Source organism: Oncorhynchus masou, chromosome 9 (assembly GCF_036934945.1).
Source record: "Oncorhynchus masou masou isolate Uvic2021 chromosome 9, UVic_Omas_1.1, whole genome shotgun sequence".
Lineage (NCBI taxonomy): Eukaryota > Metazoa > Chordata > Actinopteri > Salmoniformes > Salmonidae > Oncorhynchus > Oncorhynchus masou.
In genome coordinates, this window is record NC_088220.1 from 47,790,648 (window position 1) to 47,860,971 (window position 70,324).

The window sequence follows — 70,324 nt, forward strand, 5'->3', positions numbered from 1 at the left end:
AGCCATGTTGGAAGGTGAACCTTTGCACCGGTCTGAGGTCCTGAGCCATATACGATTTGAGTCACTTCAAACTGCCAATATGAACAAGCATTTCTATTGTCTGATGGACAGATGGGATGAACCTGCTGTGATCGCTTTCAGGGTGAGGAACCAACCATCTAACATTACTTTGTAAACTGAACTTTCCCTTTAAAGCTGTTGAAACAATAACTGTGTTCTCCCCACCCGTTTCAGTAAAAATCTCTCAAATTCATAGACAGAGCTATGGATGCAAGGACTGACCAACCATGATATTACAATTATAGTTTTAACCATATTGAGGAATGTTTGTTTATATTTACTTTGTTTACAAACATAAGGAGTGAAAGAAGCTCATCATTTGGGTTCTGATGAGGCACGACAGTTGAACTAAGCTCATGAGGCATTTATAAGTTATATTCTTCAAGAACCAATGGGAACATTTCATTAATTCAGAAGTCCCAAAATGGATGAAGCACCCGCAGATTGCCCCTTTAAGACCGAGAAGAACGAAGAAAATGAAAACACGGGTGCTCTACCAAACAGTGGTTGAATAATAAACTACGAATCAAATAAAAAATACTAGAGAGTAATAAAAACTAGAGAGCAACTTGTGGCTTTTATTTGAGGCTGGCTCCTTTTTATGACATGGAACTCATGAAAGTGACAAAGCAAAGCGTGACGCTTCCAGATTGCATTACATTTCCACATTCTGTCATGTCATGATGATTGCTGCAACAATAAATAGATAGATGGTATAGCAAGTATCATTTGACCAGCATCTTCTTAAAAAATGTCTTGAGCACTGCAGCAGAAAAGCAGAAAGCTGCCAAACAGAAATTTGGCACAACCACCCTCTCACCTTCGAAGTATCGATAGTCAAACAACAAAACACCACGTAATGCAACATATGTTACATAATGCATTCTGCTAAATATAAGTTAGGAGAGGTCACAATGGGGCGACACACAGGAAAACCTGTGCAGGCTCTAGGGGTCAAACGGAAAAGGCATACGTGTAGTTCAAGGTAATAAGGTTGTATTAGGTTGGAAGCAAAGCTGTACGCACAGCAGCCCCATAGACAACTAAAGTAAGGCACAAAACGATGGTATCTGACAGCATAAGGTTTGTCAACAAAACCCACAAATGATCTAAAAGGTAGCTTATGACATTACATTCAATTATTTCCTCTATTTCTTTCATAATACACACATATAGTTACCATTGGAGCCATATCTAGTGGTATGGTTATGGAATACTTGTTGAATTCTGAAGTTGTTGAGTAGTAGGCTGGATCATACCAAACCTGTGCCAGTATTCAGAAAGCTTCTCAGGATAGGAGTGCTGATCTAGGATCAGTTTTGCCATCATGAATAAGATTACATGGCCGGGGAGTACCTGGTCAGCTCTCCTACTCTGAGACGCTTTATGAATGGAGGCCGTTTTGAAGTAGGCAGATGGCATTTGTTGGGTGTTATTTTACGCTGCTTCATATTCTTAAAATTGGTATCGCAAAAGCAAGCAAGCAATACAAATCCTCTCAGGATCAAAACACATTGAACTTGTGAACACAGTGAAAGGGAAATGCCACAGGTATCCGACAGTGAGTTTAGTTTTTGTACTGCATCCAGTGTTCCGTTCACCATCTGCATTTTATATGCAGTTTTTTCCTTATCGTCTTGACATCGATCATGGGAAATAGAAAAATAGATATACGCTGAGTAGTAATAATAATACTAGACGCTCTGGTGTTTTAGACAGGTGGCCTTGGAACTCGGTCTGATAGTACTCATAAGCTAGTTTGTCACTGTAGCCTGCATCTTCCGGGTCTGTTTAACAGACAGTGCTAATGTGTCACACGCGTCATTCATCAAACAAGATTATCAGAGCTCATTTGATGAAAGAGGTAGCATGATCCCCACTGAGAAATGGAGTCCCTCAATATGTGCACAGGTAACTGCCAAAATAAAGGGAACACAAACATAAAGTGTCTCAATACGGTGTTGGGCCACGAGCCAGAACAGCTTCAACGTGCCTCTATTAGCAGGATGCAACACCCTTATTCCACGAGTAATTCCATAATTTGGTGTTTTGCTGATGGAAAATGCTGTCTCAGGCGCCGCTTCAGAATCTCCAATAAGTGTTCAATTGGGTTGAAATCTGGTGATTGAGACAGCCACGTCATATGGCTTACATTGTTTTCAGGCTCATCAAACCATTGAGTGAACATTCATGCCCTGTGAATGAGGGAATTGTGATCCTATGGCCTGTCCAGCATTTTTACACATGACCCTAAGCATGATGGGATCAGAATTGCTTAATTAACTCAGGAACCAAACCTCTGTGGAGGCACCCGTCTTAATATGCTTTGCATTCTTCATTTACTCAAGCGTTTCCATTATTTTGGCAGTTACCGGTGCGTTAATGTTCTGGCACGTCAAGCAGGCTTTATCAAACTGAACGAAAACAAATACTACTCAAACCCGCGTCTGGTGGTGCTGACAGTGCTATTCTATATCATGAGTACCGGTGAGTGCAGGTTACACCTCCAGACCCAGCTGGGGGCAAAAAGTGAGTTTATCGCGCATCGTTAAGTTGCCTGGCCACGGTAAGGATCTCCTTCGCCCCTTTACTCAGAAGTAGATTGGCCAAGTCTAGACCTAGCTTCTCAGATGCATCCTGGGCCGGGCCTGGCATGTTGTTCGCTGTTACGCCAACACGCTGCACCCGCTCATCCACTCGCTCTTCCACCTACCACAGAGAAAAGACGGCTTAAATAAACCAAATAAATATGCCCTGATAAGGGAGCTCCTTGATGAGCTGATATGTTTAATTGGAAGAGTTGACTGGGGGGTGAGAAATCATTAGTCTGACCTTATTGTCTGAAGCAATGCTGGTCTGCATGGTCTCCTTGAGGCTGTCTGAACCATCCAGGCTGTACACGGCTCCCGTCAGGTAGAGCTTTGGTAAACAGAACACAACAGTTACAAAGGCACGCATGCACGTAACCACGGATATGCAACGACACACACTCACACTTTAGCAAATGTCATAAGCCCTTACCTGAGAGTCCTTGACTTCAGTGTGGACAGCAACTGGTACACTGCAACCCCCCTCCTACAAGAAACAAAAGTGATTACACTGGAGTGTCAAATATAATGAGACGTGCAAGCAAACAGACATTTGGTTAAAAGGGGGTAATCTAAGGTTGCTGCATCCATTTTCTAAATGAATCAAATCAAATCGTATTTGTCACATGCTTCGTAAACAACAGGTGAAGACTTAACAGTGACATGCTTAATTACGGGCCCTTCCCAGCAATGCAGAGAAAAAGAAAATAGAGAAATAACTACACGTAATAATAAAAGTAATAGTAAATACACAATGAGTAACGATAACTTGGCTATATACACGGGGTACAAGTACCGAGTCGATGTGCAGGGGTACGAAGTAATTGAGGTAGATATGTGCATACTGTATAACTAGGAATAAAGTGATTAGTCAGCACGACAGACAATAAACAGCAGCAGAAGCTGCAGATAATTAAATAGTTAACCAATTGCTACCTGGACTAACTATACTGAAAAAAAATATAAACGTAACGTGCAACAATTTCAAAATTTTTACTGAGTTACAGTTAATATAAGGATATCAGTCAATTGAAATAAATCCATTAGGCCTGAATGCATGTATTTTACATGAATGGGCAAGGGTGCAGCCCTGGGTGGACCTTGCAGGTCATAAGCCCACCCACTTGGCAGCCAGGCCCACCCACTGAGGAGTCAAGCCCAGCCAATCAGAATGAGTTTTTCCCCCACAAATGGGCTTTATTACAGACAGAAATACTCCCCCTCCCATCATCCTTAGACGATCCCGCAGGTGAAGAAGACAGAAGTGTCACGTTGTCAAGGTCAAAACTGCACATTTTAAAGTGGCCTTTTATTGTCCGCAGCACAAGGTTCACCCGTGTAATGATCATGCTGTTTAATAAGCTTCTTGATATGCCACACCTGTCAGGTGGATGAATTATCTTGGCAAAGGAGAAATGCTCACTAACAGGGATGTAAACAAATTTGTGCAAAAAAATGGAGAGAAATAAGCTTTTTTGTGCGTATGGAAAATGCCTGCGTTTATTTCAGCTCATGACACATGGGACACTTTACATAGTGTTTATATTTCTGTTCAGTGTATTTAGCAATCTTATGACTTGGGGGTAGAAGCTGTTCAGGGTCCTGATGGTTCCAGACGGTGCATTGGTACCGTTTGCCGAGCGGTAGCAGAATGAACAGTTTATGACTTGGGTGGCTGGATGCATTAATTTTTAGGGCCTTCCTATGACACCGACTGGTATAAAAGTCCTGAATGGCAGGGTGCTCGGCCCCAGTGATGTACTGATGTACTGTACAAAAGGATACTGTATTGCCTCCAAACAAGCTTAAAACTATAACTTTTATATTGTGGATGGTCAGTCCTTGCATTCATAGCTCTGTCTACAAATTTGTGAGTAGTTTCTCCAGGCCCATCCCTCAGGCCCATCCCTCAGGCCCATCCCTCAGGCCCTTCCCTCAGGCCCATCCCACATTTCTCCATTTCTCCAGGCCCATCCCACATTTCTCCAGGCCCATCCCTCAGCTTTTTACCAAAATAGAGGTGAGGTAAATGCTTTGTGATTGTTTCAACTCCAGATTGCCCCTTTAAGTACTGTTTATGTGACATAGTTGTAAAGCCTAACATTACTTATTTTTTTCTTTTCTTTTTTCTTCTTCTTTTACTTGCAATTGCACCTTAAATGGCCGGTTTCCCAGACATAGATTAAGCCTCGTCCTAGACTAAAAAAAAAAACTTTCAATGGTGATTCTCCATTGAGCATGCTTTTTAGTCCAGGACTAGGCTTCATCCGTGTCTGGGGAAACTGGTCCATTATGATATTTATATTAAGTAGCATTGACAATGCACTAGCAGCCAACAATTCACAGATACAATAGACAAAACACTATAACAAAACATCTACGAGACAGAGTGAGACTTGCCAGTCGTCTGAGGAAGGCTCGCTCTGCTATACAGCGCAGGACCGTGTCGGGGTCGTGCAGAACAGACACCATCTCCAGGATGTCCTCGTCTCTGGCCCGCACCTCGATGGCAAGAGCCCCCTGGAACACAGCCACGCAATGGACCCTCAGTCTGTTAAGACCACACTGAAAATTCTAATCCTCACATACAGAGAGCCTTTAGGGTTCTTTCAGTTTTAACAACAGTTAGGCGCAGGTAAGAGAGTTAAAGTTGCCCATTTCTCCTTCATAAAATAAATCTACCTACCTGTCCAACAGCGTACATGCAGTCCTCAGGGCCCAGGATCTGCAAATGCAAAGACACAAATGAAAGGTAACTGCCCAATATTTTAGGGAGGCGGATACATTATGTAGGGCCAGGAGGTTTTCCATGACCATGTGACCGCTTGGAAAAACTCAGGGCCCTAGTTATAGGCTATATATAGACTTGCATAGTCTAAAAACCACATACAATGAATCTTGATTAATTAAGATGACTCTTGATTTATCTCTATGTTATGGACAAGGTGTTGTGATGTGGAGTGCTGGAGGTAGCTACAGTTGAAGTTGGAAGTTTACCTACACTTAGGTTGGAGTCATTAAAACTCGTTTTTCAACCACTCCAAAAATGTATTGTTAACAAACTATAGTTTTGGCAAGTCGGTTAGGACATCTATGACAAGTAATTTTTCCAACAATTGTTTACAGACAGATTTCATCACTTATAATTCACTGTATCACAATTCCAGTGGATCAGAAGTTCACATACACTAAGTTGAATGTGCCTTTAAACAGCTTGGAAAATTCCAGAAAATTATGTCATGGCTTTAGAAGCTTCTGATAGGCTAATTGACATCATTTGAGTCAATTGGAGGTGTAGACCTCCACAAGTCTGAATCATCCTTGGGAGCAATTTCCAAATGTCTGAAGGTACCACGTTCATCTGTACAAACAATATTACGCAAGTATAAACACCATGGGACCACACAGCCATCATAACCGCTCAGGAAGGAGGCGCGTTCTGTCTCCTAGAGATGAACGTACTTTGGTGCGAAAAGTGCAAATCAATCCCAGTACAACAGCAAAGGACCTTGTGAAGATGCTGGAGGAAACAGGTACAAAAGTATCTATATCCACAGTAAAACGAGTCCTATATTGACATAACCTGAGAGGCCGCTCAGCAAGGAAGAAGCCACTGCTCCAAAACCGCCATAAAAAAAGCCAGACTACGGTTTGCAACTGCATATGGGGACAAAGATGGTACTTTTTGGAAAAATGTCCTCTGGTCTAATGAAACAAGAATAGAACTGTTTGGCCATAATGACCATCGTTATGTTTGGAGGAAAAAGGGGGAGGCTTGCAAGCCGAAGAACACCATCCCAACCGTGAAGCACGGGGGTGGCAGCATCATGTTGTGGGGGTGCTTTGCTGCATGGGGGACTGGTGCACTTCACAAAATAGATGGCATCATGATGAAGTAAAATTATGTGGATATATTGAAGCAACATCTCAAGACATCAGTCAGGAAGTTAAAGCTTGGTCGCAAATGGGTCTTCCAAATGGACAATGACCCCAAGCATATTTCCAAAGTTGTGGCAAAATGGCTTAAGAACAACAAAGTCAAGGTATTGAGGTGGCCATCACAAAGCCCTGAGCTCAACCCTAGAGAACATTTGTGGGCAGAATTGAAAAAGCATGTGCGAGCAAGGAGGCCTACAAACCTGACTCAGTTACACCAGCTCTGTCAGGAAGAATGGGCCAAAATTCACCCAACTTATTGTTGGAAGCTTGTGGAAGGCTACCTGAAACGTTTGACCCAAGTTAAACAATTTAAAGGCAATGCTACAAAATACTAATTGAGTGTATGTAAACTTCTGACCCACCGGGAATGTGATGAAAGAAATAAAAGCTCAAATAAATAATTCTCTCTACTATTATTCTGACATTTCACATTCTTAAAAAAAAAGTGGTGATCCTAACTGACCTAAGACAGGGATTTTTTACTAGGATTAAATGTCAGGAATTGTGAAAAACTGAGTTTAAATGTATTTGGCTAAGGTGTATGTAAACTTTTGACTTCAACTGTACCTGGCTGACTCGGCTATCCCAGCCCATGCGACGGAGTCCAGCTGCAGCCAGTATAATGGCAGAGAAGTCGTCCTTCTCATCCAGCTTCTTCAACCTTGTGTTGAGGTTTCCTCGCTGGAAAAAACGCACTAAGGAAACAAACTCACAACCCTCTACAGATGGTGCTCATTACTGATATGATGTGCATCAGATTTGAAATGAAAGATCCTGTTTTAATCCTTCGCTATACTGTGAGAATGGCAGTGAGTGAACGTAGCACTGAGAGAAAGGATACAATATCTTTAAACTCCAGGTGGGGGAATCTTTTCTTTAGCTGAGCAGCCCGTCGTAGGGAACTTGTGCCTATCACACTATGAAAAAAACCCCATCAAGATCAATGTCAAGCCACTCCTTTAAAACAGATTGGAAAAGAATCTTCAAACAATGTCATGAGTAAAATTCAACTGTTTTGTACCTCTTGTCGGGCAGGGTGTCAAGGGATTTTCCCATGTTTTTGGGATGCAAGACCACTGCGTCATGGGGGTTCTCGCGCCTTAAATGAACAGGAAGGAGAAAAAAAATGATTTACCATGAAAATATCGGAGGCTAATTCATTCCACAGTAGTGGTGAAGAGAATCCGACTTCAATAGTAGATATTCAAAAGGTTATACACTGGCGCGCTTGGAGTATTCAAAATAAATGCATATACACATAGCCCAGATGAATAAGGACAGTGTGTTTGATTTCCCTGTGGATCCTTACAGAGGCACTATTGTGCCGACTTACTTTAGCACAGCTCCTATGGTAAAGCCAGGAGGTAGAGTCGTGGGCAAGTCTTTCAAAGAGTGGACCACCAAGTCTACTCTATAGGAGACACAGCACAACAGAGTCATTTATTTTGCAACACTTCAGAGCAAAGACTGAGGGGAGGAAAAAACTGGACATTAAACACCTGCGTAAATCAAAGTCTTGAAGACATTAATGACATTTTGAAGCTACTCAAAATGCATGCCATTACATTGTAATAAAGACAGTACCTAGACAATAGTGGCTTTTCACATTAAGACTAATAGTAATGTAGCCTACAGTTTGAATGTGGTGTTTGAAGGTATTGATTGTTCATGAGTGGTCGAGCCTCAGTCCTGACTTGAATTTGCTTGCAAATCAGAGACAAGGTGTGAATATTGCTGTCCATCAATAACCTCCACCCAAACTTCCTGAGCTTGAGCCATTTTGACAAAAAACTATGAATAAATGTTGCCTTAAAGAGTTGTGCAAAGTTGGTAGAATCATATTAAAAATGATTTACAGCTGTGATGACTATCAAAGGTGAAGACATACGCAATCAATACATCAACAACTTTTTTTTATTCATTTGGAACATTTTCTATAGTTTTTCTTTAACTTTGAAAAGAAGGAGTTGGTTGTGTGGATCCAGAAGACAAAATGAGACTTACTCGTTTCTCTCCAGAGCAGTCTCCAGTTCTTTGGTGAAAAGGCTCTTCTCTCCAATCTGCATTTAGAAAGCATATAGGTTACTTACTGTTAAGCCCATTATATTTTTAGCTCAGAACATAGTGTTTTTCGCACACTACTGAGTCAAGTAAAATAAACATTTTGGGCAATAATTTAGTTCTGATGAGAAACGTTTTAGTTTATAAACAGATTTACCTTTGATAATGCTGTGTCAAGGATTTTGTCCCCTGTAGTTGTCATGCCAACTGACACAGAAAGACAAGGACATATACAAAGTGATATAGTCGTTGAATTACTGTATTGTACATATCTTATTGTGATGCATCTCCATAGTCAAAGGATGAGAACCCTTATAGGTTCTAGATAGCACCTTTTTTTCTACGAGTGTATTGCCGGTCACCTGGACTCACCTATTTCTAAGTGGACATCGGGGTACAGTCTCTTCAGCTTCTCTGCAACGCTGTCCGTCTGAATACGAGCCAGCTGAGGTCAATAAATTAACAGAAATTAATGCAATTTGGATGACCACTTGTGTGTGTGCGCATTTTGGATGGTTGGTTTCTAGCTAGTTCACTTCCTGGATAATACTGAATATCCTAGGCTATTCAAGAAGCAAATGTTCAGCCGTGCGTTATCAAATCACTGGGACGTGAACAAAACAAGCTGTAGTAAAAGGCTAGACATTGGGCCTCCCGGGTGGCACAGTGGTTAAGGGTGCTGTACTGCAGCGCCAGCTGTGCCATCAGAGACTCTGGGTTTGCGCCCAGGCTCTGTCGTAACCGGCTGCGACCGGGAGGTCCATGGGGCGACGCACAATTGGCCTAGCGTCGTCCGGGTTAGGGAGGGCTTGGTCGGTAGGGATGTCCTTGTCTCATCGCACACCAGCGACTCCTGTGGCGGGCCCGGCGCAGTGCGCGCTAACCAAGGTTGCCAGGTGCACGGTGTTTCCTCCGACACATTGGTGCGGCTGGCTTCCGGTTTGGATGCGCACTGTGTTAAGAAGCAGTGCGGCTAGGTTGGGTTGTGTATCGGAGGACGCATGACTTTCAACCTTCGTCTCTCCCGAGCCCGTACTGGAGTTGTAGCGATGAGACAAGATAGTAAGCTACTACAACAATTGGACACCACGAAATTGGGGAGAAAAAAGGGGTAAAAATTCAACAACAAAAAAAACAAAAAGGCTAGACATTATTGAAGCAGTGAATGGACTATCTCTGTTGCAGATGGAGCACACCTCCCTGACTGCTGTATCTGAGGGAACAGAGAAGGGAAGCTTATCTGATAAAGAGTCGCCACGCTCTGCACTAACCTATTCAAACTCCACAGTAGTTTCACTGACACCGGGAAAAATTGTTCAAGTGAAAAATGACATTACCTTAAACCTAAAATCACATGCGATTTAGTTCCACTCAACCACCAAAGGTATCTTACCTGGCTCTTTCGGGTTCCAATTCTTATGACCCGGCTAACTTTCCCATTAGCATTCTGTTGGAAAAACACAAGCAATACATTGCAACAGCCATTTTTCAAATAACGGAGTTTTTACATTTCTACATGTAGTTGCAGTTCATGGCAGTGATTCCCTTCGTATTGTCCCAACTCCTTTCACTGTAAGCCACATATAACTGCTCCATATCATAAAATAAACATAAACTCTGCTTGAATTGCTTTCCTCTTACCCTGACGTACTTATAAGGTCCCTCCATAGTTTTCAGGAAACCTTAGCTTCTACATGCAGAGCAGCACTTTGTGTCGTCTGTAGAGCTGTGAAAGCCTGCTGTGTCTATGTGGGGAGCAGTGTCAAGTCATACAGCCTAGCCCTAGAGATACTGAACCATGCCTCAACTTCCTACACCCCCATTTCCCTGGTCCTAGCTGATAAGTCAAGTGTGCAGATTCATTGTGTCAGTTATTATGAGCAGTGAGGGGTAGCGATGGTCTTTTGTTTTTTTTGTGTGTTTTTTTTTTATTTATTTCACCTTTATTTAACCAGGTAGGCTAGTTGAGAACAAGTTCTCATTTGCAACTGCGACCTGGCCAAGATAAAGCATAGCAGTGTGAACAGACAACGCAGAGTTACACATGGAGTAAACAATAAACAAGTCAATAACACAGTAGAGAAAAAAAAGAGTCTATATACATTGTGTGCAAAGGGCATGAAGAGGTAGGCAAATAATTACAATTTTGCAGATTAACACTGGATTGATAAATGATCAGATGGTCATGTACAGGTCGAGATATTGGTGTGCAAAAGAGCAGAAAGGTAAATAAATAAAAACAGCATGGGGATGAGGTAGGTAAAATTGGGTGGGCTATTTACCGATAAGACTATGTACAGCTGCAGCGATCGGTTAGCTGCTCAGATAGCAGATGTTTGAAGTTGGTGAGGGAGATAAAAGTCTCCAACTTCAGCGATTTTTGCAATTCGTTCCAGTCACAGGCAGCAGAGAACTGTAACGAAAGGCGGCCAAATGAGGTGTTGGCTTTAGGGATGATCAGTGAGATACACCTGCTGGGGCGCGTGCTACGGGTGGGTGTTGCCATCGTGACCAGTGAACTGAGATAAGGCGGAGCTTTACCTAGCATGGACTTGTAGATGACCTGGAACCAGTGGGTCTGGCGACGAATATGTAGCGAGGGCCAGCCGACTAGAGCATACAAGTCGCAGTGGTGGATGGTATAAGGTGCTTTGGTGACAAAACGGATGGCACTGTGATAAACTGCATCCAGTTTGCTGAGTAGAGTGTTGGAAGCTATTTTGTAGATGATGTCGCTGAAGTCGAGGATCGGTAGGATAGTCAGTTTTACTAGGGTAAGTTTGGCGGCGTGAGTGAAGGAGGCTTTGTTGCGGAATAGAAAGCCGACTCTAGATTTGATTTTCGATTGGAGATGTTTGATATGAGTCTGGAAGGAGAGTTTACAGTCTAGCCAGACACCTAGGTACTTATAGATGTCCACATATTCAAGGTCGGAACCATCCAGGGTGGTGATACTAGTCAGGTGTGCAGGTGCAGGCAGCGAACGGTTGAAAAGCATGCATTTGGTTTTACTAGCGTTTAAGAGCAGTTGGAGGCCACGGAAGGAGTGTTGTATGGCATTGAAGCTTGTTTGGAGGTTAGATAGCACAGTGTCCAAGGACGGGCCAGAAGTATATAGAATGGTGTCGTCTGCGTAGAGGTGGATCAGGGAATCACCTGCTGCAAGAGCAACATCATTGATATATACAGAGGAAAAAAGTCGGCCCGAGAATTGAACCCCCTATGGGCACCCCCATAGAGACTGCCAGATGACCGGACAGCATGCCCTCCGATTTGACACACTGCACTCTGTCTGCAAAGTAGTTGGTGAACCAGGCAAGGCAGTCATCAGAAAAACCAAGGCTACTGAGTCTGCCGATAAGAATATGGTGATTGACAGAGTTGAAAGCCTTGGCAAGGTCGATGAAGAAGGCTGCACAGTACTGTCTTTTATCGATGGCCGTTATGATATCGTTTAGTACCTTGAGCGTGGCTGAGGTGCACCCGTGACCGGCTCGGAAACCAGATTGCACAGCGGAGAAGGTACGGTGTGATTCGAGATGGTCAGTGACCTGTTGTTGACTTGGCTTTCGAAGACCTTAGATAGGCAGGGCAGGATGGATATAGGTCTAACAGTTTGGGTCCAGGGTGTCTCCCCCTTTGAAGAGGGGGATGACTGCGGTAGCTTTCCAATCCTTGGGGATCTCAGACGATATGAAAGAGAAGTTGAACAGGCTGGTAATAGGGGTTGCGACAATGGCGGCGGATAGTTTCAGAAATAAAGGGTCCAGATTGTCAAGCCCAGCTGATTTGTACGGGTCCAGGTTTTGCAGCTCTTTCAGAACATCTGCTATCTGGATTTGGGTAAAGGGGAACCTGGAGAGGCTTGGGCGAGTAGCTGGGGGGGGGCGGAGCTGTTGGCCGAGGTTGGAGTAGCCAGGCGGAAGGCATGGCCAGCCTTTGAGAAATGCTTGTTGAAGTTTTCGATAATCATGGATTTATCGGTGGTGACCGTGTTACCTAGCCTCAGTGCAGTGGGCAGCTGGGAGGAGGTGCTCTTGTTCTCCATGGACTTCACAGTGTCCCAGAACTTTTTGGAGCTACAGGATGCAAATTTCTGCCTGAAGAAGCTGGCCTTAGCTTTCCTGACTGACTGCGTGTATTGGTTCCTGACTTCCCTGAACAGTTGCATATCGCGGGGACTATTCGATGCTATTGCAGTCTGCCACAGGATGTTTTTGTGCTGGTCGAGGGCTGTCAGGTCTGGAGTGAACCAAGGGCTATATCTGTTCTTAGTTCTGCATTTTTTGAACGGAGCATGCTTATCTAAAATGGTGAGGAAGTTACTTTTAAAGAATGACCAGGCATCCTCAACTGACGGGATGAGGTCAATGTCCTTCCAGGATACCCGGGCCAGGTCGATTAGGAAGGCCTGCTCACAGAAGTGTTTTAGGAAGTGTTTTGTAAGATCATTTGCCTATTGGCATTTTCCAAATGGTCATGAAATAGACATGTATGTATGTGGAAAGCACCGATATAAAAAGGATAGATTTTTCCATTTAAATCTGATCCCATTCAAAGCTGACAACCTTTCGGTTTTATAGGACAAGACAAGAGTTGACGCACTGGATGTTGTAGGCAATGTTCCCTCATCAACAACAACAAAAAATCAACACTGAGCAAATTACAGGTCTGCTGAGCACAAACTTGAATGTTGTGATAATTCTGTGCAACTTCCAGCACGCATTTACTGTGAACACTGAGGCTGTACCTGCCTTAAGTTACAGTTTTAACGATGGCAATGAGGGCTACTGTGGCTATTTGATCATAATGTAGGCCTGACAGAGAGGCCTACTATCAAAAACAATGGAGAAAATGTATCCCATAACATTTTAACATGGGAATAGCTGCTATATCATTCAGCAGCCTACAGTAGCAATGTGTGATGTTCAATGTAGGCATACATTCCATGAGACTTAAAACAAAACATGCAGGGCTTGACATTAACCTGTTTATCCACTTGCCCTTCAGACAAGGAGGTGACTGAAAATGTTGTGTTGTTTGATGCAAGAAACCACTTTACAAAATAAAATGCATTATTATTCCCATACCATTATTACAGGGAATCAGGGAAGCTCTTTACCCGACTCGCTTTTCAAAGATGTCTGTGAATGTTTTATGCTTTTGTAAGAAGCAATCACTCCCCTATTGCTGACTACAAATGATCTATAACTGGGCTAATAACTCACTAACTAGCAAAGGATATGAACTAAATGTGCAGATGTGGCTAGACGCAGCTCTCGCTTTGATCTCAAAACAAGGCATCTACTCAGAACCGCTCATGCTGTAAACTCAGTCCAGTTCAAAGTAAATGGCACAGATCCATATATGGCAATGGTCTATTTGCATATGCAGCTCTAATTGTTTATGCCACACCGGTCTGTGTAAAGTTCGGACTGAGTAGTGTGTGTCAATTTAATGGAATCCTATGTGTTTTGCCTACAACAAAATCTCTTGCATAGTTCGTTTTGTTTTGGTATGTTGCATTGAAAGTGGCTAATATAGCGTTGATTCGATCCCAATTGCCACAGTGAAGGGAAACGTTGATCGTCTTAACAGGAAAACTCTAGAACAGTGGTCAACAACCTTTTCTGAGTCAAGATCACTTTTTGAGTAAAAAAAAACGTACACCTGTGCAACATTAACCAATTAAAAATAGTTCTGTAGCAATGAGGTTTGTGCAGTAAGCTATATGGCCCAATACATTTTCACTGCATATTGGCTGTGCATAAATTGCCCTGCCAATGTATTGTTGTTCAGGCCATTTCTTAAAATTATTTATCAAAATTTAAGGTAGGCTATATGATCACACCGGCAATAGATCCATTGTTGTATTACTTGTGAGGCACAACTGAGCGAGCATCTGATGGTCAGTCTCAACTAGAGGTCGACCGATTAATTAGGGCCGATTTCAAGTTTTCATATAAATCGGTAATCTGCCTTTTTGGATGCAGATTATGGCCAATTACATTGCAATCCACGAGGAGACTGCGTGGGAGGCTGACCACCTGTTACGCGAGTGCAGCATAAAAAGGACCTTGTGGCTGCAAGGAGCCATGGTAAGTTGCTAGCTACAGTAGCATTAAACTTAACTTATAAAAAACAATCAATCTTCACATAATCACTAGTTAACTACACATGATTGATGATATTATTAAGTGAACTAGCTTGCTCTGTGTTGCATATAATCAAAGTGGTGCCTGTTAATTTATCATCTAATCACAGCCTACTTCAACTTCGCCAAACGGGGGATGATTTAACAAAAGCACATTCGTAAAAAAAAAGCACAATCATTGCACAAATGTACCTAACCATAAACATTAATGCCTTTCTTAAAATCAATGCACAGAAGTATATTTTTTTAAACCTGCATATTTAGTTAAAAGAAATGCATTTTAGCCGGCGATATTAACTGGGGAAATTGTGTCACTTCTCGTATTCAGTGCAAGCAGAGTTAGGGTATATGCAGCAGTTTGGGCCGTCTGGCTCGCTGCGAACTGTGTGAAGACCATTTCTTCCTAACAAAGACCGTAATTAATTTGCCAGAATTTTACATAATTATGACATAACATTGAAGGTTGTGCAATATAACAGCAATATTTAGACTTGTGGTTGCCACCCGTTGGATAAAATACAAAACGGTTCCGTATTTCACTGAAAGAAGAAACGTTTTGTTTTCTAAAATTATAGTTTCCGGATTTTACCATATTAATGACCAAAGGCTCATATTTCTGTGTGTTTATTATAATTAAGTCTATGATTTGATATTTGATAGAGCAGTCTGACTGAGCGATGGTAGGCAGCAGCAGGCTCGTAAGCATTCATTCAAACAGCACTTTACTGCGTTTGCCAGCAGCTCTTAGCAATGCTTGAGGCACAGCGCCGTTTATGACGTGAAGCCTATGAACTCCCGATATTAGCCTGGCAATACTAAAGTGATCGACCATGAAGAGGTATCGGCTTTCTTTGGTCCTCCAATAATAGGTATTGGTGTTGAAAAATCCTCATCAGTTGACCAGTCTCAACGGAGGGAGAGAGCAGCAGACTGAGGATGAGCCTCAACAGCCCCATGCTCTCCCTTTCCTCCACTGACACTGACCAAAAAGGGACACTGGCCAAAAAGGGACACGTCTACCAGCTGTTGGCGAAACCCGAGTCGCACCACATTATTTCTGCCTCATGCACAAATTCATGTTGTTACTTCTATGAACAGAGAAAGTAATTTATTCCTCGATATTAAAAAAGACCCATGCCGCTAATAATATCAACGCAAGCCTATAGATACACTTTCCTACTCATTCATTACCGATGCAGTCCTTGTTGCAGCGCTGAGTTGAAATTGCTTATAAACGTATTGAATACAAAGTGTTGTCAGTGCTGAGTAAGAATGTACTCAATCATAAAAACAGCAGCTCTTTGCTGTATTCGTTGACAGTCTCTCTAGTCATGGTTTTAAACGTTTTGAAATCTCAGTATCAATTTGGCTGTAGATTTATTGTGCCTGCTTCATTAATGCAGACACGGTAATCTGAGCTATCCGATTTGCAAGCAGTATTTCTATAGTGCACATGATTTGCTCTCTGGGCCCTCCGGGAAGGCAGCGTTTGTACCTTGTCATAAGAAAAGGTTCAAAATGGCAACAGTTCGCCTACCCGGCGCGCAGGGCAGCTGAATAGTGTAAACCTAACGCCAGCAGCCCAGACAGAAGAAAAATAGAATACAAGGCTCTATCGTTTTTTTTTTTTTACAGAAATGTTTGGCGATCGAGCAGTGGCGGTTCTAGCTTGTATGGCTCCCTGGGAAAACAGCCCCTTCAGCACCCCCCGCCAAAAAAAAAAACACAATTCTGCACTAAATGTAACGTTTATTCAGACATTTGGAACAACACAAATAAATAATCATCGCCTGCCTAGCTCACAAACTAGAATCAGGGCGCCCACTCCGACAAGGTTAATTGACCCACAGTCCCACATGGTGGCACGATATCATTGACGTGACGTGCAAATAAGCGATAGAAAAACGAGTTGTGTTGTCACTATTCCGATTTTTTTGTGCGGGTTTCCCGTGCCGCCCAGGGCGGCTGCCCGTGTCGCCTATACCTAAATCCATAACTGCGATCGAATACGAATATGAATGCCTTGGAGATCGACCAGTCGACAACTGCCCTAGAAAATGAAGTGAAGTTCAATCTCGTTCTTCTCTCTGTGGGTTGATATTCCTGCGAGGCAGTCCAAGGGGAGCTGCTCGGCAATCTCGGGGCTACTACACAGGCAACATTGGTTGCAGGCATTGTACAGCAGCCATAGAAGCTCTGACAGGCAGGAACATCATATTATGCTGTTATTTAATGAATTAACACACATCGTTTTTACTACGAGAACGGCCAATCTGTCATTAGAAAGGGAAAACTAAAACATAACAGTTTCTAATCTACATGTTCAATGGATGTAGCTGCTAATGGTGACTGTCGAGGCAGACGTTATTTGTAATGTCAATTATTTGATATATGAGATGTATTCTCCAATGGTAGAGCTCCGAGGTGCAGGAGGGCACAACAGTAAACCAATCAGCGCGGTCCGGGTTGGCTGTAAAAATGGCGCATGCCTCACTCCGCCAAACGTTATCACTGAGGTATGAACGTTATGCTATGCAGAGTGCTAGCTAACTAGCCACGTCTCTCACCTGTGAACTCGTCTCTCCCGACATCTCCGTGATACAGTGATGATCAGCGAGTATTGTCTTTGTCAGTTATTCCCGACGTTCAACCCATGAGACTATAGCTAATTCCTTGTAATCAGGGATGAAAGGGGCATTTGTAACTAGGGTCAATTCTGCTGACTGCCGGTGCCCTTCCGACGTCACTCCACGGAATGTCATTTCACTTCCGTGTGCTTTGGCTGCGTTCACGAACATCTAAAAAAGCTACTTGCAAATGTGTTCTTGGTCACACAGTAACCGTTTGAAAACAGCCCAATTAGTTTATTAAATTATTGTTTTATCGATTTAAAGTACATTTCACTAGCAAAATGAGCAAACTTAGTAACAATGGAATTTTTTGTACATTGACAATTTATAAGTAACATGTGCGCAGCTGACAACTGTCTTCTCGCTACTATACCCTTGTCATTGAGCTATAAATGAAGGGCCAAACCTGATACTCTTCTCCTAAATGTCAGAGTATCTATCAAGGCAGTTTTTTTTCTCTGTACCAGAACTTGTTCAAGCCATAGAGATAGATAGAGGACTCATCATGGATATTACCTGTTTTAGCATGGACTTTGCCATTGAGGGCTTCCACTATTTAAAAGTAGTCAACTGAATGGTGATTCCTATAAGTTGGGAGCAATCAGCCACTAAAGAAGAAGAAAATTGACTACTTTAAAATGGAGATTGCCCTGGATATCGATTAAGGCAGCCCCTCGCACCTCTACAATTCATAGTGGTTGGGTTGAATGCGGAAGACATATTTCGGTTGAATGCAACTGACTAGGTTTCCATGCTATCACAGATGCTATAATGGCACAGATACAAAGATGAGTCCTTTATCGAAGAGGCAGGGAAGGATGGTGATGATCTGAGAAGCGGTAAGATGGCAGACAAGAAAAAGGAAGAAAGTGGAACGTTATGAACAAATATGGAATGGGGGACTGCACAAGCCTTCTGGGAGATCTGGTGAAGGAGAAGATGGTGGAAAAGAAAAAAAGGAGAAAAGTGGAATATGTTTTGAGTGAATATGGAATGGAGGATCTCATAGAACTTTTGGAAGAGCTTAAGGAGGAAAATGAATGTGATGAGAGTGAGGATGAATTAACTGGTATGGCAGGTGCAGTGAATATCAACTCAAATGTATTTATATAGCCCTTCTTACACCAGCTGATATATCAAAGTGCTGTACAGAAACCCAGCCGAAAACCCCAAACAGCAAGCAATGCAGCTGTAGAAGCACGGTGGCTAGGAAAAACACCCTAGAAAGGCCAAAACCTAGGAAGAAACCTAGAGAGGAACCAGGCTATGAGGGGTGGCCAGTCCTCTTCTGGCTGTGCCAGGTGGAGATTATAACAGAACATGGCCAAGATGTTTAAATGTTCATAAATGACCAGCATGGTCAAATAATAATAATCACAGTAGTTGTCGAGGGTGCAACAAGTCAGCACCTCAGGAGTAAATGTCAGTTGGCTTTTCATAGCCGATCATTGAGAGTATCTCTACCGCTCTTGCTGTCTCTAGAGAGTTGAAAACAGCAGGTATGGGACGGGTAGCACGTCCAGTGAACACGTCAGGGTTCCATAGCCACAGGCAGAACAGTTGAAACTGGAGCAGTAGCACGGTCAGGTGGACTGGGGACAGCAAGGAGCCATCATGCCAGGTAGTCCTATGTACGGCAGGACCAAATCGGAAAGATAGGTAGGAGCAAGCCCATGTAATGCTTTGTAGGTTAGCAGTAAAACCTTGAAATCAGCCCTTGCCTTAACAGGAAGCCAGTGAAGGGAGGCTAGCACTGGAGTAATATGATCAATTATTTTGGTTCTAGCCAGGATTCTAGCAGCCCTATTTAGCACTAACTGAAGTTTATTTCGTGGTTTATCCGGGTAGCCAGAAAATGTAGAACATTGCAGTAGTCTAACCTAGAAGTATCAAAAGCATGGATTCATTTTTCTGCATCATTTTTGGACAAAAATTTCAGATTTTTGCAATGTTGTGTAGATGGAAAAAAGCTGTCCTTGAAACAGTCTTGATATGTTCGTCAAACGAGAGATCAGGGTCCAGAGTAACGCAGAGGTCCTTCACAGTTTTATTTGAGACGACTGTACAACCATTAAGATGAATTGTCCGATTCAACAGAAGATCTCTTTGTTTCTTTGGACCTAGAACAAGCATCTCTGTTTTGTCCGAGTTTAAAAGTAGAAAGTTTGTAGTCATCCACTTCCTTATGACTGAAACACAGGCTTCTAGCAAGGGCAATTTTGGGGCTTCACCATGATTCATTGAAATGTACAGCTGTGTGTCATCCGCATAGCAGTGAAAGTTAACATTTTATGTTTTCAAATGACATCCCCCAAGAGGTCAAATATATAGTGAAAACAATAGTGGTCCTAAAATGGAACCTTGAGGAACACCGAAATTTACAGTTGATTTGTCAGAGGACAAACCATTCACAGAGACAAATTTATATCTTTCCGACAGATAAGATCTAAACCTTGTCCGTGTAGGAAAATTTGGGTTTCCAATCTCTCCAAAAGAATGTGGTGATCGATGGTATCAAAAGCAGCACTAAGGTCTAGGAGCACGAGGACAGATGCAGAGCCTCGGTCTGACGCCATTAAAAGGTAATTTACCACCTTCACAAGGGCAGTATCAGTGCTATGATGGGGTCTAAAACCAGACTGAAGCATTTTGTATACATTGTTTGTCTTCAGGAAGGCGGTGAGTTGCTGCGCAACAGCTTTTTCTAAAATTTTAGAAAGGAATGGAAGATTTGATATAAGCCAATAGTTTTTTATATTTTCTGGGTCAAGGTTTGGCTTTTTCAAGAGAGGCTTTGTTGCTGCCACTTTTAGTGAGTTTGGTACACATCCGGTGGATAGAGAGACGTTTATTATGTTCAACATAGGAGGGCCAAGCACAGGAAGCAGCTCTTTCAGGAGTTTAGTTGGAATAGGGTCCTGTATGCAGCTTGAAGGTTTAGAGGCCATGATTATTTTCATCATTGTGTCAAGAGATATAGTACTAAAACACTTGAGTGTCTCCCTTGATCCTAGGTCCTGGCAGAGTTGTGCAGACTCAGGACAACTGAGCTTTGGAGGAATACGCAGATTTAAAAAGGAGTCTGTAATTTGCTTTCTAATGATCATGATCTTTTCCTCAGAAGTTCATGAATTTATTACTGCTGAAGTGAAAGCCTTCCTCTCTTGGGGAATGCTGCTTTTTAGTTAGCTTTGCGACAGTATCAAAAATACATTTTGGATTATTCTTATTTTCCTCAATTAAGTTGGAAAAATAGGATGATCGAGCAGCAGTGAGGGCTCTTCGATACTGCAAGGTACTGTCTTTCCAAGCTCGTCGGAAGACTTACAGTTTGGTGTGGCACCATTTCCGTTCCAATTTTATGGAAGCTTGCTTCAGAGCTCGGGTTACTTTCTGTATACCAGGGAGCTAGTTTCTTATGACAAATGTTTTTAGGGGTGCAACTGCATCTAGGGTATTGCGCAAGGTTAAATTGAGTTCCTCAGTTAGGTGGTTAACTGATTTTGTCCTCTGACTTCCTTGGGTAGGCAGATGGAGTCTGGAAGGGCATCAAGGAATCTTTGGGTTGTCTGAGAATTTACAGCATGACTTTTGATGCTCCTTGGTTGGGGTCTGAGCAGATTATTTGTTGCGATTGCAAACGTAATAAAATGGTGGTACGATAGTCCAGGGTTATGAGGAAAAACATTAAGATCGACAACATTTATTCCATAGGACAAAACTAGGTCCAGAGTATGACTGTGGCAGTGAGTAGGTCCAGAGACATGTTGGACAAAACCCACTGAGTCGATGATGGCTCCGAAAGACTTTTGGAGTGGGTCTGTGGACTTTTCCATGTGAATATTCAAGTCACCAATAATTCAAATATTATCTGCTATGACTACAAGGTCCGATAGGAATTCAGGGAACTCAGTGAGGATTGCTGTATATGGCCCAGGAGGCCTGCAAACAGTAGCTATAAAAAGTGATTGGCTAGGCTGCATAGATTTCATGACTAGAAGCTCAAAAGACGAAAACGTCTGTTTTTTTTTGTAAATTGAAATTTGCTATCGTAAATGTCAGCAAAACCCCCGCCTTTGCGGGGTGCACGGGGGATATGGTCACTAGTGTTACCAGGAGGTGAGGCCTCATTTAACACAGTAAATTCATCAGGCTTAAGCCATGTTTCAGTCAGGCCAATCACATCAAGATTATGATCAGTGATTAGTTCATTGACTATAACTGCCTTTGAAGTGAGGGATCTAACATTAAGTAGCCCTATTTTGAGATGTGAGGTATCACGATCTCTTTCAATAATGGCAGGAATGGAGGAGGTCTTTATTCTAGTGAGATTGCTAAGGCGAACACCGCCATGTTTAGTTTTGCCCAACCTAGGTTGAGGCACAGACACGGTCTCAATGGGAATAGCTGAGCTGACTACACTGACTGTGCTAGTGGCAGACTCCACTAAGCTGGCAGGCTGTCTAACAGTCTGCTGCCTGGCCTGCACCCTATTTCATTGTGGAGCTAGCGGAGGTAGAGCCCTGTCTATGTTGGTAGATAAGATGTGAGCACCCCTCCAGCTTGGATGGAGTCCGTCACTCCTCAACAGGCCAGGCTTGGTCCTGTTTGTGGGTGAGTCCCAGAAAGAGGGCCAATTGTCCACAATTTCTTGTGATATAATTTAAAGCAGTGATGACTGCTTTAAGGAGTTGAGTGTAGAGGGAAGTAGTGTGGTGTGGGAGGTTGGCATCAAGTGCAAAAAGAGGGATATGTGTTTCCGTAGTCCAGAGATGGAAACTGGCGAGAGAGAGGATGAAGTATCTGCGGTGAGGTAGGATGATTCTGGTCCAATGGAGTGAGATTTATAGAGAGAATGGATCCTTGCATTTTGGCTGATCCATATGTGGTGTCAGGTTGGGTGGAGAAGTGGTTGGTGAAGGTAACTTGGAGTGGACCCGTGATGATTTATTGTGTTTTGTCCGCCCGGAGTGAGTGGCCGCTCTGGAAAACGCAATTAGGGACAAAAATTGTGACTTGATTTGCCCTTCAGAATAGGGTGCTGTTGAAATGAGTGATAATGAGGGTTACATTAAGTGTTGAGGAGGATCAATTGAAATTGAAGATTCCCTATGTCTGTGACGCCCGCCATTTGATGAGATATAGATCCAGTGGAGAGCATGGGGAAGCGGAGAAGACAGTGTCTGTCATGCTGAGTTTTTGATACATTCTGATACAGTTTATGGGCATGTTGCAGCGGTGTGTAAGGGGGGGGGGGTGCCTAGGTGTGAGAAGTGTGCCGGAGAGCATGAGACGAAGGAAGGTGTGGTATTGGTGGAGAAAGTTATGTGTGTTAGTTGTGGGTGCCCATGGGCATGGAGATCAGAGGTGTCCTGTGAGAGAAAGGCAGATTGAAGTTGCCAGGGTTAGAGGAGTACAGAAAGTGTTGTATGCCGAAAAAGTGAATAGAGTCATAGAGGAAGATGGGTACAGGTTGAGGGATACTGAGAGCATTCCTGTGAGTAGGCAGAGACCAAAAGAGAGAGTGATAGGAATAATTTGTGCTTCAGTAAGGTGGGCTTTTTGGCATTTTATAGCGGTGGTTGTAAATTGTACTGCAGAAATGGATTGAAAGTCACAGAAAATAGAGGTTGTGGTGGCAGAGAAGTACTTGGGAATACAAGGATTTACATCTGCAGAACAGCTGCAGGGGTTGTTGAGTGGTAGTGTTATGTCCTCTCAGACTATTGGTCTGGAGTAAGACTGGATATGGTTAAATAGTGAAATGAGTTGGTGTTTTTTTTTTTAGATAGGGCTAATAGTTGGTAGGGCAATTTTCCTTTCCCCCAATTTTGTACTACCACATCAAATAATTTAATTAATGTAGGTTGGCCGTGAATGGCCTCACACACCAGTAGAGTAGGTGGCAGTGTATGCGCCTAGCAGTTGGATGCGATCCGCCAACCAAATCCCAAAGAAGAGTCCTCTATCTATCTCCATGGATCAAGCACACAGCGCGCAACTTTTGACGGGCTAGTGGTTTATCAAGGAAGCAACTCATCTAGTTGGAGACGTGGCTCTGCCCGGCTGCCATATTGAACACTAGCAACACACAGTTTAACGAGCAATTCAACTATATTTTCTTTCTAACAGCGTTTTAGAAACACTGGAACTCGACTGAGCAAACACCATCGGGGATTCAAGATCGTTTTCCTGAAGAGAAACTAAAAATGGTGAGCACCGTGTCACATGTCAAGGCTTTATCTTCTTTTCCGCTTTAGCTTAATCATAACAACAAACATTAGCTTGCTAACGTTAGCCCCTTGGCACAATGAAATGAAAAGCTAATCAAACTTCACTTGCCAGACAACCACAAAGGTAACGTTAGCCAATCAACTTTATTAGCTAAGTTAACTATATAACGTGAATACTACTATTATTTAGCAGCTAGTTAATGTAACGACATTAGGTAGCAAAGTAAACTAGCTACTACAAATGTCAGCTCGTTGTTAGTACAGTTAGCTAACCCTAGTTGGATAACTAACCCTAGCTGGATAACTAACGCGAGCTGGATAACTAACGTTAGTTAAGTAAGTTTACTAGCTAACTAGGTAGCTAGCTACAATTTAACAATCGTGATAGATATTTGCATTGTACAGGTTGGCTGCTACTGTTGGCTGTCTAACTGTGCTAAGCTATTTTTGCTGGTAACGTTAAATACTTGGCCTTGCTAGGCTAGTTAACTAGCTAGCTAGTTATCAATAAATGTCAACCAATGGATCGTGGCTGAATCTCATTGATTTGCACTCGGTAATCTAGTAAATGAAGTCGCTTGGATCAATGCGTTATCATGCCTTGCTTTGGTCCTGGTATTCTGGGATGGTAAGTGACTGAAAAATACTTTATTTTGTCACCTGTAGTAAATTGTAGCCAGCATATTCTGACCCCATCTTTATACATGTTTACACTGAGTTGCACTGGGGGTCAGAACACAATCATGGTTACATTATGACACCATGGAGCTGGCGTGAGCTATGGGTTAGAAAACGTACCTCAATGCAGGGGTGGAATATGCCACTGTGCTCCAAATTGTACCTTTCCACACTGATACATAGAGAAAATTGAAATACTGCAATTTTTCACAGAAAACTGCCCTTTCGTCCTCATGCTAGCTAGGAGCCAGAGCAGTGGCATTCTAAACCCATGTTTCCCAACCCATATCTCATGCCGGCTCCACGGTGTCTTAATGTAACCATGATTGGTTTCTGAAGCCAGTCAGTTCAGTGTAAACAAAAGTGTTAGTAGCGTTGGAATCTGAGTAAATTGGCACATAACTACCTTGCTTGGCAAACAGACTTGTACCACTTATGTTAACCCTGTCTATCACTCTGTCATCATTAATGAAGACATCCCACTTGTGAACGTATGTTTGTGATTCTCTCTGTCCTCCCTGCAGGTGCTTTTGGCAGCGGCGGTGTGCACCAAGGCAGGCAAAGCAATCGTGTCACGGCAGTTTGTGGAGATGACCCGGACGCGTGTCGAGGGCCTTCTGGCCGCCTTCCCCAAGCTCATGGGCATGGGCAAGCAGCACACGTTTGTGGAGACGGAGAGCGTGCGCTACGTCTACCAGCCGTTGGAGAAGCTCTACATGGTGCTGGTCACCACCAAGAACAGCAACATCCTGGAAGATCTGGAGACGCTGCGGCTCTTCTCACGTGTGGTATGATACGATCCAATACATCTTTATTGGTCCATTACGCAGAGACAATGGAAATGTATAATTTTGTGGTCATAGTACTTAGGACACACACACACACACACACACACAACAGGCTGGGAGCAGCACAGGGGATAACCCAATGCTATAACAGCCCACTGCTGCTTCCGAGTTCAGAATTCATCCATCCCACCAATAACTTCAAATGGGATCATATCCCACTATAAACGTATGACTGTTGGTTTGGTATTGAAGCGTTCAATTGTGTTTTTCTCTTTTCAGATCCCGGAGTACTGCCGTGTGCTGGAGGAAGGGGAGATCTCAGACCACTGTTTCGACCTGATATTCGCCTTCGACGAGATCGTGGCCCTGGGCTACAGGGAGAACGTCAACCTGGCCCAGATCCGCACCTTCACCGAGATGGACTCTCATGAGGAGAAGGTGTTCCGGGCGGTCAGAGAGGTGAGACACTTGTAGCTAAAGCGCCTATACCATCCAGAGGACGTGTGTGGCTTATAGTAAGCATGATTTGAACGTTCCTCCTCATCTGCTCGGCCCCACAGACCCAGGAGCGAGAGGCCAAGGCAGAGATGCGGCGAAAGGCCAAAGAGCTGCAGCAGATCAGGCGAGATGCCGAGCGCTCTGGGAAGAAGGTGCCTGCCTTCGGCGGGTTTGGCAACACCGGGATGAGCAGCATGTCCTCGGGGTCAATCATCACAGACACCATCATCGAATCCGAGAAAACCAAAATGGCTCCCGTCCCAGTCAGGTAGGCAAATGATGGAATTTAGGTGTTGAATTTGATTATGTGTATAATTGTGATTGGCAGATAGGCCCCAGAGTTTTTCCTGATAATGTGACCAGGGTTGGAAATGAACTTTTTGGTCCAACAGCCACTGGCAGGTAGATGAGAATCTTCTAGCCACTCAGTTTCTTTTTTTAACCAGCCCAAATATTTTTGGGACATAATTACACCATAAATCAAATGACAGACGAGTATGCTTTATAATGTTTCTAAAACAAGAAATGTATTACTAGAAATAAATAATGTGGTATATTGCTCCATTCAATTTCATTTTTGTGACCCAAGTCTTTTATCCAATATATGTTCAAATCAATCCTTTAGTTAGAATAGTAAAACAAATAAACAGTTCTACAATTAAACATTTTAAGAATCAACAAAGTGCCTGCCCTGTACAAAATGCCAAGTGATACGACTTATTTATTATTATTAGTTCAGGCCTCTAACACTGGCATTATTTACAAGGAGTACGTAAGTTGATATTTATGAGAACATATATAAATTGAGGAGCACAATTAAGTTATGAGTGACTAAAAGTTTTATGAAAATAATTTTGGAGTGTTCCATGCTCAAACACAATGTAACTTGAACTATTTTATTCATTCAGTGAGACAAATATTCAGCTGCCCCTTTAAGGGGTGGGCCATTACTATGGCAACGGCACTCTGTTTTTCAGAGATGATTGAGAATCTCTGCACTAGCAGCAGACAGTTGCAGCAAACTCTAACTAATATTGAAAATGACCTAGCATGTGAACAAAACTAGACAAGAAACATGAGGATAGTGTCACACTTGAGTAGCCTTTCGTGAATTCGACAGTCTACATTTTGGCTTTGGATTGAAAAAAACTGTTACCAAATGCTGTGTGTAACCATCCGTCAACGTGGCTGGTGAAAGACGTTCTTGTCCACCAATGCCCTTCTACCGGCATTTGGCGGGTGTTAATTTCCCACTCTGAACATGACCTGACCAGGAAAAACTCTGGGCCACAGATAGAGGCTGGTACTGACGATCATGTGTCTCCCACAGGCCAACCGGATCCAGCAAAGCCCTCAAGCTGGGCGCCAGGGGGAAAGAGGTGGACAACTTTGTGGACAAGCTCAGGGGGGAGGGGGAAACCATCATGTCCAACACAGGGAAAATGCCTTCGCTTGCATCCAATGTCCTACCGCCACCAGTTAATGTGGAGAGGTACTTTACTCCTGTTCTTCAAATGTTCATTTTTGATAGTAAGCCAAGGTTTTGCATCGGTCTTTATCTTGCAATCAATGTCTGTGCTTTACTATTGACACAATTCCCGTGTGTGACGATAAAATCTTAACCTTGATGACACCTGTGTATGTATGTTTTCCTCAGTGTCCACATGAGAGTTGAGGAGAAGATCAGTCTGACCTGTGGACGTGACGGAGGTCTACAGAACATGGAGCTCCTGGGCATGATCACACTGAGAGTGACCGACGACAAGGTTGGCCGCATCCGCCTGATGGTCAACAACTATGACAAGAAGGGAGTACAACTGCAGGTGAGTTGTTCCAATCCAGACTGACCCATGACCTTTTGTAAAGGCTCATGGGTGGTGTTCATTAGGGCACGACGTTGCGAAAAATCCAGTGTTCTTACTCGACAAGTAACCCCAGCACCATTCCATTTCAAAATGTTTCTCCCTGTGTGCTCCTACTGAACACGGCCCTATGTATTAGATTTATGTAACAATTCATCCCATATCAGATATATTAATGTATGTCCACTGTTGAAATTGATTGCATCTCCCCTGGTATTTAGACACATCCCAATGTGGATAAGAAGCTCTTCACTTCAGACTCTGTGATTGGTCTGAAGAACCCAGAGAAGTCTTTCCCACTCAACAATGATGTGGGGGTGCTGAAGTGGAGACTCCAAAGCACAGATGAGGCCCTCATACCTCTAACCAGTGAGTCTCATTCAACCTGTCATCCTGTCGGCACCATCTGTGATCTGCAGTTATTGTGGTATGATTTATTTTATGATAACTAGTACATTTTTAAATGTCATCGCACCTTTGTTTTGTCTGTAGTAAACTGCTGGCCTTCAGAGAGTGCTACTGGCTGCGACGTGAACATTGAATATGAACTGCAGGAGGAGAGCCTTGAACTCAACGATGTAGTTATTGCTATCCCTATACCGTGAGTGCATGGGTGATAAAATGTTAGTTGTATTTTATTGTATTGTTGTGACTGTATAACAACCTTGCTGGGTTCTCTTTTGTCTGGTTTCCCAGAGACAGATTTAAGTTAGGTCTTCGTATCCAAAATTCTCTCCTGGACTAAGAAGCATGTGCAATGGAGTTCCTCTATTGAGGTGTTTTTTAGTCTAAGACTATGCTTCATTTGTGTCCGGTAAACCAATCAATCAAATGTATTTGGTCTGTGTGGCTCAGTTCCATTTAATTTCAGGAGATTCAATGAGAAGATTTAGGAAGTTCAAATCTCATTGGATTTTCAATCCCGTTGTACTAGGAAATTGGGGGGGGTGTTTCACTATTCGATCAGTATCATGAATCTTCCGGAGACACCTGAAACCCCACCTCTTCAAGGAATACCTAGGATAGGATAAGTAATCCTTCTCACCCCCCCCCCCTTAATGATTTAGATGCACTATTGTAAAGTGGCTGTTCCACTGGATGTCAGAAGGTGAATTCACCAATTTGTAAGTCGCTCTGGATAAGAGCGTCTGCTAAATGACTTAAATGTAAAATGTAAATGTATTTATAAAGCCCAATTCAGCCGGTGTCACAAAGTGCTGTACAGAAACCCAGACTAAAACCCTACCCGGCAAGCAATGCAGGTCTAGAAGCATGGTGGCTAGGAAAAACTTCCTAGAAACGCCAGAACCTTGGAAGAAACCTAGAGAGGAGCCAGGCTCTGAGGGGTGGCCAGTCCTCTTCTGGCTGTTCCCGGGTGGAGATTATTACAGAACATGGCTATGATGTTCAAACGTTCATAGATGACCAGCGGGTTCAGATAATAATAATCAGTGGTTGTCGAGGGGGCAACAGGTCAGCACCTCAGGAGTAAATGTCAGTTGGCTTTTCATAGCCGATCATTGAGAGTTAGAGACAGCCTGAAGTTGATGGATGCGTTGTTTACAGTATATGGGTGTATATCCTGGTGTAGGTCTGGAGTTGGGGCACCTGTGGTAGGAGATGTGGATGGAGAGTATAAGCACGACAGCAGACGGAACGTTCTAGAGTGGAGCCTACCCGTCATAGATGCCAAAAACAAAAGTGGCAGCCTCGAGTTCAGTATCGCCGGGCAACCCAACGACTTTTTCCCTGTCAACGTGTCCTTCGTATCCATACGCAATTACTGCGACATACAGGCAAGTTCCCCTTTTTACGTTGATGCTTACTAACTATGCACATTTAGGCCTACAGTCAAAGATGGAACACAATGCTCTTGCTGACATTGCTATCCCTGCATTTCACTCATCACATTACCCTTTTCTCCTATTCCCTCAGGTTGCCAAAGTGACTCACGTAGAAGGAGAGGCACCAGTAAAATTCTCTATAGAAACTTCGTTCCTTGTCGACAAATACGAGATCCTGTAAAAAAACAAAAATCTACGTCAAGCTCCGGAGAAGACAAAATAAATACTCGCCCGCCTGTGTAACATTTGAGACTACACATCAACTGGACTCAACTCTTCAAAAGCCCCTCCCGCGGCGGAGCGCAGTATTGGTGTATTTATGTTTGTGAGAGAAAAAATCTACTGTGTTTTTTATATATATATATATATATATATATATATAACGAAACATGCTGAGGAGAGGCGGGAAGTCAAACCATGACTAAATTGGCAGCAGAGGAAGGAGATGGGTGGTGCTCTTGATTATGAGGTGGGGGGGGACGGTACTAGCTACAAACAAGCATCAGTGACGTGTTCGTTAGGACGCACAACAGGGAGAGAGAAAATCCCACCGTTTTGCAACAAAAGTATCCTTTCTCATTTGCGGAAAACTAAAGTGAGCCTTTTCTAATTCTACAATCCAAGGTAGTCCCTCCCTGATTCAGTCAGTTTCCTTCCGTTTGGTGCCTAATGAACATGACCCTGGTGGCTGAGGAGCTGGTCAGTATTCAGCTGGTTCATCGCCCTACTTTTGAGGTTGAGAAATTAGTCATCCCCAACCCCAAAAAATCATGCATCCTCTACCAGAGCCATTTAGTCTTTTATACATTGGACCAGATTTAAGAAAGCAGGACTCGTCATGTGGTCTTTCGTGTTTCTAATCATAACTACATGTTCACCAGAAACCCATTTTAATGCCGCCTGTTTACCCAATAAAGGCAGGTTGTTGTTTTTTTTCATTGGATTGGTTGATCTCAATACGTAGCTTCAGGTGTTGGCTGTGGTATTAAGAAACTTAAGATTGAAAAGAGTAAGCCATATTGGATGCTGTGTAGACCTGTCCAGCTAGTCCTCTAGCAGTTGACATTAACCTGTTCTCTCATTGTGTTTTAACTTGTCCCTTTGTGTTCTGTAGACATACCTAGAAATGCAGTAAACATCAGCACTGTAAATGGTTTTTGGCATTTTCTTAACCCCCCTTTCAAAATTCTACTCATCTCAAGGAGGAACTCTTCATCTCTTCCCAACATAGGCATAGTTATTGAAAACCAGACAAAGACAACCCATGAAAAAAACAGCCAATTCACAAGGCTAACCACTGCATTTGTGGCTATAGTAGTTCTTGAAAAGTAACCAATTGAAAGCTCAATACTATTTACAAACTTATGTTGTTGAAAAGGGAGATCTGATCAGTATACTGTGGTCCATATCAGTTCTGCCTTCAGTCATTAAACTAACATCAATAGAAGGAATACTTTGGTCCTATTGCAAGGATGATTCTGCTGCCAGTGACACCACCTCCCTCTCATGACTCCAGTCAGTCATTTACTCCCACGATGAGCGAATGGTCTCTTTTAAAGTCCACTTCATCATAAGAACAACATGTAGGGGTTTCATTTTTGTTTTTGTGTTTTGTTTGTATTCCTGGAATTTCAATGTGGTTGGTTGGATAATGGATTTTGAAGATGGCTCGATGGGACATTTAACTGTAAAAGGGGGAATCATAACATTCCACTATTTGATGAAAAAGATCTTTAATTGATTAAAGTGTATTCAATTTTGTGGTCATTGTTTTATTATTTTTGGGGGGGGGGGGGTAGTTTCAATGTTCATTAATACATTTCAGTTACGTTATAGACAGAGTGTTGTTAAAGCGCACACTGGCTGGGGAGTAGGGTTTATCTGAGCGTTCTGACCTCCCAATGGCATTCAAACACCCAAGCTAATTGGCTAAAGTTAGCTAGCTAGTTCCAGACAAACGAGAGAACCATTGTACTTGGCCTAGCAGAGCTGGTTATGCTGTTTTCATGTTATACAGAGAGTTGGTGACTGTAACTGTGCCCCTGGCAACAATTGAGTTTTTTTTGCAGATGTTTACTGACGCCAGCCGTATTCGATGGGTGTTGAGCGTTTGTAAATTCATCAGTTATTCTGCACTCTGGCACACTCAGACGAGAGCGATCTGAAATCGGCGTAGAAAGCCAGGGTGAATTTACGAACGCGCCCTTAGATTTATGTAAACTATATTAAGTCTCCAAATATACAGTTGAACAATGAGCACGTGTCTCAAATACATCATTACAGTTGTTGGTTAGCCAGCTAGCAAATTCTTTAAACATATCAGTCAAAAGACCTCAAAACAAGACATGGTATCAAGAACAAGATAAAACTAGCTGAAATTAGACATCTACGATACCCCAAATGGCCATTCAGAATTAATCACAACACACAAACATCTGCCCCAGTGAAGCGTGTGCATCGTTTGTGACTGTCAACTAACCCTTTTTTATACATGACCCTAAAGGTGCCAGCGTACTAGGTTCAGTTTGCTCCAAGCAGAACTCTGAATCGCATACTCCCTTAAAAATACCTTTGCTGGAAAAACAATAAAAAAAATAGAACTGTGATGTTGCTCTTTGTCCCACTTGAGATTCCATAGCAACAACAGCCAGTATAGTATGAATGAATTTAAGATAAATCAATACATTTTTGCCAGGGAGGTCTTAGTTGTGCAATTTTACATTAAGATGTTTGGTGCAGTATTTCTCAAGTAAAAAATTGTGAATGTAAACTAGTCGTCTCTCGTTGAATGACAACCAACACTTTTAAGTAATCCCCACTTTGAGTAAGTTTTATAAAAATATTTATATTTTGTTTTTATATTACTTCTTTTTGTGATAGGGACAGAAAGTTGTCTGTGGGAGGCTAAGAGACGTGTTGTATAGTTAGTTTTTAGGGATGTCACCTCTTGCCACTGTTTTGGTCCCGTAGCTACCACGTAGCGGTGTAAAGCGCACCCGTGCACATGAACAGATACTCTGTTTGATTGTATAAGAGCCAAGCCTTGCATCACACACATCTCAATATCTAAGGTGCTGCTAAAAGAAAATCTACCTTTAAATTATAAAATCAATCTCAATGTGACCCACCAGATTCAGAAGCTTAAAAACTCCATTAGATTTTAGCCAAATGTTGTTTTTTACTAAATCTGAATATAATTAATGATGGTTTTATATTTTATTTTGGAATTTAAGATAATTGTTTCAGTATAGTTTTTGTTAATTATTTTATTTCATTTGAATAAAAGTTTTTTTTTCATGATTAGTTTTAGTTTCAGTTTTAGTGAGTGACAACACTGAATTTACAAACACCCAAAGGGCACTCCAGATTGAATGTACGAACACGCTCAAAGTCGTAAAATGTCTTGCTAGTAATTTGTTATGCTAACAAGCTAGCAAGAGGTTGCATAGCAACACTCAATGAACATGAACTGAAAGGATACCATTTGTTTACAGTATACTAAAATGAACCAATAGTATATAGTATGTACTCATTAAGTATGTAGTATACAGTATGTTGGTATGGATATGGGACATTTTATGACTGGGTGTGTTCTTAAATTGGAAGCTCGGGCTGAGGAGTAGGGTTGTTTTGAGCGTTCTGACCTTACAACGGCAGTCAATCACCCAAGCTAATGTTGGCTAGCTTGCTAGCTACTTCCAGACACCAATGAGACCACTGACTATTTTACTCACCCTCACAGAGCTGGTTAGGCAGTGTTCATGTTATCCAGAGCATTGGTGACTGTAATTGTGTAATTGGCAACCATTTGCTTTTTTGCTGATGTTTGCAAGTGTTTGCATAGTAACAGCATCAACATCCAGTAGACATGCAAACTGAAAGCATACTGTTAGTTTACAGTATACTAAAATGAACTAATAGTTTAAAGTATGTAGTATATACTCATTAAGTATGTAGTATACAGTATGTTAGTATGGGTATTCGGACACAGCTTTGGCCTTCCATGGAATGAGTTTGACAGCCCTGCTCTAGAGTCAATCAAACTTTCTAATTTCAATAGATCCTTGGTCATGTAACCATACTGGACTCATACCAGTTTCAGAATGTACACTCAGTGGGGCTACACATTCCCCATCCTTTAGTTTGTCCATTTTCATCTCACACGGTTTTACATGAATTTTGTAAACTTTAGAATTTCAATAGCTCATTGGTCACGGGACCTACTGACCTCTAACAGGGTTCAGAATGTACACGCAGTGGGCAAGTCAGATCCGTAACTTCGGGATAAGGATTGGCTCTAAGGGCTGGGGTACAAAGAGGGGCTCGAGCCGCGGCTGGGGGAGCAGTCACTCTGTCGCCCTCTTCTCGCCACCGTAGGATGTTCGTTGTGCTGCCCATCTCGCGGTCTCTCGTGCGTGGTCTCACAAGTGGCTGCGTGCGGGGGTACATTGGGGTGGCATCTGTCGGCGGGCCAAAGGCAGACCGGTGGGGGGGTTGGGTCTGGTGGTTGGTGACGGCGACTCTGGATGCACGCCGGGCCCTTCTCACTGATCTCCCCAGCTACGGCGCAAGCAGCTGACTAGGAACTGGTGCGGACCAAGGGAATCCGACTGTTTAATTAATACAAAGCATCGCAAAGGCCTGAGGTGGGTGTTGACACGATGTGATTTCTGCCCAGTGCTCTGAATGTCAAAGTGAAGACATTCAATGAAATGTAAACAAATCCTGACCTTGACAGGACAACAACACTCATAAGATTTGAGGCAGAGAGTAAATCCATTGGCCCCGCAGTGATAGGGCATTGCATGAAGAGTCAGGGTTTCGTACGTAGCAGAGCAGCTCACTCGCTGCGATTTATTGAAAGTCAGCCCTCGATCCAAGCTTTTGTTGGGGATGGAAGGCTTCTTCCTCCACCATCCTCCTTCTTTACTTAAGGGTTAACAGGTGCACGCAGAAGGGCCAGGGACCAGAGGCCAGACACAGAGAGAGCCCACGCAGGCGGGTAGAAGGCGTAAGACATTGACATGGGGCTCTGGATAGGTAGGGGGCAAGGTGGTCGCCCATCCGCCCGGCCCGTAGGGGACTTGCTGTGGAAGTCGAAGGGTCACCAGCTGCACAAGGAGACCTCCATCAAGGCGGGGATTACTCAGAGTCCGAGCCGGGGCTGACCGGACACGGGGGCCATGGAGGGTGGAATGGGGACTTTTAATTTAACCTTTATTTAGCTAGGCAAGTCAGTTAAGAACAAATTCTTATTTACAATGATGGCCCGGCCAAATCCGGACGACGCTGGGCCAATTGTGCGCTGCCCTATGGAACTCTCAATCACAGCTGGATGTGATGCAGCCTGGATTCAAACCAGGTACTCCAGTGACGCCTCTTGCATTGAGATGCGGTATCTTATACAGCTGTGCCACTTGGGAGCCCGACTTAGTCTCTGGTGCTTAAGTGTGGGTGCCCCGGTTCTGGAAATGGCTGATTCCCAGCAGGGACATGGAGATGGGTAATGCCCAGTGAGAGGGGTGTTGACCGGGTTGGGAGAGCAGGTGTGGAGGCCTGGAGGTCTGTAGTTCCAGGGAGTAAGCTATACACTCTCAGGCCCAGGGAGATGGCAGGCAGGTGGGCAGGTAGTGTAGGCCTAGAAGCCTGGAGTCAGAGGTCACCAGGTCAATGGGGCCCTGCTTGGAGGTCAGGAAGGCCCCAGGGAGAAGGCCCAAGTGAATAGGTGTGTTTGACACTGTCCTTCAGGGGAACAGAACAGGAAATGAATGTAAAATCGTGTGAGATGAAAATGGACAAACAAAAGGGTGTGCCATGTATAAGGCTAGTCAGTGGATATTCTGGATCTTGTTTGAGGTCAGTAGATCACATGACCAGGGAACTTTTGAAAATAAAAACATTTAAAAATGAATGTAAGCCCGTGTGAGATGAAAATTGACAAACTAAAGAGTGTGCAATATAGAAGGGTAGTCAGTGGACATTCTGAACCTTGTTTGAGGTCAGTAGATCACATGACCAAGGAGCTATTGAAATTCTAAAGTACTAAATTAATCTAAAAATGTGTGAAATGAAAATGATCAAACTACAGGGTGTGCAATATGTAGGCCCACTGAGTGTACATTCTGAACCTTGTTTGAGTCCAGTTGGCCACATGACCAAGGAGCTATTGCCATTTTAAAGTTGACGAAATTCATGTAAAATCGTGTGAGATGAAAATGGACAAACTACAGGGTGTGCAATGTGTAGGTCCACTGAGTGTACATTCTGAACCTGGTTTGAGTCCAGTAGGTCACATGACCAAGGAGCTATTGACATTTCAAAGTTTGAACAATTAATGTAAAATCGTGTGAGATGAAAATGGACAAACAAAAGTTTGTGCTACATATAAGGCTACTCAGTGGATATTCTGACAGCAGTTTGAGGGTTGTAGGTCACATGACTAAGGAGCTATTGAAATTAGAAACATAAAAAACGTTGAAAATTGATGTAAAATCGTGTGAGATGAAAATGGACAAACAAAAGGTTTGACACATATAAGGCTACTCAGTGGATATTCTGAAAGTAGTTTGAGGGTTGTAGGTCATAAGACTAAGGAGCTATTGAAATTTTAAAGATTTGATGAGATGCAAATGGACAAACAATAGTGTGTCCAATGTGTAGGCCCAATGTGTACATTATGAACCTTGTTTGAGGTGTGTGGGTCACATGACCAAGGCGCTATTGAATTTCCAAAATGTAAATAAATTATTTAAAATAGTGTGAGATGTAAACCAACCAAAATAAAAGTGTGTGCAATGTGTGTCGATGCCATCGGATTAACTCGAACCAGTTTTGAAAGTTTTAGGAGTAATGGTTAAAGAGCTATTGACATTTGAAAAATGTGATTTGTCACTATGTTGACGGTCCTTAACTGCTGTTGGTGGACGTAAAGAAATCTACAAGCGAATATCCAACTTGAATCTGTTTTTACCTCGGTCCAATGTTTTGGATGCAATCATCAGCAAAACGAACAGTAACGCATACAATATCGCACAACAGGTTGAAGTCAAGAGGGGTTTCTTTGCCATCATGCCATCAATGGGTTCACAAATACGAACGGAGCAATAGAAGGCACCCACAAACCCGTACAGTCACCATCTTAAAACGATTTATATGTAAACAGAAAAGGCTTCCACTCTTTATGTGCATGTGATGCCCAAAAGACGCTGCTGAATAAGGTGGCTAGGTGGAACGCACAACAGTATTGTTGGCCTATACGCCTACAGCTGGGAGCGGTTGAGGATGGATGGCTTATTGGTGAGTGTTGCCTACTCAAGTATATTTGCCATTGCTAAAGCAACTTGAGTTGTCCTAATGGTCCACTCTTTGTAGATGTTTTTATTTTATTTTTTACTGGTCAAGCCATAACTGAGCGAGCCAAATAAAACATTTTGGTTGTACTCTATGTCTGACGCGAGCCCATTCTATTTCAGTCTGACATAAAAAATAAATCTATTAGCTTTTATAGGTTGCGCTTTTGTGTTTCATGGTATGACGTTGTATATTCCCCACAGGCTTTAAATGGATGGTTTTGACCATATATGGTTCATTAGGGGCGTTTCTAAATGCAAACAGCCAAGGTCGTGCACTAGCACTGAGGCGGAGAACAATTGGTATTTATCAATGGTTACCTCCTACTGGTGTGCTTATGACGCTTGTAGTGTTGTTTCATAAGTCACACATTTTCTATGGGTATGACCATTCTAAATTCCGTTTAAGTAGTATTTTAGAATAGTTTCTACTCAATGTTGATATGAAGCCCCAGGAGTTCTCTTACAAAAAGCTCTTACTTTAAAATAGCATTATTTTCATAACATTAGTGTGGAAATAACTTTAAACTGGAATATCACAGTTCTTACTGAACTGCACCTTTTCAGAAATAACTTATCCGGAGGACAGCTCTACTCGGTGTTAAATGTGTAGGCCTATATGAGACTCAGAATTGCAGAAGAGCAGTTTGTTTTGATAAAGACCAAGTAAACAGAACAGGCAGCTGAGTCTGGACAGTCTGTTTCCTCTCACTCCATATCCTTCCTCTTACATAACCCTGAACTGGGATCAGTTTGCATTCCTTAGGAGGACTCCTCAATCCTCTCTGGCATTAGTTTTCAGATCTTACAGTGTGGAGTATGGACTGGATGCTACTTATCCTTCTGGTTGTTCCGACCGTGGTCCATGGGAACCCGACAGTGACTGTCAGAACTGGGTCAGGACCACCAGTGGGGTCTGATCAACACCGAAACAGTGTTCCTCTGAGCGAGGACACACAGACAACTACAGAGGTGAGTGAGCTACAAACCCCTAGAATCCACTACTCAGAGGAGGCATATCAGCATAGGCCTACATAACATGCAGAATGAGTCTCCAGTTTGTTTTGCATGAAAATACTGCTTTGACTTAACCTTGTCCAGCTTCTTGTTGTGATACATATTAGATAGTATTTCACAACCAAGTTGTGCTTTCCTGTCTTCCAGATTATATCAAATTCAGGCAACAAAATTCTAACGTCAACCATACAACCATCTGCTAAATAAATGAAGGAACAATGTGACTCCCTGGTGAAACGGTTATTAAAAATAAATCCCTCAATGAAACATTCACTCTTGCGCAGACATTTAGAAACAAAACATGCCAATTTGAAAAATAAATCAAAGGAGTTTTTTGAGCGAGAATTAAGATGACTTTCGGGTATTAAGACATGTATAAAAGCAACAGATACTATTAATAAGGAGGAGCTAGAAGCATCTTATATGGTGAGCTACCGAGTGGCTAGGACAGGCAAGCCCCATACTATTGTGGAGGTCTTCATTCTTCTTGCTGCTGCGGATATGGCTGGGACAATGCTGGGGGAAAGGCCAAGAAAAACTATAAAGACAATGCCTTCATCAAACAACACTGTTTCATGACGCATCAGTGACATGGCAGGAGATGTTTTGAAACAATTACCGCTTCGCATAAAAGCCAGTGAATTCTATGCGTTACAGCTGGATGAGTCAACCGACGTGGCGGGCCTGGCACAGCTCCTGGTATATGTGCATTACGTTTATGGGGGTTCAATTAAGGAAGACATCCTCTTCTGGAAACCAGGAGACGATATTTTTTAAGTACTGGACAGCTTTTGTGGACTTTGGTGGTCAAGATGTGTTGGTATCTGTACTGATGGCGCAAAAGCCACAACAGGGAGACATAGGAGTGGTAACGTGCGTGCAAGCAGTTGCTCTCAACGCCAGTTGGGTACACTGCAGCATCCACTGAGGGGGTCTGGCTGCCCAAGGAATGCCTGACAGCTTGAAAGACGTTCTGGACACTACAGTGAAAACGGTTAACTTTTAAAGCATGGCCCCTGAACTCCTGTATTTTCTGCACTATGCAATGATACAGTGCCTTGCGAAAGTATTCGGCCCCCTTGAACTTTGCGACCTTTTGCCACATTTCAGGCTTCAAACAAAGATATAAAACTGTATTTTTTTGTGAAGAATCAACAACAAGTGGGACACAATCATGAAGTGGAACGACATTTATTGGATATTTCAAACTTTTTTAACAAATCAAAAACTGAAAAATTGGGCGTGCAAAATTATTCAGCCCCTTTACTTTCAGTGCAGCAAACTCTCTCCAGAAGTTCAGTGAGGATCTCTGAATGATCCAATGTTGACCTAAATGACTAATGATGATAAATACAATCCACCTGTGTGTAATCAAGTCTCCGTATAAATGCACCTGCACTGTGATAGTCTAAGAGGTCCGTTAAAAGCGCAGAGAGCATCATGAAGAACAAGGAACACACCAGGCAGGTCCGAGATACTGTTGTGAAGAAGTTTAAAGCCGGATTTGGATACAAAAAGATTTCCCAAGCTTTAAACATCTCAAGGAGCACTGTGCAAGCGATTAATATTGAAATGGAAGGAGTATCAGACCACTGCAAATCTACCAAGACCTGGCCGTCCCTCTAAATTTTCAGCTCATACAAGGAGAAGACTGATCAGAGATGCAGCCAAGAGGCCCATGATCACTCTGGATGAACTGCAGAGATCTACAGCTGAGGTGGGAGACTCTGTCCATAGGACAACAATCAGTCGTATATTGCACAAATCTGGTCTTTATGGAAGAGTGGCAAGAAGAAAGCCATTTCTTAAAGATATCCATAAAAAGTGTTGTTTAAAGTTTGCCACAAGCCACCTGGGAGACACACCAAACATGTGGAAGAAGGTGCTCTGGTCAGATGAAACCAAAATTCAACTTTTTGGCAACAATGCAAAACGTTATGTTTGGCGTAAAAGCAACACAGCTCATCACTCTGACCACACCATCCCCACTGTCAAACATGGTGGTGGCAGCATCATGGTTTGGGCCTGCTTTTCTTCAGCAGGGACAGGGAAGATGGTTAAAATTGATGGGAAGATGGATGGAGCCAAATACAGGACCATTCTGGAAGAAAACCTGGAGGAGTCTGCAAAAGACCTGAGACTGGGACGGAGATTTGTCTTCCAACAAGACAATGATCCAAAACATAAAGCAAAATCTACAATGGAATGGTTCAAATATAAACATATCCAGGTGTTAGAATGGCCAAGTCAAAGTCCAGACCTGAATCCAATCGAGAATCTGTGGAAAGAACTGAAAACTGCTGTTCACAAATGCTCTCCATCCAACCTCACTGAGCTCGAGCTGTTTTGCAAGGAGGAATGGGAAAAAAACTGAGAGACATACCCCAAGCGACTTACAGCCGTAATCGCAGCAAAAGGTGGCGCTACAAAGTATTAACTTAAGGGGGCTGAATAATTTTGCACACCCAATTTTTCAGTTTTTGATTTGTTAAAAAAGTTTGAAATATCCAATAAATGTCGTTCCACTTCACGATTGTGTCCCACTTGTTGTTGATTCTTCACAAAAAATACAGTTTTATATCTTTGTTTGAAGCCTGAAATGTGGCAAAAGGTCGCAAAGTTCAAGGGGGCTGAATACTTTCGCAAGGCACTGTACATACCGAAGTGCGCTGGTTATCAAGGGGCAAAGATGACACTTTTTTTTTTTTTTAAATTGAGAGATGAGCTTATAATTTTCTTTACTGACCATAATTTACACTTGTCTGACCGCTTGCAAGATGTTGAGTTTCTCACAGGACTGGCCTATCTGGCTGATGTTTTTCTCACCTGAATGATCTGAATCTAGGATTACAGGGAATCTCCACAACTATATTCAATGTGGGGGACAAAATTGAGGCTATGATTATGAAATTGGAGGTCTTCTCTGTCTGCATTAACAAGGACAACACGTGTTTCCATATTTTTTTGTGTGCAAATTAACTCAAGCTTACGGACAATGTCAAATGTGATACAGCGAAGCACCGGAGTGTGTTGGGTGCGCAATTACGGAGATACTTTCCCCGAAACGGATGACACAAACCACTGGATTCGTTATGCCTTTCATGCCCTGCCTCCAGTTCACTTACCAATATCTGAACAAGAGATCCTCATCAAAATTGCAACAAGCGGTTCGTTCTGGTTCTGTTAAAATGTAATTTAAATCAGAAGCCACTGCCAGATTTCTGGATTGGGCTGCGCTCAAGAGTATCCTGCCTTGGCAAATCGCGCTGTTAAGACACTGATGCCCTTTGCAACCACGTACCTATGTGAGAGTGGATTCTCGGCCCTCACTAGCATGAGAACTAAATGCAGGCACAGACTGTGTGTGGAAAATGATTTAAGATTGAGACTCTCTCCAATACAACCCAACATTGCAGAGTTATGTGCATCCTTTCAAGCACACCCTTCTCATGAACCTGTGAGTTATTCACAATTTTCAATGAACAAATAAAGTTTTATTTAAGACAGCATAATTATTGATTATTTGTGCCCTAGTCCTATAAGCGCACTTTCTCACTTCCCACGTGCCGGGTTGTGACAACTCCTCACACTCATTCTCATGTTTAATACATGTATCGTATAGTGTGTGCGTGTGGCAGGCTTGCAATGATGGCAAAAAAACAAATTTGAGAGTTCCCTGACCCTGGTGCTAGAGGGGGTACGCAGCTGGAGGTTGAATGTTTGAAGTTGTACGGGACTTTAAAAACTTTGGGAACCACTAATTAGATAAATCTTATTTAATCATCTTCATTATAACAACACCATGCTGTACATAGTACAAAACCAGTTCATATACATGCCCAAGTTGAAGTCCAAACTTTGAGCTCGCCTCAAGTCTTCATAATAACTGCTAGGCTGTGGGGACAAGACTGTTTGCTGGAGAGCCGAGGCCAAATGAAAATAGATACTTTAGGACAAGAGTATGACGGAAAACGAGGGTGAATCAAGGAAATCACTTAGTCATCTGTCTGACCATTTGTAGCATTTTGAATGCACATACGACATAATACACCCACCTTGGTAAGGCAGGGCCCAGTATGTTTACAGCAGGTTGAGTGCGGTTTGTGTTTGTCGAGCATTCCATTGCAGTACTGCAATGTGTTTACAATTCAGTGATTGTGTGTGTGTGTGTGTGTGTGTGTGTGTGGTCCACGCTCAGTTCTTCCACTTCCCCTTCTTGGCAGGCAGCTGTCCTGTTGACTCCAGGTATTTGTTGATGAGCTCCTCCTGAGTGCCAGGCAGACAGGGCTGGTATCTGCTGTACTCCATGGTGTACTCTCCTTTCCCCTGGACACAACACACACCCCCACATCAGTTTTCCAGAAAGGATCATAGTTAATTTCTTTGAACTAAAGTAAGTAGTCTAACAAAAACATTGGAAATACAAACTCAATATCATTGAAAATATATGGCTTCGTATCCTTTATTTTATGACTAATTGACGTCTTGACATCCGACGAGAGCAGCCAGTGCCTTACCTCTGTACAGGACCGGAGCTCTGTGGCGTAACCAAACATGTCATTCAGTGGAATCTGGGGAGAGGAAATGGAGATTAACCATCAAATACACAGTGACTGGACAGACGTTTAACCTATCCCGTCTTTGCAGAAATAAAAAGGCATAGGAAGTATGAGTAGGACAGAGCTGCACTCACATCAGCATACAAAGTAAAGTAGCCCTCCGCCCCATCCTGCCCACTGATGACGCCATGGCGACGGTTGACCCCGGCGATGACAGTCCCTTGGAACTCATCGGGCGCCACAATTTCTACTGACATGATTGGCTCCAGCACGGCAACGTTGGCCTTCTCCATGGCTACCGAGAGAGGAGACATTCAGTAGCTGAGAAGCATGGAAAAAGTATAGAGGGAGAACAACAAGTGTATTCTGGTTGGTTGACACCCACCTTGTTTAAGAGCACCCTCCCCTGCACGGATGAAGGAGATCTCATTTGAGTCCACCATGTGATGCGCTCCGTCTTCCAATAGGAACTTGATACCTGAGATCTTGTGACCAGTCAGAGGGCCTTTCTCACAGGCCTCTCTGAATCCCTGCAGGACAGAGTGATGAGTGAGGAGATGGAGAATGACTGACAGCGGTGGGCAAACTATGGCCTGCAGGCCCGTTCAAGCCGACCCACGGGAGGTCGGAGTTTTAAAAAAGTAAAAATTTAGAAAGGATAATGGACCGACATTTTCAACTGTGTGCAATTTTTGTAGGCCACATTGATTTTGACAAACTAATATGTGCAGCCCTCAATTTCGAAATACTAATGTGGCCCTCGAGCCAAAAAGATTGCCCACCCTTGGGGTATGAGATAAGAGTTCTACTATAATTTCTACCGGAATAAAGCAACAGGATTTAAAATATATATCTTTTTTTAAATGGGAATTACACTTACTCAAGGGCCTAGGTGATTTTCAGAATACAGCCAGACATGCTTACCTTCTCAACAGCCGGCACAAACTGTTTGGGGATGTTAGTTCCGACAGTCTGGTCTTCAAACTCCACTTTTGTGTAGTTCTCTTGGTCCAGAGGTTCCAGAACTCCTATCACTTTACCGTACTGCCCAGAACCACCAGACTGCTTCTTATGGGTGAAGTCAAACCTGCAGAGACAAGCATATCGTCAAAATCAGTCATTCATTCAGAGGATTTTCATTAAAGCATTGCTAGGTAAATAACTGCTATAGTTTCCCAAACAATCAATACTTACAAACAAAGTAGCTGTATGGTCATTTGCCATGCTTTTATGTTACAGTAGAGGGGGGAAATGTGTGGCCTGTCTCTTTAAAAAGGGGCGGTCCTAACTGAATTCCTGGCTTGGGAGGAAGCGGGAAGTTTCTACCCCTGCGTGTGGCTGCTCTTCCAGCGGTCTGAGTGTCTGCCAGCAACAGCCTCTCAACAGGCAGGGAGTCTCGGACTTTCCAGGCACAGGCAAGAACAGTTTCCTCCCTCTTCCTCCGACACTTTCTACCCTCCCCTTACTCACTATGTTTCTCTATATTCTCCCCCTCTGTCGTCTCCTTATCTAGAACTAGGGCAGGAACAGACTTCCTGCACCCACAGAGGTCAAAGTCCCATCAGAGCAAACACTCTCCCAACCCTCCTTGCTCTCGCTCATTCCTCCTGTTTGCTCTCATTCCCCTCTCTTCTCTCCGGTGTGGATTAGGTGAGGGAGGTGGTGGTGGAGGAAGTGATGATGACTGGCGTGCTGAACCCAAGTCACTACCCTGCCCGACGGGCAGCCACTGTGGTCCAACACTACCTGAACACCCGCTACGGCTCACCATACAGGTGGATATTTCTCAGCAAAGTACACAGCGGCAGCGCAGAGGTAAGAGTGGAGATGGGAAGATCAGCATACCTTGGGGAGTGTGTGTGTGTGTCGGGGGGGGGGCTCCAAAGCTAGGAAGGATCCTTGAAGAGGATGTATATGGGAGGTCATTGTGGATAAAAAGTCAGTTATCAACAGCCGGCACATTATCATATTTATGTGCCTGAAGGTTTCCTATTGATTATACGGCTTATTTTGACGACTGTTTTAATCAAGTGGTTCACCTCTCTCTCTCTCTCTCTCTCTCTCAGGATGTGGCAGAGATGAGGAAGTATCAACTGGAGCTTACCATGCAGGAAATTATCAGTAACGTAAGATCCGACACACATTCTCTGAGTGACTCACTATTGCACAGACAACAGCAGTCTGAATAAATACATGGTGTGCTCTGTAACCATGGCTACACTGCCACGGTGATAAATACGCCAGTGTTAGACAACCTATATTCCCCTCTCCTGCATCTTCCCCTCTTCTCCTAAAATACTGCAACACCATTCCTTTCCCAAACACTCCTTTCCTATTCTCCATTTTCTCCTCCCCACCTCAACCCCTCACCCTTTCCTCTCCCTATAAAAGGTTTCGGGGCAGTGCTCTGCAGAGCTCCTCTTTCCAGGAGGAGAGGGGCAGAGTGCTCCCCAGGTCCAGGCCTCCTGTGAGGGACTGCTTCAAAGCAACACCACGGCTCAGGAAGAGGCCTTCTACCAGCAACACAGAGCCAGCAATAACATGGTGTCAGGAAACGATATACCAGGTAGATATAGAGACACAAATACACACAACTCCGTCAGCCTTAGCATAATGTCCAAACATGACAACCACTCAAATTACTATTTTTGTTCAGACTATGGTCCATTTGTGGTCTTTCTGACCGTTATGTGTTTGTGGTCTCTTTGACAGACAGCTACGGTCACATGGAGCCCAACATGAAGCCCTTCTGGCACCTTGGGGGTGTGGCCTCCAGTTTCATCATGCTGAGGGAGTCCAATGAGAGCACGCTTTACAACATGGCCCAGGTGGCCAACTTCACACAGCTGGTGAGCAGCCAAGAGAGAGGTCGAGTTCCCGCCCGACTAGATACGCAGGCATTGCATCAACCAATGGTTACGTTCCACGCCATCAGATTGCTATACCATGTGGTTAGCTGATATGTTAAATACCTATCCAGGCCTGGTATGCTTTGGCAATGTAGTCGGACAGTAACTCGAATATTACCTCAGTGTAACCATGGAGACATCTGCCCAATTCCAAATTGACCCATAACTCCCGACCCACACACTTTCTGTCCATCCTTCTCACACTAGGAGACCGAGAAGGACCAGCTGAGGGTTAACTACCATGTCCTGCTGCATGAAATGATTTCCCAGGTAACTAAAACATTCTGCCACCCGTCTTAACAGAACATCGGACATCATGTTTATTATTATATAGGAACATTCTTGTGTGTGCAGGAGATCATCCACTGGAAGCTGCTAGTCACCTGGTCCCCAGAACAGGGAGTTCAAGTCCTGCAGACTGAGCTGCAGCCAAAGTGCCACAACTGCGAGGCTCCTCCAAACACCACCAACTGAGATACACGGCAAAAATACTCCTCAGCCTTACTCAAAGTGCTGCAAAGAAAAGTATAGCACATCTTTCTTAGGACTTGAACGAAGGGTAAAAAGCCACTTTCTACCTGCTTTGAAAAGCTGAGCTTTACACATCACACTCGTCTTAGCTTTAGTAATAATGTTTCCCTTTGCCACTACTGCGTCAGAGGAGAGGATAGGGCACACGCCAATGGCCTTACTGCAGCTATGCGAATGCACTGCTTTTACGGTGTCGGCTTGTAAGACGCTTGGTAAGATATAACACGTTTGTAAAAGCGTTTTCTGTTCATGTACTCTATTGATGAAGTATAGTGGTCTAATAAATGCAGGGTCGGCCCTCCGGCGCCCCTGATTGGCTACTACACCGCCCGCGGCACCCCGGCCATCAGTTCATAGCGTTGACGCAGTTCTCACCCCCACTCCATTCCCGCTTCTCCCGAAGTTCACTCCCACTATCCTTGGTAGCTATGGTGATGTGTGTGTTTATATGGGATCCAATTGTGAAACATTAATAAAAAATAATCTGCCAAATAAATGATTGTATTTTTTTAAGTTTGTGTGTGACGAAGATGATTAGTGATTAATTAAGGCAGTAGCCTAACCTAGCCTGATTAATGTTAGCTAGCTACTACTAGTGGATATCATTTTAGCGAAAAGTAATCTATAGAGATTTGAAACAATTTGCTACCATGTCTAAAAGACAAACTATCAGGAAGCAAAATATATATATATATAATTTTAAAGTGGCACTAAACCAAAGAAATTCGCTGGTGAAATGTATCAGTGTGGAGAATGACAAACATACGAGGACAGGCCATTCATTCGCCGAGAACAACGAGCCCCCGTTCGCTGATTCTAGCAGGGAAGAGGGCAAACCGGAGGAGTCCGAGCCATGCACTTCCACCGACGATGACAGCTCTCTGGCTGGACAAGAACAGGTGGTCACACCTCCAAACAATGCCGGCGAAGACCCTACTATCTTGGACCCAGATTCGTCGCTCCCTGTCCCCGATGACAGTGGTGGTGCTGCTGCTAAATCCAACTCCTAGGCAAAAAACATAAAAGATCCCGATGAGAGGCCAAAATATATGAATGGATCTTTATACGGGATATGTTAGTGCAGGCTGGGCCACATCAGGATAAGGAGGGGAATTTCCCAAGAGACGAGGAGCAACGAATGTTATCGGTGACCCACTACAAGGATGGCGAACGGGGAGAGACCAAGGCTTGTCATTTCCAAGCAAAACGATGCAGCCTTCTGTTTTTGATGCAAACTTTTTTTCACACGAGTGCAAATCTGCTCTAGTCAGGGAAGGAACCGGGGACTGGAAGAATCAGTGCCACCTTCTCAGCTCGCATGAGAAGTCACATGACCATCTAGATAGTTTCCAGAGGTGGAAGGAGCTGGAGATCAGGCTTGTGTTCAAGCAAACTCAAGACGATTTGATTTCAGGACCATGGACAGCTACCGAGAGAGAACATCGCTGACTGCAATGCAGCACCACAGCAAAAGGAGAGGCCACTATAGGTGGAGACTAAATAAATAAATTCTAATGTTGGACAATCAAATTCGATATGTAAATAAACTAAATTCGTTAAGGCTGGGTCATTGACATAAAGCTTACTTTACACTGCTCCAGCGAAACGAGGCCCGCCATGCATTTATGAAAGCACTTGTTTCCAAAGCTCAAATGATCTCTGTTTTACAGTTCTACAGGAATATTAAAATACATGTTAAATGTGTTCTATAAAAGTGTTATTTTAATTATAACAATTATGGGGTCGTGCCATGTGTGATAACAGGTGGGATATTATCAATAAGAAACTTGTTTTCCTACTATAGGTAGTAGGTTGCATAGTGATAGCGACAATGTAACTCTCCGATGCTGGGGTTAAAGTAAAATTCCCTTCTGCCTGGTAAGGGACCTTCTATATGTGCACGTGGCCACCAAAAATATTTATGGGCATAAACATAGAATTACAAAGGCAATTTGAGCTTATTTCTTCATCTTCCAAAAAAAGGACATCGTTTGCTTTATATTTTGAAATAAACACATAAAACGTATCCAGATTATATCAAGCGTTCTATAACAATGCTTAACTCTGTGATACATTGTTATTATTATTATTTTTTAATTTAACCTTTATTTCACTAGTTAAGTCAGTTAATAACAAATTCTTATTTACAATGACAGCCTACCGGGGAACAGTTAACTGCCTTGTTCAGGGGACGAACGACAGATTTTTTTTTTTACCTTGTCAGCTCGGGGATTCGATCCAGCAACCTTTCAGTTACTGGCCCAACGCTCTAACCACTAGGCTACCTATGGGGATATATTGATTCTTCTCTATGACAATCTCAAGCTAAACTGCAGGCTATAATATTCGAGGAGATAAAAAAAAAAAAAATGATTTTGCTATTCTGTCCCTATTAATTGAGCCTTTCTTTTTCTGAAAAGAGTAGATGTTTGTTTAAACCCAGTCAGCTTTTAGGGAAGCACTTCTATTGTTGGGTTATACAACGGACGAGTCGCAAGCAGTTGAAGTTTACAGTTTTCTGCGTCAGTAGAGCCTCTGTTTGGGTAACTTTTCTTTTTTTTTCTCACCTAGGGCGGCAGAACGTGCAGGGCATTGGCGATTTTGTCACTGTAATCAGATTGAAAATATTAGGCTATGTTATTGACATTGAACTGTTTATATAGCCTACTAACCAGATGTTACATTGTTTAATTTGTAGCATAGGCCTATTAATTGGGATGATATTATGTTATGTGCCTCCAACTTTTAGCTGAGAAAAGAATTGGCCCAATACCAAACATATTGGGGGCGGGGCAGATTTTTGTCTTAGCGGCAGAATGTCCAGGACCGGCCCTGAATGAAGCCATCACTGTAAACAATTGAATGCTTCTGAGAATGGTTCATTTGGACATCGTTGGCGCTTGTGTGTCTGTTAGGAGTGGTACTTACTGTACCGCACTGGTCACGCTCTCCCTGAAGGATACCTTTGGTTTTCCCATCGCACAGGGGCAGTTATACTCCCTCTCCATCCTCTACGGAAAGACAGCGAGAAAGTAAAAGGTCAGCTTGATTTACTGCACTGAAATGCCATTAAAGATTCTAGATGTTTGGAAGTCTAATACATTCAAGACAACTTAAGCCACTGTAAAAACAGGATGAAACAAAAACACTGCGGACAGAAGGATCTTCAGAACTCCGGAGAGCTGAGCCCTAGACTTGTACCTGTGAGTAGATCTCCAGGTGCAGCTCTCCCATACCAGAGATGATAGTCTCCTTGCTTTCTGTGTCAAAGTGGACCCTGAACGTGGGGTCTTCTCTGGTGAAGCGGTTGATACCTTTAGAGAACTTATCCATGTCATTCTGATCCACAGGAAGAGAGTTTATTATAGAGACACTAATTACTGATAATACATGCTCATATACTCTACTGAAATAGTATTGAGCCTTAGTATGGTCATTTAGACTCCTCATACTACATCGAATATGAGAGGGGCCCACCTTGTTGGACGGCTTCATAGACATGGAGATGACAGCCTCTGGAATGTGGATGGACTCCTGTGGGAGAAACACATGTTGAATGATGCTCAAGGTCATAACATTATAACAGATTGCGTCTTTAAATACATGTTAGTGAGTGCTGAATGGTTGTTTATCTAGTCTGGACAATGGCCATAGGGATGTACCATGGAGAGGTTGGCGCTGGTCCGGGAGGTGAAGGTGTCTCCGCTGGCACAATCGATCCCAAAAAGGGCACAGATGTCCCCTGCATACACCTCCTCCACATCCTGACCAAACAGTTTGACGACACCAAATTAAGAATTGTTTCAGTTATAAAAACGTATAGATAACGTTGCTTGTAAATCGTGAGATGTTATCACTAGGATAAGTCAGGTAGGGGGATCTGGGTCATTGGTTCTGGGTGGTAGAAACAAACTAAAAAACAAATACGGAACATTACCGTTCTAACCAATCAGTGCTGTGCCTTTCATAGCACTGAATCCGTTGGTCTACTCTATTTACATTCACTTCCTGGTTCTCACCTCCATCTGGTCAGCATGGAGACGCACTAGCCTCTGCACACGGACCTTCTTGCCAGTGCGTGTATTGATGATATACTCTGTCTTCTTCAGACAGCCCTGGTACACACGCACGTACGTCAGCTGACCAAACCGACCCGCCTAGAACAGAGTAAGGTGGAAGAGAGGAGAGAAAGGCCACAATCCCCATATACGGTTTATCACACAAATAAAGTGTATACAGTAAAAGTGCCAGATTACTTGCTGAAGATGGTTTGCCACACAGTGTTTGAGCGCTGTGATGTGTTCACCTCCAGTTTGAAGGCCAGGCCAACGAAGGGCTGCGAGGCGTCTCTGGTGGGATCCATCAAGATCTTAGTACTGTCACTGGACTCCCTGACACAAGGGAAACAGCACAAGGACAGTGGTGAAATCTTCCATTGACATCAATAGATCAATGGCACAAAACGTCAAGTTACCATGCATTGTTCAAGTTTGTCCCCGAGCCCATACTCTGACCGGATTTTGGCATATCAATTCATCATTCAAAGATGGCCGTGTCATATTGAATGGTGCCAGTGTTTAGGCACAGAGGTCATACTCACTCATCGTTGAAGAGGGCGTAGTTGTTGACCTCTGTGGGGTTGGGCAGATAATCCAGCACTGCGTTCAATAGAGGCTGGACCCCCTTGTTCTTCAGGGCAGTTCCCACCAGCACGGGGCTGAAGAGCCGCTGCACTGTGGCCTTGCGTATGGCTGTCTGTGGTAGGAGAGACGGGAGAGGTCAGGGCCCAGGGGGCAGAGTTCACAGGTCATAGCAGAAAAACATGACTGATGCGGAAGATCAAATTACATCATTTATTGCAATGTCCCAAGACATAATGAACAGAGACACACACACACACACAAACCTTGAGTTCTGGCACGGTGGGGATCCTCTCCTCCAGGAACATCTCGCCCAGGGTCTCGTCAGCGTTAGCCACACACTCCACCAGCTCCTGTCTCCTGTCTGCAGCTTCCACACGGAACTCCGCCGGGATCTCATCTAACCGAATATTCTGTCTGCAGGAACCACAGAGGACAGGAGGAGTTGTCTTTTTTTCGTACATTTTTTCTTCTTCCAGTTAAGAGGGTTGCCAGCTATGGAAATGTTTCAGGCCTGAATGTAAGTAATCTCTAAATGCCTGCCGTTATCACACATTCTCCATTCTCTTACCCGAATGGGCCCTCGAAGTACATGCTGCGCTCCTCTATGAGATCTATGATGCCCTTCATGTTCCCCTCCAGACCGATGGGGATGTTCACAAAGGCTGCGTTGTGGCTCAGCTTGGTCCTGACAGAGGGAACACAGTCGGACTCAGAACAGAGCTTATGGAAAACCAGATTAGTCGATCCGTCTACTCCACAGTATCTGTATATCTGCTGACCTCATGGCCTGCAGGGCGCGGCTGGGGTTGGCTCCCATGCGGTCCAGCTTGTTGATGAAGGTGAGGAAGGGAACGTTGTAGCGTTTCATCTGTCTGTTCACGGTCAGGGTCTGGCACTGGACCCCTCCAACTGCACATAGGACCAGGATCGCCCCGTCCAAAACACGCAGGGCTCGCTCCACCTCGATGGTGAAGTCCACATGGCCTGGACAGGACAGAGAGGAGGAAACTGGGGTTAAAGTCAAAAGAAAAAATACATCTTAAGTTCAACAGCTGTTGGCTACACTAGCATCGATCTGTGACCTATGGTATATACGTCAAAAAAAAGAAGAAAAAAGAACCTGGTCATAAGATCTGTGTTGCCACTAATGCAAATCTTTCTGCCAGGTACAACCATACCTGGGGTGTCGATGATGTTGATGTTGTAATCCTTATAGACGGTGTATGTGGCAGCTGACTGGATGGTGATGCCTCTCTGCCTCTCCAGCTCCATCGAGTCCATGGTGGCCCCGACTCCATCCTTTCCCTTTACCTATAGAGTTAGAGGGAACCACAGTGTGTATACAGTATGTAAAAATAAACACACATAATAGTATTAGTCTGTCTGTCTGTGTCTCCCTCTAAAACACGCAGGCAGGCGGGCGCAAACACACACTTCAACTAGCTACTGCAATAAATCAGAGCCTGATTATGATCATGATTAACTCACCTCATGGATCTCTGCTATCCTGCCCGTGTAGAAGAGGACGCGCTCCGTGAGTGTGGTCTTCCCCGAGTCGATGTGCGCCGAGATTCCGATGTTGCGGATTCTTTCATTGGGGACGATACCAGAGGAGCATGACCGACAACTGTTCATCAACACCTACAAAATGAAGAAAAAAAATTGACATCTTTCAGAATAGTTTCTATATTATTAGCTAACGTTATACAACGCGAGACAGGACAGCCAGTGGTTAGATAGCTAACCTAGCGTGTCAATTTCCATCCCTTCCCCCCTGTCCTATTCTCAACGGCTTGGGGTATTTTCTTACCTTTTTTAATGTTAGTGTTCCCGGTTTCCTTAAATGTGTCTGACCTAAGGTTAGTCCTGCTTTTAGAAGTCGCATTTTGGTGGTAGACAGGACGGGTTTAGCTCCGTTTACACAACCCCCACTGGATGTCAGTCAACCCGTGAAAGTCACCGTACGGCACGCCGGTTCGTTGTGAAACATTACTTCCTGGACTACGGCATGTCTGAGGAGTCAAACTTGGGGGGGGGGAGCGACAAATCCACTTTGCCAAATTTAACAGTGACTCACATTGGCAAGGCGGACAAACGTGTGCTAGTTCACTCCCAAAAATCCAAACGTAACCCCAGACAAAGCTATCTACACTGAACAAAAATATGAATGCAACATGTAAAGTGTTGGTCCCATGTTTCATAATCTGAAATAAAAGATCCCAGACATTTTCCATACACACAAAAAGCATATGCACACATTTGTTTACATCCCTGTCAGTGAGCATTTCTCCTTTGCCAAGATAATCTGTCCACCTGACAGGTGTGGCATGTCAAGAAGCTGATTAAACAGCATGATCACTACACAGGTGTACCTTGTAATGGGGATAATAAAATGCCACTCTAAAATGTGCAGTTTTGTCACATAACACAATGCCACAGATGTCTCAAGAGAACATGCAATTGGCATGCTGACTCCAGGACTGTCCACCAGAGCTGTTGCCAGATAATTTAGTGTTAATTTCTCTACCATAAGTCGCCTCCAACATCGTTTTAGAGAATTTGGCAGTATGTCTAACCGGCCTTACAACCGCCATGTGTAACCTGCCCAGGACCTCCACATCCGGCTTCCTCTCCTGCGGCATTGTCTGACGGGATACTGAGGAGTATTTCTGTCTGTAATAAAGCCCTTTTGTGGGGGAAAACTCATTCTGATTAGCTGGGCCCTTGGTACCCCAGTGGGTGGGCATAGATTCCAAGTGGGTAGGCCTATGCCCTCCCAGGCCCACCCATGGTTGCACATCTGCCCAGTCATGTGAAATCCATAGATTAGGGCCGAATGAATTTATTTATATTGACTAAATTCCTTATATGAACTGTAACTCAGTAAAATCTTTGAAATTGTTGAATGTTGCATTCATATTTTTGATCAGTATAAATCATGTTATGTGCTCCCGTGCTACCAATTTTAAAAAAAAGTTTATTTCGAGCCCTGAATGAAATACAGTACTCTAGCCTACACAGGAAAACATGTATGCTTCTGCTTTTAGAAGCTTATTCCGTGAGTTGTTGCAGTGTTCAGTTTATAACATGTCATGAATATTACTCACTATAATATGTATTTGGTTGAACTGAATCACACACAGGGCCTATCGTTGGCTATTGTTCGGCTATGACTTGGGCAGAGTTTATTATGAGAGTGGCCTTGGCTTTATCTGTTGAGGGTGAGTCTTTCTTTCCATGTCATAAAATGTGTGGTGTGTAGTGAGCAACTTAAACGGAAGGACTCGAGCCTTGGGGACCGGAAGGAAGATGGATCCAGCATGGCCGGACAGAATGGAGATGCTCACTAGATACAACTAGAGGACGAGAAGATGACTGTTTCTGGAGTGGAGGAATATTGAATATGATGGAAGACTGTGATAAAGGAAATGGAACAAAAGGGGGCTAAAGTTGTAAATAAGCATAGGTTTTTGGTTGGAGTACGATTCACTAGCAATAATGTTTTTTTTTTGGGAGATCCATTTTGAAGTATCAAGGATGGCAAAAGGTGCATTAGGAAAGGTGGAGTTGGTCAGAGAGACCGGAAGTGGTTTTGTTTTAACTTCTTCTGTGCCCGAAAGAGCAGAAGGAAAAAGCATTAAGGCTCTATAAAGTATCGACAAATGAAGTGGAGAGTCTCGATTTTTGGAGCAGAGCATCGTTAAAAGGTGTAATCTCTAATGCCGCATTGGATTTTGAGGCCTTGTGGTATACGGAGGAACATATCAGGAGTAGTTGGAGCACGCTGTCTGAACCGTGCATTGGATTGAAAAAGATGGGAAAGCCTGTTGGTATTATTGATGTTTGACGAAGAGTATCTCCCTTCACATGTGAAGCGTGGATATGTGAGATATGCAGTGAGTGCTTTCATGTCCAAGCCGTGTTTTGCCGAAATTGCAAAAGGTATGGCCACGTATCAAGTGTGTGTCGAAGGAATGAAGAATCTGAGGATGTACGGCGTTGCAATTGTGCTGGAAATCACATTCCCAATTCCCCGGAGTGCCCGGTTAAGGGTAAAGGAGTTTGAACTGGCAAGGGTCAGGGCTGTACCGCAGGTCTCCTACAAGGAGGTACGCAAAATAGGAGCTAGTGAAACTGAAGATATGGCAGTGGATGCCCCGCAGCCTGAGGAGATTCAGTGTCGTTCGACAGTTGAGGTAAACTGACATGCTGATCGTGAAGATGGATTTTGTGACATTTCTGCACGTGATTAATTGTACTGCCTAAACCAAGAAGTCCACGAAGCTGGCCATAATTGTATTTACGGCTGAAAAGTTATTGAGTCTCCAGGACTTCACAGTTGAAACATCGCAAGGAATACTGTCCCGAAGACGCTCTTCTTTTTCAGGCCCCAGAGCCTATAGGGCTCGGAGTTGACCTTTGAATTTGACTGAAGAAGTCCATTGATTTTTTCTTTTGTTTCTTTGTCTTTTGTTAGTTATTTGGGAACAATATTAGTATACATTTTTTTTTAAATCTCGTATACTACCCTGTACAGTGGGTGACAGCATGCACCTCTAACATATGTTTGCGGACCGCCATAATACCATAGAAGAAGAAGAGGAGCAACTTAAACACTCTATGTTCAGTGAGCAAGTATTTTGACATGTCCTTCCTCTATCACTTTAACCACATGCTCTTACCTCACCATATTGCACATTCACAGCAAACAGATAAGCCGCATTGACATCCCTTCCACACCCAGATACAGATACAGTAGATATCACACTAAGACTCTACGTTCCCAGCCTAACAAGCAAGGAGAAGCATCATTGGTTTGGCATCACACAAACAGGCTAGGCACTTTTATACAACAAACAGGTTATTGTCAGACACTTGACTGATGGTAAGTTTTCGTTTCAGTTTATGGAGAAATTCTGATGCTCTTTGGAGAAGTAGTTGTTTTTTCATGGTGCTTTGTAGCCTATTCTATCTCTTATTGATCTTTGGCTCTCTGCTCATCAGTATACCAGATGACCATGGATTTCATGTGTTTCCATTACTGTAACCTACTTGTATATGTATCTTATAACATTTATTGTGATCATCATAGTGTGTATATCTTAGTGACATGCGTCACTTAATTGTAATTAGTTCCAGGTGCTTCCTGTGAGTGTGGGGTGAGGTTTTGAGTATAAATGCCCGGTGATCGAGCTTTTTGTGTTGAGGTGACATGGCCGCAAGAACTATTTGAACAGTTTGCTACAACAGTGGCTGAAGGAACAGAAGGAGCGTGGACATTTTTGGAAAGAGAGGAAGAAGGAAAATGAGTAGAGGGAAGCTGTGTGGTGTGGAATATTGGCGGTAAGTACCCCCCAAAAATGATGTACTCTGTATTTCAGAAGTTTAACCTGACGAGAGTGAGGATGAATTACCTGCGGTGGCAGGTGCGGTGAAGACCGGAGTTCGAGCCTCATCCCGATGATGATAAAGATGCTTTTTGGCCCAGTGGGAGGGAGATTTTTTTGGAGAGAATGGATCCTTTCCTTCTGACTGATCCATATGTGGTGTCGGGTTGGGTGATGAAGAGGGTGGGGTCTGTTGACTCGGTGACAGTAACTCGAAGTGGACTCGTGATGATTCTTAGTTTCTTCCCTCCAGAGGGAGCAGGCGCTCCGCATCACGTGCCCCAAAAAAACGGACTTGCTTTGCTCTCCGGAGCAGGGCTCAGTTGAAAGGAGTGATAACTGGGGTGGCGTTAAGGAGGATCAACTAATAATGGAGGATTCCCGGTGTCTGTGACACCCGCCTTTTCGTGTGAAGCAGACCTGGAGAGGGTAGTAAAACAGAGAAGACACTGTCTGTCCTGTGTTTTGATGCCGAATCAAGCTGACAAGGTCAAGTTAGGATGTGTCAGCTATCCCATGAGAGCTTTTGTCCCAAATCCATTACGTTGTTTAGGTGTCATGTTGCAGCAGTGTGTAAGAGGGATATTTCTAGATGTAAGAAGTGTGTAAGAGGGGACGAGACAAAGGAAGGTGTAGTATAAATGGAATAAGTGTGTTTTAACCCATGGTGCTGGACATCAGAAATGTCCGGTGAGAGAAAGGCAGTTTGAGGTTTGCCAAGATCAGAGTAGTACAGAAGGTGTCATATGCTGAGGCAGTGAAGAGAGTACTACTGCCCTTCTCCCTCCAGATCCTCTCTCGGTCTTCCTGAGCATTCCTTCCTCAACTATGTACTTTTCAAATTTTTATTGAATCTAACTATTGGAGAGCTTGATGTTCGAGCGACAGCGCTGAAGATCATGTTTGACATGTGCAATATGTCTTATCATTTTCATGCTCCACCCCTGATGTGAAGAACCTGTGTTTTGTTCATGTTTAGTAGTATATACATTTATCCGAGGACCTCACCTTGTTAAACAAGGTGGCGTAGTGGCTACAACCTTCAACCTGTTACATTAGGCTAACTGGTTGTGTTCATCATTAATCTTTATGACCATAATGGGTTATTTTGTGGTGGCTGTTTGGTTGCTAAATTTATCTCACCATCGGTGATGTGTGTTAATCTCTGGAGTTTCCTCCACACACAGCAATATGGAATGAACAGTTTCCCTAAAAGGACATTGCAACATCCCTATCCGTGAGGGGTGTGTCAACGCAGCACAGTGTTGTTGTCATCCTTGTGTGATTCACTGCCACTTATTCATTATGTCCAGATCAGTTTGTGTGTGTGGTTTGTGAGTGTGTGTGTGTGGAGGTTGCATGAGCAAATCTTTCCATTATTTTCCTTCCCATCTCATTTCCTGTGCCTAAGCACTCCTTCCTGACTTGACAGGGTTTCTACTGTCATGCTGCTCTCATTCGGTCTGGACAATCTAGTCAGACCGCATGACTATGAGTCAGTGTATTGTCTTGGCATGATGCATAGGACTATTCAAATCCACATGTGGAAAAACGCAGGTCTCTTTTCTATTGTGGAACCTGGGTCAGCAGGTCACATTGCAACAAACAGTTGATCCATTAATCAAACACCAGCCCGAGAAGCTTGTAGGAAGTCAACAAAAAGGCAGTGACTTTGTCAACTGCTACAGAATCAGCGTTCACAAAATGTTATCAATACAACAGTGAATAATCTGTGTGTCCTTGTACCTCCTTGTCTGGCGTCTATCGCTATCAACAGATATGAGTATAATCCATAACTTTTAGCATCAAGTCTTAGTGACCATCAATCCGCATCTTGAGTGTCACAAACAGAACACTGGAAATGGTGATGAACAGAAACTCCAAATATGCTAAACATTGTGTTGATCACTATGAACCAAATATGAACTTTAGTCATATTACATTTCCCTATTACAATGTGTGGTAAAAGACACATCAGTGTTACAACGAGTCCCAAACTAGAAACTGAACTGACCTCCTTCCAATGTCCTAGATTTTGTCTATTATGTAGGGCAGGGATGGGCAACGGATGAGTTCGGTTTCTTTGTGGTCCCCCCCCCCCCACCCCCCATCAAGATTGCCCATCCCTACTGTAGGGGATTCGGTGTGACGCAAACTTAGATTCGGTGTGACGCAAACTACTACTTCACTCTCTCTGCTGATTTGATGCTCGGGGAAATTGACATGTCGTCTTTGCCTGTCGGCATTGTTGTTTCATCTCATTAACTTCCACTTAGAAGCTTTTCATGTTAAAGAAAATACATGGAACAGTGAAAACCCCCTCAGATCTTCCTTATAGTCTAATGGTTTACAGCTTTATTATGCTATGTATTGTGCCATTGCAACATCGAAGGGCCACAAAAACCGGATGCGTCCGGTTTTCATGTGAAATCGAAAGAGAGCCTGTGACGTGACTTCCACTTTTGGACATCAACAAGGCGACAATCCAACTTAACTCCTGCTCCAAATCTACTGGATTGGTTGAACAGTGCAGAAGAGAACCTGCCTAAAATGTTTAAGTCAGGACCAGAAAGACAGAAACGCCATTATTTTACGCCTGCTCCGTTAAGGTTACTGGAGGGGCAGCAGAAATGTGGGCAGCATTGTAGAAGCAACGATGGTGGATAACTTAAGATAGTTCACTCAGGCCGTTTAGCACTGTACAAAATGGTAAGTTCTGGTCTACTTAACAGGGTGGCTCTCCCATTAAAAACAAATGCAATTAGTTCTGCTTAGTTCATTGACTTCCATTGAAAAACAGTGGGATGTCTCGCTTCCTTTTCCATCTTTGGTAGAAGGTGATATTAGCTACAGCTGCCTAATTAGGTTCCTGATGCTGCTTACGAAAATCGTCAGATAGATCAATCTAGATGAAGTGAAGTCACATCAGCTTGGGCCTGGCTCCTGTGGCCTTGCTGAAGCCAATTTATCTTGTATTCCAGGAGATCCTCTAGGCAGAGATACTATACTGAACAAATTGTAAACACAACAATAGCCCTTCGTACATCAGCTGATATCTCAAAGTGCTGTACAGAAACCCAGCCTAAAACCCCAAACAGCAAGCAATGCAGGTGTAGAAGCGCAGTGGCTATGAACAAATCCCTAGAAAGGCCAGCACCTAGGAAGAAACCTAGAGAGGAACCAGGCTATGAGGGGTGGCCAGTCCTCTTCTGGCTGTGCCGGGTGGAGATTATAACAGAACATGGCCAAGATATTCAAATGTTCATAAATGACCAGCATGGTCAAATAATAATAATCACAGGCAGAACAGTTGAAACTGGAGCAGCAGTACGGTCAGGTGGACTGGGGACAGCAAGGAGTCATCATGTCAGGTAGTCCTGAGGCATGGTCCTAGGGCTCAAGTCCTCCGAGAGAGAGAGAAAGAAAGAGAGAAAGAGAGAATTAGAGAGAGCATACTTAAATTCAAACAGGACACCGGATAGGACAGGAGAAGTACTCCAGATATAACAAACTGACCCTAGCCCCCCGACACATAAACTACTGCAGCATAAATATTGGAGGTTGAGACAGGAGGGGTCAGGAGACACTGTGGCCCCATCCGAGAACACCCCCGGACAGGGCCAAACAGGAAGGATATAACCCCACCCACTTTGCCAAAGCACAGCCCACACACCACTAGAGGGATATCTTCAACCACCAACTTACCATCCTGAGACAAGGCCGAGTATAGCCCACAAAGATCTCCGCCACGGCACAACCCAAGGGTGGGGCGCCAACCCAGACAGGAAGATCACATCAGTGACTCAACCCACTCAAGTGGCGCACCCCTCCTAGGGACGGTATGAAAGAGCCCTAGTAAGCCAGTGACTCAGCCCCTGTAACAGAGTTAGAGGCAGAGAATCCCAGTGGAGAGAGGGGAACCGGCCAGGCAGAGACAGCAAGGGCGGTTCGTTGCTCCAGAGCCTTTCTGTTCACTTTCACACTCCTGGGCCAGACTACACTCAATCATATGACCCACTGAAGAGATGAGTCTTCAGTAAAGACTTAAAGGTTGAGACCGAGTTTGCGTCTCTCACATGGGTAGGCAGACCGTTCCATAAAATGGGAGCTCTATAGGTTAAAGCCCTGCCTCCAGCTGTTTGCTTAGAAATTCTAGGTGCTTAGAAACATGCAAAGTGTTGGGTTCATGAGATGAAATAAAAGATCCCACAAATGTTCTATATGCACAAAAAGCTTATTTCTCAATGTTGTGCACAAATGTGTTCACATCCCACACCTGACAGGCGTGGCATATCAAGAAGCTGATTAAACAGCATGATCATTACACAGGTGCACCTTGTGCTGGGGACAATAAAATAACACTCTCTTAATAAAGTAATGATGTACTTTGAGACATGAAGCTCAATCAACCTGAAAAATTTCAAGAACTTTGAAAGTTTCTTCAAGTGCAGTTGCAAAAACCATCAAGCGCTATGATGAAACTGGCTCTCATGAGGACCGCCACAGGAAAGGAAGAACCAGAGTTACCTCTGCTGCAAAGGATAAATTCATTAGAGTTACCAGCCTCAGATTGCAGCCCAAATAAATGCTTCACGGAGTTCAAGTAACAGACACATCTCAACATCAACTGTTGAGAGGAGACTGTTGAGTGGAGACTGCATGAATCAGGCCTTCATGGCCACAAACCACTACTAAAGGACACCAATAATAAGAAGAGACTTGCTTGGGCCAAGAAACACATGATGAGTCCAAATTTGAGATTTTCGGTTCCAACCATCGTGTCTTTTTTGAGACGCAGAGTAGGTTGATCTCTGCATGTATGGTTCCCACCATGAAGCATGAAGGAGGAGGTGTGGGAGTGCTTTGTTGGGGACACTGTCAGTGATTTATTTTGAATTCAAGGCACACTTAACCAGCATGGCTACCATAGCATTCTGCAGAGATATGCCAGTCCCACTAAGCGCAAACCAGATGGGATATAATTTTTTTCCCCCCCCAACAGAACAATGACCCAAAACACCTCCAGGCTGGGTAAGGGCTATTTGACCAAGGAGAGTGATGGAGTGCTGCATTGTGTAACTGCCTTAAATTTGCTGGACCCCAGGAAGAGTAGCTAATGCCTTAGCAGCAGCTAATGGGGTAGGTCAGTTAAGAACAAATTCTTATTTACAATGAGGGCCTACAGGGGTACAGTGGGTTAACTGCCTTGTTCAGGAGCAGAACTACAGATTTTCTTTACCTTCTCCCATCTCGGGGATTCGATCCAGCAACCTTAACGGTTACTGGCCCAATGCTCCAACCACTAGGCTACCTGCCACCCCATCCATAATAAATACTAAATACAAAAACATGAGCAAAGCAATATAGCTCAAGTTATTGGCCTCAAAGGGCACAAAAAAAAGTTTTCCTGTTTTTGTACCATATTGACATGTTCACCCTTCACACCGAACATCAATTTCAAATCTCTTTTAATGAAAGCAAAAATGTGCACCTTGTACCTTTTTTTTATGAGCTTGTTTTACATTACATTACATTTAAGTCATTTAGCAGACGCTCTTATCCAGAGCGACTTTTAAAGTTGTTTATTGCAATATGACATAGATAAGACCAAATGGAAAGCAGTACAGTAGCTTATGTGAAGTGTTTTGACAAAATATTCTAAAACTGTTTGTTTTTTCTTGCAGATATGGAATATTCAAACACTTTCATCAACATTTTCCTATAATTGTCATTTACCATTGGCAACAATGAGTGGAGCACGTGACTCATGTGTTACTTTGTAGCACAGTGAGAATAGTTTCAAATTGGAAACATCTCGGGAAGGTGTGACTTGTGCGCTACTACTACCGTGTACAGAATGGGTCAAACGCGTTCTGGTCTCTCGTACTGGAAACCAACTGAGACAGCCAAACGACTACCTATCTGCAGATATACCAGCGTGGAACGAAGGGGTGACCGGTTTTACAGGAATCTGATGAAAACGAAGCAGTTGCCTTCGCCAGGCACAGGTCAACCGGAGGTAGGGCTTGTAATAGGATCTGGAGATTCGGAAACCCTTCGTGGTCACGGGCGAGGAAAGTTGATTAGAGGCCAGACCGAGTCGGAGGTAGTGGACTACACCACCCCGGTCGCCGACTACCCATCTCGAATTCATTATGAAAATATTCAGGCTTTCGACAGTGACGCTGTGAGCAAGGGAGCGGCCGACTCTTCCTTCGATGCGAAAGGCTTGGATACACTGGCCAGAGGATTCGAAAGAACCCGCTGCGTGGTTACGCAGCGCAGCAGCCCAGAAACAACTGGGGAGGATCATGTCTGGAATGCCCCGGCTTGGGCCATGGAAAACAAGCCATTCGGATTTGATAAACAGGATGGGGTTGCCTCGGAGGTCAGGGCGATATCGGGGGCTGTACCACCGGATGGTTCAGTCCATTGGCGCATATCTGGAGAGGAGAATTTAAAACTGACCCTGGCATCACTGAGCTTGCGTTTAGACGAGCCTCTGACAAGTGGCGTGTCAGAACCGATCGGGTATGATATACCACACACAGACTTAGAAATTACCAAATCGAACTTTCTCGCTGCTTCTTGTGAGCCCGAAGCTGTCAGGAAAAATGAACAAAGCGGTTGTCCGGTTGAGTCGGGGAACCAGGAGGACCCCTCGATTAACTCTCCAAAACAGCCACACGGACAGGTCCAAAGTCCACTAGGTAGCCAACGTTTCCCTGGTACTATCCCAAAGCTTATTATAACCAGAGATCCAAGCCCCAGTCGGACTCAGGAAACACTAGACCCAAGGACCATGGAACTCGGAGTCGGTGGATCATCCCTGGATCCAAACGCCGATGATGAGTCCCCCTGCTCGGACAGTGGCTGTGGAGGCTCCCCGGCGCTGATGCGCGTTCGCCGAAAGCTCTCCAACTCGTCCTCCGCCGGCTGCGTATCCTCCGCCTCGTCGTTTGAGGAGTCCGAGGATGACTTCACCGGCAGCGACATCGAGTCCAGCCTGTCCCCAGTCATTTGCAACATGCTGGGCAGTCCAGAAGAAGGAATGGGGGTGAGTGTGTCATCCTTAATTTGTTTGTGCATAAAATCTGGTGGTGTGCTGACTAGAGGTTTATCTTCTGTATGAAGTTGCATAACAAAAACACCCATTAGTATTATGTTAAGCTCTTTGGCTATAATCGGTCCTAAATGTTGGCCAGAAGTGCTATGGATGGGCACATACTTAAACACAGCCCTATTGTTTACTTTCTGCACACGAATAAATCAAGAGCATAGCACCTATATAAACTCCCAGTAAATTGATTGGGTAAACTACCAACATTTCAGCATTGCTGTTCCCCCTTCAGGGTAAAATGTTGTTGGTTTACCCAATCAGTTTTTGGGAGTTTTTATATATATATACTTTTTTTTAATAGTTTGCTGTTTATACTGTGATAGTCAGCACCTCTACACAAAATGATTTCTCTGGGTGTACACCAGCGCATGCTTTTTGTTAGACTACTTTCTGTACACACACATCCATGGTACATTTGTAGCCTGCTGTATGCACTCATGCTATTGATATAAGGCAGTCTTTTTCCATTTATGCAGAAGAGATGCACTATGATTTGAAATGATGCCCTAATGAGCAGACATTCACTGATAATGCATGTTCCAGAACCACAACTCTATTGTTGACCTACAGACTGCATGTCAATCACACACACCCGCACACACACACTTCTCTATGTCAGATCAACTCCTAGATAACATATCTGAAACTCAAACGTCTCACACACACAAAGCCACCAAGCCCCTGTGCTCCTACCACAGGGTGTGTGGTGAATATTTAGCCTGAAGGAGTTTGGAGCGCAGTTGTATTTACACATAGATCAGTTGGGTGTAAACAATATGGTGGAAATCGGCTGAGCTCGGTGAACCTGTGGTGTCGCTTACATAATACACCTAAGCCAAAAAATAGGTTCACCAATGAAGTCCCTTTCACTCCTAAGTGACCCTTTACCCATGACTCCCACCACTATGACCCTTAGCTGAGATTGTCACTAATAATGAGCTCGTCTTGATAAACACGGGGTCATTTGCTGAACCCCAAGATGTTCTTGTTTTGACCCGTGTACGAACCAGCTTTTTAGTGGTAGGTTTCCCTCCCCAATCAGAGGCCTTTGATGCGCCCTGACCAGAAATGCTTGGAATGACATGAGCTCAAAATAGAATGTCTTTCCAAGAAATGGATCAATTGAAACGCGGGCAAGCTCTCTCCCTGAACAAGAATGGTGTGAATCCTGGAAGTCACCACTGTGTGAAAATACTAGAATGTATACATGCATGGTTCATTTCACCAACACACATACTTTCTCTCTCCCTGTTACTTTCTCTCTCTCGGAGTGCATAGTTGTTGTAATCAACGTGTTTTATGAGAGAACCTACTTCAGGAGAACAAATGTTCAGTCTTCATTTCTTCATGTCTCTGAAAGGGAGATGGTCTTCCAAATAACACATAATGACTGACCTATTTAGGTGACATTGCTGTGAGTGACTCACTCTCACATTGTGTGCGCTCCAGTGGGTTTCTATACTGTGTGTGTGTGAGTCAATGTGTGGAGAGAGTGAGCCTTAAAAAATAATGTACCCAAACATCCTGAATTCCGATACTTAGACATAGCTCTCTTTCTACCTACTTTGTCGCTCTCTTTTCCTCCCTCATTTGCTTTCTCTAATTTGCTTTATCTTCTGTGAGTCCAGATATTTCCATATCTGTGTGTGTGTGTCATGTTAATGTATGAATTTAGTCTGGATGAGAGGGCACGTCAGCAGTTCCCATGTTATAGATCCCTCCCACACTACTGTTATGACTGAATATCTGGAACATAGTGAGTGTACTGGATGTCCATTTTTGGATCTAGCTGGTGTGATACGGCAGCACTGAGGCGAGTGTTGGTTGTGATAGTATTAGGGCTTTGGTTGTTATTGGCTAATTGTACACTTTCAAAGTGTGGCCAAACCAGTTGTTACACTTTGCTCAATGACGTACATTGTAGATACTTGCCTGCTCACGCTGCATATTTAGAGTTGAAGGCACATACACTCAGGCACTACACACTCTGATGCCATCTCAGAGTGTCATGGAAAATTGGGCTGCAGGCGGTTGTGTTGCTAGGCGACATCATTGCCATATATGGTGCTGTTTCTCATTTTTTTCTTTTTCTCTCTCTGGTCCGTGTTTTGAATGTAACTTCTTAAATATTACACATTACTTTTGACATATTTTCATAGTCTCTTTCAGCCTGCATCATCCCTTCATTTCTCTGACAATACCCCCCCCCCACCCCTGTTTAGCCTTGCAGCACAAGGTTTTCCCCTGATACACAGGCAGTGGAACAGAAGGCAGAGGAAAATATAAATAAGTGGAGGAGGATAAAGTACCCTCCCTACACACACTCTACAATAAATCCAACAACACACATACAGAACATACTCCACATACGCGCGCACACACACACACACACACACACACACAAGAACAACTCGTTGATAATCTCACATTATGCAAGTCACGATGGCAAAGTTGCCACACTCGAACATGCATACACACACACACAAACACTCTTACACATACTTGTAAGTGTCCACACAAACATTAAAACACACATTTGTGTCAGACTTTGTTTTGTTGTGTGTGTTAACTGGGCTGTGGTTGAGCTGTGCTGCTCATGCCACCCAGAGCAGAATGAAGGGGATGTGGCTTTACATGTAAACGAGGCCTGGAAAAAGAGCAGCATCACACCTAAGAGTAAGATGTCCTTTTACTCAACTTTTTACTGTGGATAAACGATATCCCAAGATTTACTTAACAAACGGCACATCTCAATAGGTGGTCCAAGTCAGTTATGCCATGGCACAAGTGGAGAGAGGGAGGCTTTTCTCTTTTGTTCTTTAATGCTTCTCTGTTGTTCCTCAAGCAAGGGGGAAGGCCGCGACATCACAGATTCCCATCAGACCAACTCCTTCAATGCCCGTCTCCTTGAAGTTTGCAGCGGTCTACAAAACATATGCTGAAGATATATTATTTGACCCTTTTTAGTGTGGGATATTGCTTTTCAACAGTTTTTTTAATAGTTTTTTTTAAATAAAAAAATCGCTGGAGGATATCTTTTAAAGACTACAGCAGTGACACTCTGGTGTTGTGAGCAGTAAAACAGGGCGTACCCCCTTAATAAATCAAAAGCTATTTACAATAGCCACATGCCTGTGTTTTTCTCTCTCCCTTTCTCTCTGGGGATTTTCTCTGAGGGACAAAGAGAAACAGGACTGCGGGGGAATGTTTTAGAGGGAGCTGTAGGGGAGTACTCTAGTTGATTTAAATAGTCATTTATTTAGTCAGGATAGCCCACTCTGTAACAAATGCAACTGTTTTCCAAGGAGTCCTGGGTTCCATAGAATCCATTTTTTTTTTAAAGAAAGCGAGCAAAAGTGAGGTTGATATTCCTCTGAATATCCAATCTAGTAATTCACTTTGGCTCCAGCATGATGACTCCCACAAAACAGAATTGTCTACGTTAGGTCGATGTCTTTTGCATCATACTCACACTTGAAAGCTGTCTTTGCAACACGGTCTGTTTGTCTGTCTGTCTATAAAATGTTTCGATATTTTGAAATCCTTTTAATTTTCAGTTCAGTTAACAGGGGGTGGGGGATGCTGTCTGCTGGTTAAGGTATTTATTTTAGGGACATGTGGTGTGGGAGAGCCATTGTCTATATGCTATACTACTCGGGGGAGGGGGGGAGAGCTACCTCCGGAGCTAGTGTGGGAGACATCTCTCATAGAGAGATTTTGAATCGCTCTCTCTCTCTACACTTACATAAGTACATTTCCTGGGACTAGTGTGTGTCATCAAAGTAGTGCAGAGTAAAGAGGCCCTTTCTCTCTGGGTATTACAGACGTGCCTGTCACTGGGGACTCTGTCTTTCTGAGGACACTGGCCCAGGACGGGCTGATTGGGGGGATTAGAGAGAGAGACTGCTACAGACTACTATAAACAGATTGTGAGAGGACTCTGATATCAGGAAGACAGTTGGTGTGGTGGGGAAAGAAACACGGAGAGGGGAAAATTGATAAAAGGGGAGACAGAGGTCACCAAACTTGGGGAAAATGTAGCGCTGAGTGACGGATTAGTGTGAGGGAGAGTGACGAGTTGACGAGCGAGCACGAGACCTGGGAGGGAGAAGTAACACCAGGTAGGGAGACGATGAGACTGTAAGAGAGGAGTGACAAAATGCTGCAGAGAGGACAGAGATCAGTTGGTGTTAAAGAGAAGGCAGAGAGGGGGGAGGGCTCAGTAGGAGAGGGATTATAATGTAACCTCACACGAGAGGGGATGTTAAACAGACGACACAAGTTAACAAAGCCAGGCAATTGCATTGGCTGACTGCTAATGCTGCAGGGCTAACTGAGGGACAGATGGCCTCTGTAGCATTGAGTTGCAGCCCTTCTAACAGTCATGGGTAGGGCTAAATGCTCATGCTAGGCTAACGGGGACATACAGAGAGGGGCAAGGCTAAATGCTAACCCCTCTAGGCTAACTGAGGGACAGTCCGATGGAACGCCGGATGCTCGTGGCGGTCTCGTTTGGAGAACCTGTACTGATGGCGCGGAGTGTGTGGGACTGGCTACACTCTCACCTCCCCTCTGTGTCTGTGTGTGCCTGTGTCAGCGCCGGTCTGCTGCTCCACTACTGCTCAGTCTGCCAGGTAAGAGATGAGACAAACTGATTAGACATACTAGATTAGATACACTGTTGGGAAGAGTTGAGATTGGAGCTGGATGCCAACAGGTGAGGACAGGTTTACATACAACATAAACTGTGTGGCGCGAGCCCTGAATATTGGCTGAAAGCCGTGGTATATCAGCTCGTATACCTCGGGTATGACACAATTTTATTTTTACTCTTCTAATTACATTGGTAACCAGTCTATAATAGCAATAAGGCACCTTGGGGGTTTGGGGTATATGCCATCTGCATTACGTCATGCCTATTGGCTGTGTACCACACGCCCTCCGGCTTTATTGCTTGAGTATAGTATAGCGAGGAGTTGAAGTCCGATAACAATGGTCTTCTAGTCATAGATATAATAACCTTAGGTGTGGACAGGTGAAGACTGTCCTTGTGGGATGGGATGTAGAGCCACATTGAACGTTGCAGATAGAAATGCCACAAATAGAGCCGACGTGATTCCTTATTGTACTAGTCAGAGAGGCATGTTTGTTCTACATAGCGCATTGCTAACTGAACGTTCCAAAACGTTGCGTCCTGCTGAACGCGCCCCTGGTATACATCCAGTATGTAAGGCTGTGTTTCTCTCTCCAGGATTAGGTACGAGGTGGGCAGGTACACAGTATCTCCTCTCTCTGTGCTGATCCACACAGGTATGTGTGGAAGTGCTGCTACAAACCCTGTCCTCTCCAGTTGAGGCACGTCTGGGCAGGTGTTGGTTTCTGTCTGTAGAAGGATTATCTAGCTGCTTTGGCATTAGCTAGTATGGACCGGTAGAAGGAGAGTTGTCTTTGTGTGTCTATAGGCTGGGTCAGGTGTGTATTGGGTCCATTAAAGTTCAACACACAATTTGATTGTATCTCTATTTGAGCAGGTTTAACACCTAGGATCTGTCTTTATTATGAAAAGCTGTTTTCGTTGTGGGTGTTTTAGTAAGGTTCTCTGAGTTGACATTTGCGTTGTCTCTATCTGGGCTAAGGCGGTGGTAAGCCAGGGAGATTTATGATGACGGCTGCTGTCAGAATAGACTCTAGGGCTGTAGGTTTAGTAGGGTCACAGCTTCACGACCTTTAGTTCTTGACCTCGTGGTCAGAACAGAGCTTTTGTGTTCCTCTTGCGGCCAACACTGACGTCCAGAATGTCACTACTGATTGTGTGTGTGTGTGTGTTTCATGGCTGCTGTCATTAGGACAGGAATCAAGACACATTCCAAGAACGTAGTGTAGGATGAAGGGAAGAAAAGACTGGGGTAAGGATGGAGGGAGGCGGCAGAGGGACAGAGCTCTGCTGTTTTGTAGTGGAGGAGCAGGAGGAAAATAGAGCGGGATTAGGATAACAACAGAGCTCTGCTGTTTTGTAGTGGAGGAGCAGGAGGAAAATAGAGCGGGATTAGGATAACAACAGAGCTCTGCTGTTTTGTAGTGGAGGAGCAGGAGGAAAATAGAGCGGGATTAGGATAACAACAGAGCTCTGCTGTTTTGTAGTGGAGGAGCAGGAGGAAAATAGAGCGGGATTAGGATAACAACAGCGGGAAGCAGTGAGTGAAGGCAGGAGAAAGGGAGTAATACTTTGAGGAAGGCAAAAGAAGTAAAAAGAGAAGGAAGGGCAGATTCTTCTCTCCGGGGTCATTCAGGTCAGGTAATAATGGAGGCGGTGAAATCGAATAGAGGGGACTGAGTTACATCCCCCCGGGCCATTCATTAAACTGTCTGGCCTGAACTGCTGGAGAGAGAGCGAGTGGGAGATAAACGAGTGGATGAGAGAGGAGTAAAAGAGCCATTTAGGGGGGGGGTATAGCCCTGCTTTGACGACCCGTTCCTCTCCAGACCCCCTGTAGTGACACCCAGCACCCAATGCTCAGCTCCGAGAGGGACAGAAGGAGAGAATGATAAAGTGGTTGATTTAGCTGGATTCCCCCTGCAGATTAGTGCTGTGCCACCGTGGAGCTAGCTCATCGTTCACCTGTCACATTGACCTCTGCCTCTTTGCACTTTTCCTTCTGGGCTTTGTCTTCATTTTGCAATGTTTTCAGTCTGGCAGGTGTGTGTGTGGATGACTGTACACTTTTGTGTGTTTCTGCTTTGAGGTCAGGGTTATGTTTGGGTTAAGCTGGTAAAGAGCTTTTAGAGTCCGGAAGTCTCTGTTGACATTGATCCGGGACTCAAACTACTAGCCTGCGCTGTCTCTGTTTTTCACCATGTATTCAGCACAACTTCAGGGGCCGTATCCACAAAGCGTCTCCGGTTTTAATAATGAATACGATTATATGGACAGATCCTAGATCAGCACTGCTGCTCAGATATTTAATGAACACGGCCTCTGGCCTGTGTTTCTCCTCTTCCCTCGCTCTGTATTCAGCACAACATTTCAGCAGTCCAGTGTAAAGAATGTGTGGGTGCGGAGGAGGCAGACAGGCAAACATTGGCTGGGGTTGGTTGGTTGTACTGGGCTGGAGTGTAGTGGGGCATGCGTTCTTTAGCAGTCCGATGGTTGTAAATGATCATAAAATATCGGTTTATGACGCCCTGTCCTTCCACTCAATTACCTCTATGATGACCTCTGCCTCCCATCTTCTTTCTCTTCTTTTTTTTCTTCCTCAAACGTTTTGTCTATGCCCTACCTTTGCTCTCTCCATGTCTCTCTGACCCTATCTCTCTCTCTGTCTCCTTCCAGTGATTTCACACACAGTATCATTTCCTAATCAGTGGTGTGTGTGTGCAATCGATGCTGTGTTCTCCTCTCTGCTTGCGTCAAACTCTCTTGCATAGTGACCTTGCTATGTTTTTCCAATAAAGATAAACTAACTACACACACACA

The 70,324-nt window shown here is 43.8% G+C and overlaps 5 protein-coding genes across 9 annotated transcripts in view; 3 read left to right on the top strand and 2 right to left on the bottom strand.

The window, feature by feature from the left end:
* Positions 1–618: 618 nt before the first annotated feature.
* hmbsb (hydroxymethylbilane synthase, b) lies at positions 619–17,574 on the bottom strand. The gene is made up of 14 exons (XM_064974204.1): positions 17,370–17,574; positions 10,042–10,095; positions 9,021–9,093; positions 8,806–8,855; positions 8,592–8,647; positions 7,921–7,998; positions 7,609–7,686; positions 7,429–7,504; positions 7,155–7,268; positions 5,335–5,373; positions 5,049–5,168; positions 3,082–3,135; positions 2,893–2,979; positions 619–2,769 (listed from the first exon to the last, which is right to left on the bottom strand). Exons 1-14 carry the CDS (start codon positions 17,391–17,393, stop codon positions 2,596–2,598), a joined length of 1,077 nt encoding a protein of 358 aa, XP_064830276.1. The 5' UTR covers positions 17,394–17,574; the 3' UTR covers positions 619–2,595.
* Positions 17,575–23,429: 5,855 nt separating this feature from the next.
* LOC135546076 (coatomer subunit delta-like) lies at positions 23,430–31,096 on the top strand. Its single transcript, XM_064974205.1, has 10 exons — positions 23,430–23,644; positions 24,868–25,131; positions 25,411–25,590; positions 25,692–25,897; positions 26,960–27,121; positions 27,287–27,452; positions 27,713–27,860; positions 27,984–28,092; positions 29,083–29,287; positions 29,427–31,096. Exons 1-10 carry the CDS (start codon positions 23,642–23,644, stop codon positions 29,514–29,516), a joined length of 1,533 nt encoding a protein of 510 aa, XP_064830277.1. The 5' UTR covers positions 23,430–23,641; the 3' UTR covers positions 29,517–31,096.
* A 6,309-nt stretch (positions 31,097–37,405) lies between these two features.
* On the top strand, positions 37,406–46,196 carry lxn (latexin). 2 transcript variants are annotated; one of them, XM_064974207.1, is made up of 7 exons: positions 37,406–37,656; positions 43,911–44,075; positions 44,327–44,386; positions 44,652–44,826; positions 44,973–45,109; positions 45,377–45,439; positions 45,524–46,196. In XM_064974207.1, exons 1-7 carry the CDS (start codon positions 37,504–37,506, stop codon positions 45,641–45,643), a joined length of 873 nt encoding a protein of 290 aa, XP_064830279.1. In that variant the 5' UTR covers positions 37,406–37,503; the 3' UTR covers positions 45,644–46,196. The 2 variants fall into 2 exon arrangements, with proteins under 2 accessions (XP_064830279.1, XP_064830281.1); XM_064974209.1 differs by lacking the exon at positions 37,406–37,656 and adding an exon at positions 43,559–43,675.
* gfm1 (G elongation factor, mitochondrial 1) lies at positions 41,463–52,336 on the bottom strand. Its single transcript, XM_064974206.1, has 18 exons — positions 52,154–52,336; positions 51,832–51,984; positions 51,522–51,654; positions 51,123–51,327; positions 50,912–51,028; positions 50,607–50,757; positions 50,301–50,455; positions 50,007–50,091; positions 49,720–49,857; positions 49,363–49,464; positions 49,178–49,234; positions 48,902–49,039; positions 48,629–48,711; positions 43,185–43,347; positions 42,646–42,790; positions 42,395–42,555; positions 42,219–42,272; positions 41,463–42,027 (listed from the first exon to the last, which is right to left on the bottom strand). Exons 1-18 carry the CDS (start codon positions 52,226–52,228, stop codon positions 41,896–41,898), a joined length of 2,247 nt encoding a protein of 748 aa, XP_064830278.1. The 5' UTR covers positions 52,229–52,336; the 3' UTR covers positions 41,463–41,895.
* A 2,721-nt stretch (positions 52,337–55,057) lies between these two features.
* The window catches only part of LOC135546079 (inositol-trisphosphate 3-kinase C-like), a 20,821-nt gene continuing 5,554 nt past the window's right edge, over positions 55,058–70,324 (top strand). Inside the window, exons 1-3 of one of the 4 annotated variants that reach the window (XM_064974212.1) lie at positions 55,058–55,228; positions 55,477–55,686; positions 61,415–62,787. In XM_064974212.1, coding sequence (XP_064830284.1) covers positions 61,588–62,787 — 1,200 coding nt within the window. In that variant the 5' untranslated portion in view covers positions 55,058–55,228; positions 55,477–55,686; positions 61,415–61,587. Of the gene's footprint in view, positions 55,229–55,476; positions 55,687–55,724; positions 56,220–61,414; positions 62,788–66,494; positions 67,485–70,324 lie in introns of those variants that run through there. The other 3 variants (XM_064974210.1, XM_064974211.1, XM_064974213.1) reach the window with 3 other exon arrangements.

What these genes read in the sequence shown, in the direction of transcription:
- hmbsb (XM_064974204.1), bottom strand. Translation starts at nt 17,393, where the DNA reads ATGTCGGGAGAGACGAGTTCACAG. An exon ending in GGGATAGCCGAGTCAGCCAG is followed by an intron (nt 5,374 to 7,154) that starts GTACAGTTGAAG and finishes TTGCATTTGCAG; the next exon opens with ATCCTGGGCCCTGAGGACTG. An exon ending in GCATGTACGCTGTTGGACAG is followed by an intron (nt 5,169 to 5,334) that starts GTAGGTAGATTT and finishes GCTGTGTTCCAG; the next exon opens with GGGGCTCTTGCCATCGAGGT.
- LOC135546076 (XM_064974205.1), top strand. An exon ending in ATGGCTCCCGTCCCAGTCAG is followed by an intron (nt 25,898 to 26,959) that starts GTAGGCAAATGA and finishes TGTCTCCCACAG; the next exon opens with GCCAACCGGATCCAGCAAAG. An exon ending in GTTATTGCTATCCCTATACC is followed by an intron (nt 28,093 to 29,082) that starts GTGAGTGCATGG and finishes ATCCTGGTGTAG; the next exon opens with GTCTGGAGTTGGGGCACCTG.
- lxn (XM_064974207.1), top strand. Translation starts at nt 37,504, where the DNA reads ATGGACTGGATGCTACTTATCCTTCTGGTTGTTCCGACCGTGGTCCAT. An exon ending in TACACAGCGGCAGCGCAGAG is followed by an intron (nt 44,076 to 44,326) that starts GTAAGAGTGGAG and finishes TCTCTCTCTCAG; the next exon opens with GATGTGGCAGAGATGAGGAA. An exon ending in GTCAGGAAACGATATACCAG is followed by an intron (nt 44,827 to 44,972) that starts GTAGATATAGAG and finishes TCTCTTTGACAG; the next exon opens with ACAGCTACGGTCACATGGAG.
- gfm1 (XM_064974206.1), bottom strand. Translation starts at nt 52,228, where the DNA reads ATGCGACTTCTAAAAGCAGGACTAACCTTAGGTCAGACACATTTAAGG. An exon ending in GAACACTAACATTAAAAAAG is followed by an intron (nt 51,985 to 52,153) that starts GTAAGAAAATAC and finishes TTCATTTTGTAG; the next exon opens with GTGTTGATGAACAGTTGTCG. An exon ending in CCAGCGCCAACCTCTCCATG is followed by an intron (nt 49,235 to 49,362) that starts GTACATCCCTAT and finishes TTTCTCCCACAG; the next exon opens with GAGTCCATCCACATTCCAGA.